This window comes from Ornithodoros turicata, chromosome 5 (assembly GCF_037126465.1).
Source record: "Ornithodoros turicata isolate Travis chromosome 5, ASM3712646v1, whole genome shotgun sequence".
Lineage (NCBI taxonomy): Eukaryota > Metazoa > Arthropoda > Arachnida > Ixodida > Argasidae > Ornithodoros > Ornithodoros turicata.
This window is the reverse complement of record NC_088205.1, coordinates 23,922,133-23,989,298: the sequence shown is the minus strand read 5'-3', so window position 1 is coordinate 23,989,298 and position 67,166 is coordinate 23,922,133. Positions and strand designations below refer to the sequence as shown.

The following is a 67,166-nucleotide window of genomic DNA, read 5'->3' as shown; positions in this document are numbered from 1 at the left end:
AGCTGGAAAATGCTGGTAAATTTGCTGGATTAATTTCGTGCTGGACACAAAATTTTGGTGACCTTACAGATAACGTGGGTAGGTGAGCACTGGTGGAGTTCGTAGTAAGACGTGGTCTCACACACTATATCACAATCGCGTAGACGATTACTGTCACTTGCTCCAACTTAATTTCGTACTTTCAGCAAGAGTTTTTAACAATTTGACAGAATTTTAACAATGACCAACTTACCACGTTTTCTCGAGAGATGTTGAATGAAATATGAGGCAGAAGAACTCGCCTACACAGCGTTTGGTTTTCATGAACGCTGCCTTGGGTATTTCTGTGTGCTGTATACTATAGTACATAATATAAATCGAATTCCACGTAAATCTTCAGTAGTATGGCATAGCAATAAAGTCTGCGAAAGCTTTGCTATTTGCAGCGTACAAGCGTATAAACATTTTACGGGGGCCCTCTCTATCAGAGAGGTCCGCGAGGTTTTAGGCGACTTTAAGTTAAGTTATCTAATTTTACTCATTAAATTATACACTTCATTAATTAACGATGAAAAATCGTACGTAATCGTACGTAAAAATCGTAAAAAATAATTTAATCGTAAAATGTTACATGAAATTTCTTAAGCGTCACTCACATAAACTATCAGAAAGGCTCAAATTCTACGTCGAAAAATATAGCAGTTGTTGAATATTTTTGCAGAAGCAAGGAACAATATGCAAGTTTCCAGTAACATCCTTTGCGTCTGCCTGTGCGCTGGGCTTGTCAGCTTTGCCACGGCTGGCTTCCTGAGAGGAGGCTCCGGAGGCTCTGGAGGTTATGGCGGATACGGAGCAACTGGAGGCGGAGGCTATGGTGGATACGGAAGAGGTTATGGTGGAGGCCTCGGAGGCTCTGGCGGTGGGCTAGGTGGCTACGGTGGAGGTCTCGGAGGCTCTGGCGGAGGGCTAGGTGGCTACGGTGGAGGTCTTGGAGGTTCTGGCGGAGGTCTAGGTGGCTACGGTGGAGGTCTTGGAGGCTCTGGCGGAGGCCTAGGTGGCTACGGTGGAGGTCTCGGAGGCTCTGGCGGAGGGCTGGGTGGCTACGGTGGAGGTCTCGGAGGCTCTGGCGGAGGGCTCGGCGGTGGTCTTGGTGGTTACGGCGGTGGTTATCGTGGAGGAATGGGTGGTTACGGTGGAGGGCGTGGCGGATATGGAGGAGGAGGATATGGCGGAGGCTTTGGAGGAGGCTACGGTGGAGGATTCGGCAAAAAGTGAGTTACATTTACTTCGCAGGTTCTGATGCTATTTTCGCCGCTATTTCTAGTGTTGACGTCACAATTCGACCGTTTCGAGACGACCGAGCAGACGACAGAATCAAAAAAGATTAGATACATTCCCCGTTGTGCAGAGTATGTGACACACGATGGCGGCTGCTCTTCTCAAAAGAAGCGACGGCAGCCGAGCTTGAGCGCTTGGCGTAATTTGGGCTCTCATGTCAATCCTGCATGCAATTACGTGCCTTATTTGGTGCGTGTTAGAACGGAGATGGTGATCGCCATGTTGAAGACAACTTATACACTGTTTTAACAGTGTATTACCGATGCACGGCACGAAACTCAGTTTCTCTTCGATATATGTGAACCTGAGACGCCTTCGCGAGGGCGACGCTGTCGTCCTGCACGAGATGTGCTAACCGTACCCTCCGAGAACGGAACTTCGCAGTATAACATGCTCAGAATCAACGGTCATTTAGGAGATGATATCGCCCTCTTCGCTGATTTGTAGCGCGCGGATCTTCGTACCAATTAACGTATACCCAACTTGATACAGCAAGGCATACATTTTCTATTTCAACGTGAAATGTTGAATGCGGTGAAATTTCTCATGTCCATGAGAGGGACCGTGCACTTTGTACATGTAATGCTCCCCATGTCACATTGTTGTCAAAATTCCAGTCCCTCTTGAAGGGGCGTTCTGCTCGGATATAGGACCAGAAATGAGGAGAAAAATGTTCCTAATGAATTATACTAATGCCTTACATTCCATTTTTTTCCTTTATCTCATCACGGTCACCATTACCAATGCATTACATTTTTGGAGGAGTAATGCGTCAAGGATATTGCTCATTATTAGGTCGAAAATTCAGGCGTTGTTTAAAGTCAGTATATAGTTACGAATCGTACCTTCTAGAGGCAACGAAAATCTCCAAGGAGGACAAAGTCAAAGTGGAGTCTTTGAACATTGAACTCATTCTACGCTGGCAGATAATCTTATGTGTGGTCGCTCATTTAGATTAGATTATGCATATACTGCTTTCGTTTCTCGACTGTAATTACTGCCACCGGTAATGTGTAAGGACGTAAAGTACGAATGCACTTCACGTTACATTATGACCAATGTGACGTATTACTTTATAAAACTGTAACGAGTAATCCTACAATTTTACCAACTACGGATAGGAACGAATAATTTCTATATCAAAACCAACGAAAACTTTCTAATATATTTGTACCTATTTTCCTGTCTCACGAATCTATTCCGTTTTTACAGAGCCTACAAGAAGTGGTAGACACAGAAACTCCGGCATACGATCCTCTCTCTCTCTCTTTTTTTTTTTTTTGCAAAGCCTTGGGAGCAGCTGTGATACGAAACTGTGCTGAGAACAAGAAACCAAACAGGACGAGACTTATGGGTCGACAATTATTCTCTCATGTGTGTTGAATAAAGTTCAGTCAGAATGACAGTATCCGTTGTTGCACGTTCCAGTTTTCGAGTCCTCTTCAAATTCTCTTCGTCAACGTACTCTAAACAACTATCGTTGAGAACCCCCCCATAAGCTTGGCATAATCTATACGCCTTTGTGTGAATGCGTTCACTGTGGGAGTTTAGTGCGCTGAAAGCGTGCACAATAACGGCGTATAAGTCACGAAAGTTGCGGGACGACAGACAGACGCTCTCATGGTGCAATTATTAACGGTATAGCACTGGAGAAGGCATGTAGTGCTATCACAGAATCGCAACCGTCTGAAACGAGAAGGGTGCACGCAGGTGCAGAACAAAGTAGCGTGAAGCGTTTTACACAATTTTTTTCACACCCAAATCAACTCAAATAGTGGCGACAAACTAGTGGCGCCGCGATGCGGCCTCCGGACAAAGTACCTGGCGTGACAGCCGTCGTGTAGACCAGTGTTTCTCAAAGTGTGGTCCGCGGACCCCTGGGGGTCCGCGACCGTCTCTCACATTTCAGTGAGGATTTTTGTCCCCACAAACACGCGCTCGTACATGCTGCCCGATTTCCAAACACCCAGAACTTCCAAAATTGCTACAAGCATGCTTCAACAGCTAGCTTCTAATTTCTGATCGAAAAGTCCTGCAATGCACGTTTGTCCGCGTCATACACATACAAACAAGAAGAAGAAACCGGTCCGGAATCGTTTCTGAAGCTGTATCGAAAGCACGCAGCAGCTGACGAGGTTGCTGGTTATGCACTGGCTGTGACAGTGTGTGTTTGCGGGTGGGGTGGGGTGGGGTTCGTGAATTGGTTCTCATCGCTTCCGGGGGTCCGGCCGTCACCGCCAAAAGTTTGGGAAACACTGGTGTAGACAGCTCTGTTTACATGTGGGGTGCGAGCGTCATTTTATTTTTATTTTGCCATACTGGAACTGTTGCATACTCATAAAACTCATGTCAATGGTGAGCTGTGTGGTGATGATGTGGTGGTGATGAGCTGTGTGGACTAGCACCCATCTGTACAATTTTCTCTTTGAGGATCTCTTTAGTGTTATTATTTCTGAAGACATTGGAAAAACTGCCAGCACAAGTTCAGATAATATTATTTATTTCCATACCCTCGGGGTCATGAGGCATTGTTTCCCAATGTTGTACTGCCCCTCCCGGCAGTACAACATTGGGAAACAATGCAGCAGAAAATAAAACAAAAGAAAAAAAGGCAAAATAGAACAATCCATAGGCTCCGTAGAGATAGCGACACATTATAAAGATAGTACAAAAGGGTAATTGCGGTGTTAAGAATGGTTAGGCATCAAATAAATCAGATAAGGTGTCCCGAAGGTGGGCGGGCCCTGGATGGAAGCAACAGCACGTGGCAACCTGTTCCATTCCCACGCGGTGCGAACAAAGAAGTAGTCAGAAAGGGCACTGGTATTTGCACGCGGAATGCTCACTTTTCGAAAATGGTCTATGCGGTGCAAAGTGTAAGTGGCAGGTGAAATGTATGAGGAGAGAATGGGATCGTTCTGATAGAATACCTTACGGAAAAGTGACAAGCGAGCATTCTTGCGACGAGTTGCTAAACAAGGGTAAATCCAGAAACTTTTTCATGGGACTGACACTTGATGTACGATGTTAGTTAGAGAGTATAAAACGGCTGGCTCAGTTTTTGTAACGGTTCTAACATTTTGATGAGGTTATCAGTTCCAGGATCCCATACCGGTGATATCTACTCTTATTTTGGTCGCACGAGAGATCTGTATAGCTGTAGCTTAACCTTGGAAGGAGCCATGTAGAGTGAGCGTCTGATGAAGGCAAGCGAAGAGTTAGCTGAATTACAAATGTGCGTGTATGGGGCTTCCAAGAGAGGTCCGACGACATATGAACCCCAAGGTACTTATACTGAGATACTTGATCGAGAGGGACGTCGTTAATTTTATATGGAAACGTGGGTGGGTGGCTGACTACGTGAACGCGAGAGCCTTAAACATTTATATTTCAATTCCATGGACCACGCTGAGCACTAGTCAAGAAGGGAGTCAAGATCCGACTGCGGAACATGAGAATCAAAGGGGTTAGTTATGACTCGATAGACTACACAGTCGTCGGCATAAAGCCGAATGGAACACCTAAATCACTCATGTAAATCGTTAATGAATATGAGGAAGAGTAGCGGGCCCAAGACGGAATCCTGGGGAACGCCGGAGGAGACAGGGGTTAGGGCAGAGGTGACGTTGTTTACTGTGACAAATTGTGACCACACAATAAGGAAAGACTGAATCCAGGACAACACATTAGGGTCAATGTTTAGTAAGGATAATTTGGAAAGCAACGGACTATGAGGGACCTTATCGAAGGCTTTACCAGAGTCAAAAAATATATAATCAACATCAGTTCCTCTGTCTGAAAGGAGATGGACATCATGAATGAAAGATACCAAGTGACTCTCATAAGAAAAATGCTTACGAAAACCATGTTCATAAGGGCAGAAGAAAGATGGGGGGGGGGATATGTTTATTGAGAAAAAAAGAAAAAAAAAGGACAGCCAGACAGAGGTCGGCTTACTATTCCAAAAAAAAGGGATAAATGGGGGAAGAAAGAAGAAAAGGAAAGGAAGGAACGGAAAAAGAGAAGAAAAGAAAAGGAAAAGACAAAGAAGAAAAGAAAGGAAACGAGGAAAAGAGAAGGAGAAGACCAAGAAGAGAAGAAAAGGAAGAGACAAAGAGGAAAAGAAAAGGAAAAGACAAAGAAAGTGAAAGGAAGAACACAAAACTAAAACTGAAAAGTCACACACACGGTCACACAATCACAAACAAGGTTCGAAGCGTGGAGAAAGCGGAGGAGCGCAGTGGTGACTGCCCACTGGGTCGACTGACGAACGGGACCCAGTAAGGTAGTCAGTGTAATAGTGCCGTAGCCAAGTTGGGATAGACGACGACACAGGGAAGAAAGGGTTTAATTCAAGGTGTTCGGTTAGATGACGGCAGGTGATATGTTCCAATATCTTGCACGGTATACTCGTTAGTGATATGGGACGGTAGTTAGCAGCAGTGCACTTGTTGCCTGACTTAAAAACAGAGATGACCTTTCCGACTTTCCACGCATCCGGGAGCTCGTCCACCTCCAATGACTGTCCAAAGAGTTTAGTAAGCATAATTGACGAGTACTATTTCGTGCTTTTTAAAAGTTTAGTGTTGATATTGTCAGCGCCCGAGCTTGACGACAGTTTAAGCCTGTCTATTACGTTGGCCCCACCGAAGGGTCGATTATCAGTGCATCCATAGGCAAGACATTTCGCGGTCTCGGCAGACGAGGGTTATCGGTATTTGCAGCAGAAAAGATATCGGCAAAGCGGTTGTTGAACGGGTCAGTTGTTGCAGAGTCAGGTATGATGGTACCATTACTGTCAGTGAGCGTTATTGGTAGGTGGGTTTGTTTGTTCAGTGCGCCAAAATTGTTTTGGGGTTCGTTTGCAACAAGCTTGGAAGCGTTGAGCAGAAACGTTTTTGTTTGGCTTCAATAATGGGACACACACACACACACGCACATACATTGGATGGTGATGGGGTGGGCGATTCACCGCCGCTGAGGCGGTACACTGCCCTATTTCGCGTTGGGAGAGGATGAAAGGATGATGATGGGGGCTTTCAAAGAGCCGTCGCCAGACCGGTGGAGCACAAGTACTCCGCCAGAAGACGAATGCCCTGCGTCTGGTGGGCAGCGTTCGACCACGGACCGAGGATCTTGGCTAGGTTGAACGGCCGCTTGTCAATGCGTTGCATAGAGACTTCCATTAGTGCACGCTTGCGGTGGTATTGCCCACAAGCCAGGATGACGTGGCTGAGGTCGCCGTGTACTCCACAAGTGGGGCAGAGGGAAGACGAGGTGGAGCCGAGACGGTGTTGAAAGGCAGGTTTAAAGGCAACGTTAAGCTCATGCGGTGGAAGAGAGCAGTTAAGCGGCGCGGTAGTCGCGGAGGAAGGACGAGAGAAAGCGTGGGGTCTACATCAGAGAGAAGGGAGTGAGCTATGTCGTGTTCCCACTGAGCCTGCATCTTGGGACCGGTGAGTGTCGAGAGGAGATGTCTTCGGTCGCCCGACGACATCATTATCGGGGAAAAAGCTGCGTGCTGATGGGCGCTCAATGCGGCTCTGTCTGCTTCTTCGTTGCCGCTGATACCGACATGTCCGGGGATCCACTGCAATACTACAGTGTGCCCTGCAATGGTCGCCTTCTTGTAAGCTTGCAGGATGTCAAAGACAACAGGACCGAGGAATCCACGTACCCCCAAGTTGGCCACACACTGGAGCGCGGGTCTTGAGTCTGTAAAGACGACCCAGGACTGAGCTGGGCTGGCTGATATGTTTTTGCATAGCAAAGAGAATGGCGTAGAGCTCAGCGCACGTAGATGATGTTCTGTGAAAAATATGGTGACCACAGGAGACTGACTGAGATGGAATGACAAATGTCGAGGACGATCCACCCCGAGTCGATGACCCGTCAGTGAAAACTGACGTTGGCACCGTGTAGTTGTTGTTCATCATGCCCAGGGTAAGCTGCTTGGCGACACACGGGGCTGTATCCCTTTTCCTTCCATGCAGGCCAGGAACAGTTAGGCGGGTGACTGGACTTGACAGAGACCATGGAGGGGCACTGGGACCCACTGTCTTCACTACGAAACGCGGGACGCTAGGCTTCAGCTGAGTCATCACCGGGCGGACCTTGTAGTGCCTGCGTCTCAACATCTTCGATACGAGCGGGTGCCGCCGATGATGGGATAAAAAGCGGATGAAAAGTTGGCAGGTTTCACCGTAGCGAAGAACGTCCAGCGGCGTCTCCTTCGCTACAGCAATAATTGCTTGGGTCTCTGCTGCTCGGGGGACACCAAGGCACACACAAGGGCTTCGCGCCAGGAGGCACTGCAACCTATGGTCTGAAGATGTCGGCAGGCCATTAAGCACCGGCAAACTATACGCGAGGGACCCTCGAGCCAAAGCCCTGTGGACGGCCAACAGAGAGCTCGTGTCACTGCCCCATCTCATGCCTGTCAAGCGACGGATCACTGCAATCCAACGGTGGATCTTGATCTCCAAGCTTGCAATATGCTTCCGCCAAGAGAGCCTAGCATCAACAGTGAGACCGAGGAACCTATGGTGAGACACGTGCTTCAACGGTATGCCAGCAACGGAAAGCTGGAAGGGCCTCATGTTCCGCCTTGTAAAATGAAGTATAACTGTCTTCTCCGTCGATATGTCTAAGCTCGCCAGTGACAGGTACTGCTGGATAGCATCGAGAGCGAGTCGGAGGCGTCGCTGGAGGGCAGGACGGGATTTACCGCTGGTCCAGATACAAATGTCATCAGCATAGATCGAGATAGCCACTTTCCTACCGACGCAACCTCGAAGGTCAGCCATAACAATGTTAAATAAGATGGGGCTCAGAACACTTCCCTGGGGCACCCCATGGGTCAACTCGACAGAGTCTGTATCCCCCTGGCTTGTGCGGACAAACAGTTCCCGTCCATGAAGAAAATCAGTAAGCCATGAGAGAGCTCTGGAAGGCAGGGCGGCATCAACAAGACCATGGAGGACAGAAGTGTGGCTGACAGTATCGTAAGCCCGCCTAACATCGAGAAAGGCAGCCAGCACAGTCTTCTCGCGCACCTTTGCCTCTTCCACAGAAGTGATTAAATCGAGTACCGAGTCTATTGCTGCTCTGTGCCGTCGAAAGCCTGACATTTCTTGCGGGAAGACGCGGCGATGTTCGAGCCACCACTCCAGTCTTGCGAGTACTATGCGCTCCATCAACTTCCCAAGGCAGCTAGTCAGGCTCACTGGTCGAAAGGAGGAGAGCTGCCATGGCGGTTTGCCTGGCTTCAATAGCGGAATAACACGTGCGCGCATCCAACTGTCGGGTACTTTCCCTGACCTCCATGATCTATTAAATACCTCCAGCAGATACTTCACACATTTCTGATCGAGGTTGCGGAGAGCCCTATAGGTGACGTTATCCGGCACAGGAGAGGACCGAACCCGAGACAGCAGCAGCGCGCTTCTGAACTCGGCCAGTGAGAAATCCATATCCATGTCCGGGTCAGTGACTATGGGCGCAGGTTGAATCCGTTCGACTAAGGTAGTCACATGGGAAGAAAACCACGTTGTACTTGCAGCCTTCGAAGCAGCGGCAATGGTGTTGCAGAAGGCCTGAGCCACCTCTGCTTCGGACTTTGAGGAGGACAGCGCAAGCGCACCTAAGGGATGCTGGTTCGTGGGAGGTTCGCTTAAACTTCTTGCCACTCGCCAGATCTTCGCAGGGCTGTCAAAAGATGACAACGATCCGCAGTACTGCCTCCAGCGCTTACGATCAATCGCAGCCAGCTCTTTAGTGACTGCCTTACACGCGCGGGGGGCTTCTTGGATGTCTTTGAGCAACCCAGTTCGACGAGTTGTGCGCTCGGCGCGTCGACGGTATGCACGCAGCTGCTCAACCCTAGGGTTTGAGCAAGAGATGTCCAGGAACGACTTTAACATACTCAATTGCTTGATGAACGAAGGGCCTCTTCGATGCATCCTGCCATGTCGTCTGCTGACAGGTCAGGTCAGGTGCTGGTGGAACACAAGGCGCAAAAGGCTGATCAATCCGTTATCGTTACAACTTTATGCCGTTCTTTCTGAAGAAATTTTTGAAAACCAATGAAAATGGGAAGATGGTCACTTCCCCGACCGTCCAGGCCAACCGCCCACGACAGGTACCTGGATACATCCTTTGAGCACAGAGAGAGGTCTAAAGAGTCTGACCGAAAACACCGGCCGAGGAACGTAGACGACCCATCATTGAGAAGATGCAGTCGCAGATCCTCTATAACTTCCACCCAGATTTTGCCGCGGGTGTCAACCTTTCTGCTACCCCACAAGGGATGGTGTGCGTTGACATCACCAACAACAACAAACGGGGCTGGGAGACAGGCAAATATATCCCTAATACTGCGAGCTGTGACAGTAGCCGGCGGGGGAATGTACAGGCTCACAACAGTCAGTACGGTACGGCCCATACATACTTTACGCTCAATGTAGTCAAATGGGTCACGTCGAGAGTGAATCAGTGCCGAGGTCAGGTCATTTCCTACGCAGATGATGGTTCAAGACGGAGATGTGTTGTCCAATGTGTGTGTCCACTAAGTCGAAAGTCTTGCGGGACATACGCTTCGCAAATAGCAAGTACTGGTGTCTGATGCCGAAAAACGAACGCTTTCAAGTCAGGTAGCTTATTCCGAAGGCCACGCGCGTTCCACTGCAATATGGCAGCAGATTTACACGCTTGCTGCATTGTGTGGCAAAAAGAGATTGTCCGCTGCCAGAAGAGCCCTGACTTCAGGCAACTGGGAAGCACCAGGGAAAGCGGCGACGGCACCCTTCAAAGCGACCAAAACCAGCGGCAACAGTGCGCTGAGCATGTCATCCCGGTTCTTAACCATAGAGCTTGAACGTCTCAGCTCGCTCGACACTGCCGGCCGCCGCGGAGACCTTTGCGATAGATGGCTGGCTGCTTCCGCGTAGGAAACTTTTGGAGAAGCCGTCCGCAAATTATCCGTGTCCGCCTTCAAAGGGTTTGTTGAGTCGGTGCCAGACGCCGCTGTACCGCGGCTGACCATTGGAGGGAATTGCCATGTAGGAAGTGTAACGCCCTGGGGGGCACGGGGGCACCTCGAAGACGGTTTAGCAGGCTTGGCGGGCTTAGCAGGCTTAGGCGCGGGACGAGCAGGCGGGACGCGAGCACTCGCTTGGTTTCTGTCGTAGCTGCCAGACTTGGGCAAAACAGCGTCCCGATAGCGCCGAGTGGCTATGTTCTTCTGGATACACCGCGAGTCCGAAGCCACATGAGGGCCCCCGCAGTTTGCACACTTGGGTTGTCGCTTCACAGTGCAGTCCGTCTGCATGTGCGGCCCCGCACATATCTTGCATGTGGTTGAACCCCGGCAGTTGCGAGCAATGTCGCCAAACCGCTAACGGGAGCTTTGTATTCACCGTCGGCTTCCTTGTACCTCTGCCAATATCATGGGCTATCTGTACTTCGAGCCGTTCGGAATAGCCTACGCTTCCGATATCTGACGCGCCGTGGCCTTGTCAGACTCCGGTGAGGAAACAATTTTAACAATCGGAATATACATATCGATAAGCTTAGCAAGTCATGCTTAGTCAAGCTAACAAACATGTTCCAGTTTTCTTCAAGTGTACGACTAGAAAAACCCTCTAGGACGACGTGAGAAAAGCTCTCTAAATCACGATTAATGGCGTGAAAATCAGCTCTATTGTAATTACGTATAGTTTTAACAAGTTTAGACCAAGAATTTGATGGAATGTTAATAGAAAAGTGCATGACAACATGATCACTTAGTGGGGGCAGGTATAGGGATGCTTTTGAGGGATCGGAAGTCAGGACAAGATCCAAAACGTTAACACTATCACCAACAACTCTCGTGGGTATTGTGACCAATTGCGTTAAAGTGAAGTCATTGCACATGTTGACAAAATCGGTAGCCTCACCACAGCTTTCAGGTACATGTAGGGGAGACCATACAATAGACAGATAATAAAAATCACCTAGTAAAAATATTGGAGTATTTGGGAAACGCGTGACAATGAGATTCAACGCAATGTGAAGTTCAGTAACAAAAGTTCTACTTGCTGCAGGGGGCGGAATATGCACCGATAATTATTCGTTCATGGAGCACTCTGCAGACAGCCGTATAGCTTGTAGGTTGAGTCAATATTCACCAAAGAAGTATTCAAGACATTGCATAGGCAATCAGTACTCCACCGCCTGTTATGGTTGGCCTGTCAGCACGATACACAGTATACTCCTTGTAACATGTGAATAGCTCGGAGTTAGATATTCTGGCGTAATGTGTTGTGACCACAGGTGTTTACTTGTATGGATAAAGCGGACCCACAATGTATATTTCAGTAACGAAGCCATATGTGCGCAGTGATGTGTCAAAGGGCGAAAGGAATACGATACTCAGTCAAAAACATAATGTCACAAGCGGCTAGGATTTTGTGGTGGTGGTGGTGGTGATGGTGAAAGGGCTTGCTAGGATTTTGTGAGACATCAAATAACCATCCTGTCGACGTATCACAGGTGTTTTGACACGAACAGACGCGAGTGGCTGTATCTCCTTGCGTACTGCTAGATAAATATGGTGGTTGCTTCTGTGCAGTTTCTCTCCCTTCGTGTATACCCGTTGCTTCTTCCAATACACTGTCTATACAGTGGAGGCCAGAGAACCACCGGTGGATGTATTGAGGACGCAAGAGACTCTGCGGCACTAAATCCGACTGCGCACGCAACACGACAGACATCCTCTGGTACGGAAAGTGCACCGTAGAAACTCTTCTTTCTCCGAGGCCGTTTCCCCCTACCGCAAGACTCTGCCTAAGAGGCCTTCTCCGTGTACGATCTTACATCCTCCATGGTCGCTTGGCTGTCCTCGCATCTACACCACGGTGCCAGGTGTCCATCATCAAAAATCAAATCTGCCGCCTTCGGCCCTGAAACAATACTGCCTGTCCATGTTGGAGAACAACCAACCAAGAACTGCTATGTTCACCAATGGCTCCACGACGAAATCCGGATCTGCAGTGGCATACGTGGTACCGCAGCACTCCAAGGAGGGCATAGTGCGGTCACCCCATAGGACCTCTTCCACGACAGCGGAACTGGTATACACCTTGCCGTGAGATACATAGCCATGCACGCGTGACCTGCGTACTGGATTGTCTACAGCGACTCAAAAGCTGGTCTGGAGGCCATGTTGGCTTTCTTGGGGAACAGTTGGACAGCTTCAACGGTGAAGCCAAAAGCTGGTCTGGAGGCCATGTTGGCTTTCTTGGGGAACAGTTGGACAGCTTCAACGGTGAACGATCCTAACGGAATACAAGAGATGTACGGACCTGGGACATGACGTTATCTTCCAATGGATCCCGGGGCACATTGGCATCCGCGGTAACGAAACTGCAGACGAGCTATCTGGAATTGTACACCTGACTTCCACCAAATACGTCGTGATGTATACAGGGTCGGACATCAAACTTCTACTAAGGTCCATGACAGACGACATGTGCAAACGCAAATGGCTACAAGGTGATGGTTGCTCATCTCTTCTCAGAAGAATAGACCCGGAATTAAAATTCAGCATCCCTCCCTCAAATGCCAGAAGTATAGAAACTTTTCTACATCGTGCACGCCTGAACGTCCCGTATGGCCGGCATTTCCTGCATATGGTGGGCAAGGCGGATTCCCCGAATTGCCCAGTGTGTGGGATGGAAGAAAATGCTGAACATATTTTTATGGAGTGCAGAAGACATCAGTCCCAACGCAAGACATTGCGGGCCGCTCTAACTCGTCTGGACAACAGAGCTTTCTCCATAGAGAAGGTCTTGGGGACGTGGGACGCCAACCAGAGAGACACCGCATTCAAGGCTCTCGTAGGTTTCATTTCAAGTTGTTCTCTTGATGATCAGTACTAATTCATCTGTACGTGACCCCCTGGTTCCTCTGTGACGCGATCCTCTGACGGTCATGTGCCCGTGCCTCTGACGGTCATTTGCCCGTGAACAGTGCGCCTTACAGCCTAGCCTAGTCATCTCTCTTTCCTTGTTATTGTTTTTCGTAGCTTTTTCTCGGAGTAGCAGAACTTGTCAGGTGACAAGTTCAACCTCTCCGTATTATTTTTAGTCCGTCCAACTCCAACTCCACGTGTTCCGCGTTCTCCGCAGTTCCGCAAGTTGAACAGTTCGGCGATCCAACGACACATCATCTCATGCAGAGATCGGAATCAGTGTTTTTTCGGTCCGGTTTGGGTTCGGGTTCAGGCATATTGGTTCGGTTCGGGTGTAGCTCCGCTGAAGCGAAATTATCAGCTTGAACCGGTTCAGGTATATCGGTTTGGTTCGGGTTCAGCGCAGGGAGAACCCCCCTCCCCCCGCACATACACAGACAAAAAAAGAAAACGTCGGTCAGTGGTCGGGACTTTTACAGGGATTGGAACGGTTACTTTTTTCGGTCCCGGTTTAACCGGTTCTTGGGCTTTGAGGCCTTGACCTCTGGTGACACAGTAGGTAGTTTCAGCGTCCAGTAGGGAATGGGAGCTGTAGGCAGATGCTTGAACCGAGGTATTTCGTGGAAGTAGGGCGCCAGATCTTGGTGAATGCTCGACCTTGTCCGCGTACGAATCCTGCGGACCAACTTCTGCTTGACATGTCGAGACACAAAACGTGTATAACGGCTGAGGGATTCGGTCACTCGCCAAACAGATATAGGTGGCTCTCTAGCTTCAGCAATAGCTGCGCAGTTGGAGGTTGCCCGCGCGACTCCTATAGGCAGAGCTTAACACTTTTTGCTATAGTGCACGTTGTAAGGAAGTCTCTGATGTGGGACATACGCCATGAAGGACGGGTACGTGCTATAGCCTGTTGTGTGTTAGGACGATGCTACGGTAGCTTGTAAGTGAAAAAAAGAAGAAAAGTTGATAACGTTTAGTTTAAGAAAAAAGTTAACGTTTATGATAATCTTCACTATCGGTCTTCAATAGGGATATACGAATGACCTTCGTACTGCGGTGGTGGTGGAATTTCGTAGGTGGATCTGACATCCACATCTATTCGCTAGCTACAACCTGCAGTCGAAAAGAGAGAGAGAGAGAGAGAAAATGTATTTTACGTACGTCATTTGTAATGTACGTAGTGTATTTACGTTACGTAATTAAAAGAGGCCATTTTCCGGGTACATGGTCGCCTTCTTTCTTACTGACGTTCGTATGGCGTACGGTCACTTAATCTAATTTTCGTATCCATGATTCGCAGGCTAGTCTCTTGTACGATTAGGCACTCGGAAACAAGTTGCAAAATGGAAAAGTGGCAGACATATACGGCTTTTTCCGCTGCTTGACTACACTGCACAACACCTGTCGAGAATGTTCGGCATAGCAAGCATCAGTAAGTTAACGTAATGTGTTGTTACGGGGTACGCAAGACTTGACGCTTCCAGGCTCACTCACACGAATAAGTACGATTCCCGTGAGCTCCACACTATTTTACGAACGTTGTCGAATTTCTAGCTTCAAAGTATTTGCCCCAAAACTACGATGATCTGGTTGAAACAGATTCAGGCGCCCATAGGAGTTACGTGACATTCCTCTGGGCCAATTACATCCACTAGCTTGAGTGACGACTGAAGAATACGCAAGATTCTGGAGGTAGCCTTTGTGAACAGAGGGAGGCGGATGCCTGTGTGAATAAAAGGCAGGTTTATTTTATTTACAAACTTAATAGCGACGTCACTTCTGTCTTAGCTCCATGAAATTCGAGCTGGTAGCCCTATCGTGGTTGTGACGAGACCGGCTTGTCGTTGTTGGCCACATAGAATTGGGCGTCGTCACGACCATAAAGAAAGAAAAGAAAACAAGAAAGAAAGAAAGACGGATGGAGGATAGGGGATGAACGGTGGAGATGCGTAGAGGGTGCATGAGTTCGTCGGGGAGAGCAAAGCGTTCAGCAAAGAGGGGTCGTTGAGCAAGACCTGCCTTCTGCAGAAAGAGAATAAGGTTTCTTGCTTTCGCAGAACGTTCGACAGAAGAACCACCGGGGTAGAGGATGTCCGCTAGCGTGTCCGAGCTGGAGTGAGGGAGATGGGCATCGCGCGCAGAATGGTATGCTCGGCGGTCTCGCAGGATGTGTTCGATTGTTTCATGTTGTTGACAGTGGCCACAGCAGTCGTCGCCCCTAGAGCCGATCTTGAATACGAGAGCCCAAAAGACAAAAAGAAAATCAGACGAGAACTTCACTACGCAACATGCTCGAAGCCGCCGACAAGTGCACAGAATGATACTGTTCTCACTCCCAATTTGTGGAAAGTGCAAGGCCCACGCCTTTCTGTGACAGCTAACATAACCGCATAACTGTCACAAAAAGGCGTACATCTCCTTTTTTTTTTACAAATCACCAGGGAGGACGGTGTCACTCGGGATGCTCGTTTCCTATAGAGCCTGTCATGCGGTGAAGCTCTATTTAAAGCGTGTACGTCTTTTTGTGACAATTGGCATGTATATGAAGTGACACAAAAAGGCGTCAAGTCAGTAACGGGAACGATGTGATTCAGAACAAAAATGTCGGCTATATACTAGAAGCGGGTAATGTGATCCGTCACAAACTAGATTGTATAAAAATTGTACGACTGCACAATGTCACAGACTCGATTACTTTAGGGGGCGCTAATTTTGGGAAATGAACTTTTCGCGCATCTCTAAGGATGAACAGTTTGCATTGCACACCTGACCCTGGTAGAGAGATAAAAAATTGATCAAAAAGAAAGGCCGACGTGGGTCTTGAGTGATATGAGTATCAATTACCAGTTGTAACGAATGGTACTTACCTGAAGTTGAAGCTGGAATTATATGAAGGATACGGAAGCACTTACTATCATGTGTCACATAGCATTTCCTTAAGGAATTCCGCTAGACATAGCCGCTTTCAAAGATTTAGGGAAAACAACACTGGGCGCCCCCTTCCCGACGGTCTTCCCCACCAGACCCTCCGCCACCATCTATCCTCTTGGTGGAGAGCCGCAGTTTTGGAGATTCTTGGGCCTAAGAAGAATGAGGGCACAAAGCGGAAAAGGGGGCTGAAAAGGTTTTATTGCTGCAGAGCAAATGAGATCTAAACATTACTGGGAGGGCCCAGCTCTTGCATCTGTGCCTTGGTGGGGCCTCGTCGGACCTCGAAGATTCGGGGTGTATGCTGGAAAAGAGGGACGCTGTTAAAACAGTATATGGGTGGGTCCAAGGGGGTGGGACTGCTCCCCATGATAGTAAGTGCTTCCGTATCCTTCATATAATTCCAGCTTCAACTTCAGGTAAGTACCATTCGTTACAACTGGTAATTATATTTCAGTCTACTCCAGCACTTACTATCATGTGTCACATAGCATGTTCAACGCTTTACCCCAGAACTTGGTTGCCAAAGTGTGCCCTGGTGTCCGGTCTGCAATAGAAGCGACGAAAAGTCGCTTCTTGCGACCAATCAGCCGCCTCCAAAATATCCGAAACAGACACTCCTTTTGCAGACGCCGAAGAAGTGGAGGCGGCTCGTGTGGAGTGTGCAGAGAAGCAATGCGTATCGATGCCCGCGGCCTGCAATACGCGTTTCAGCCATTGAGCAATCGTGTCCCTGGAGGCTGCGCGATGGGGCCTCCGAGTAGAGAGTAGGAGTTGGGGGGTTGTTTCCCTCAGGGGGTCCGTCCTATTGATGTAAATGCTTAAGCAAGAGACCGGGCAGAGTGGGTCACCCGGAGGCAAGCATGGAAGGAATAAGGTACCACTGTGGTGGCCTGGGCGAGACGTCTTTCTTACTCCAGTCAATGCGAGGGCCCAGCCATCTCGTGACTTCGCCACCACTCGAGTAGACAGCAACGACAGATCTGCAGTTCTCGCAGCTGTAGACAGAGCTAAGAGCATGGCCAGCTTATAGGATAACTGGGCTAGTGATAAGCTTGCACTATCCCCCAAGGAGCGCAAATAAGATGTGACCGTTGAAACTGACCAAAGATTTGTATACTTTGGTTGGGGAGGGGATGTGTTGAAGATGCCCTTTAACAGTTTGGAGATCAGGGGGTGCTTGCCTAAGTCCAGGCCCTGGTACCCTGGGACGGATTGAGAAATAGCGGATCTATAGACATTGATGGTCCGATAAGAAAGTCCCTGGTCATGGAGGTAGGCCAGGAAGTTAGCCAAGTGGGCTATAGAGGGAGAAAACGGATCAATTTGTTGTCCACTACACCAGCCATTCCATCTCTTCCAACATGAAGAGTAGGCTGCCCTAGTGTTTGGCCTCCAGGCGGATGCCAGAAGTTCGGAAGCAGACTGCGAAAGATTGCCCGTTGTGATGTGTCGTTGGACACCTTCCATGCTGCGAGGTGAAGACCACCTTTCGAAATTAAGGGGTGACCAAGACCAGCGCTGTTGGTTAGTAGGTTCTGTGACTGAGGCAGGAGACGAGGAAGGTCCACCGCAAGGTGGATGAGTGAGGGGTACCAAGGCTGTGTGGGCCAAATTGGAGCTACTACACACAGGCAAAGGTTCGAGGCTTGGAGCTTCTGGAGGCACCTGCCTATCAGCGCAAAGGGTGGGAAGGCGTATTTCGGAGCCCCGCTCCACTCCTTTGTGAATGCATCTGTCCCACTCGCCTGGGGGTCTGGCTTCCAGCTGTAGAAGGTAGGGAGCTGGTGATTTGTGTAGTCTGCAAACAGATCGACTGCGAAGGGGCCCCACAGCTGCTGAAGTTGTGAGAAGACCTGAGGGAGTAGTCTCCAACTGCTGCTGTCGAGGGAATGACGGGATGCCCAATCTGCTTGAGTGTTCAATCTCCCCGGAAGGTGTTCTGCTCTCACCGAGATCCCTTGCTGGAAGCACCACGACCAGAGTTCGCGGGCTATAGTTGAAAGTGTGAGAGATCGAGCAGAGCCCAGTTTGTTTATTGCTGCTACAGTAGCCGTGTTGTCTGTCTGTATCAGCAGACAACCCTCGTGGAGATCCTTCCCAAAAGCTTGCAGGCCAAGAAAGGCCGCTTTGAGTTCGAGTTCGTTTATGTGCATCAACCTCTCCAATGGACCCCACAGATTGCCGATAGATTCTCCGGCGCAAACTGCACCCCACCGGGTGGAGGAGCTGTCTGTTTGGATCACCCGTACTATGGGAGCCTCGATCAAATGGCGACCCCGACAACGAGGGATGTTTTCCACCCACCACCTCAGCTCCTCTGAGGCGTCCGCGGACAAGGGGACTGGAAAGTCCCAAGATCCCTGAGCTAGTATTAAGCTGTGAAGATGCTGGAGGGCTCTGAAATGCAGGGGTGCGGGGAAGACTGCCAACACGGTGGCATTCAGCTTGCCAATCAAACGAGAGAGGTCTCTTGCTGAGGCGACCTGTTTGGACAATGTCGTTCTCAGAAGATTGGAGAGGGATTCTATTTTCTCGGGTGGAAGGCTGACTCGCATTGTCTGGGTATTGATGAGGAAACCGAGGAAACGAAGGCACTGACATGGGGTTGTGTGGGACTTTGCTAGGTTGACCTGAAACCCCAGTGCCGTTAGGACAGTCCCCAGTTCCTGTGTAATCGTAACCAGATCCTCTGGTTTCTGGTGAAGGAGGAGAATGTCGTCGAGGTATATTACCAACCGGACGCCTCTCGAGCGAAAGAGGGCCACTACTGGTTTTAGGAGTTTCGTGAACACCCTTGGGGCGGAAGAAAGGCCGAATGGTAAGACATTCCATTGGTAACATTGCGGACCCCATTCGAAGCAGAGCAGGGGTCTGTGTTCCGCATGGATCGGGACGGACAAGTATGCATCCTGAAGGTCTATGCGAGTTAGAAAATCGTTTTGGTGGATCAGGGATTTCACTGTATGCCAACCCTCCATCTTGAAGTGCTCGTACCTTATGAACCGATTGAGGTTTCGCAGGTTTAGGACAGGGCGAGAGCCTCCATCCTTCTTGGGGACAAGGAAGATGGGGGATAGGAATTTCACGTTTTCTCTGGCAGTTGGGGAAATGGCGCCCTTGGACAGGAGAAGGTCGATCTCCTGTTTGACCAAGAGGGATTGAGCTTTTGATAAGGAGGGCCTTGGTGGTGATTGGCGTAGAACAGGGGAACCCACCAGATCTAAGCGATAACCCTGTACCACCTGAAGAACCCAAGGGTCCTGGGATAGTGCTAGCCATTTTGAAAAGCATCGTGCTATGCGACCGGCTGAGTTGGGAGCGGGATGTGGGAGACAAAAAGATGCTCTTACCTCCACTTTGGCAGTTGAATCCCCTCCCTCGACCGGCCTGGGAAGTGGGAGGGCCGCCTGGAAAGGGCTGCCTTGGTTGCTGCCTGTACTGGTACGGGCGGGGCCGCTTTGCAGGGAAGGATCCTTCCTGGGCAGGGCGTTTTTGGCCGGCCTCAACCGCAGAGTCCAAGGAACGGAGGAGGGCAGCGTTGTCCTGCAGGACTGCAAGGAACTGTCGCCCGAACAGCCGAGAGGAGTCATCCCCCGAAGGTTCAGGCAGCCCTGGGACCAAGGAACGCATTGTGTCCGGGAACGCCGCCAATGCCCCCTCCCGACGCTCCTTGATGAGAAGTCCGTTCGTTCGCGCCACAATAGCGGTGGCTCTTGTGACGGCAGCTGCCACTGAAGCCTTTGGTGGGGGGCGCTCTACTGCTGCAGAGAGAAGGGTCGCCAGAGGCTCCAGCAGTTCCAGGATGGACTCCTGGACCTGTTGGAGCCTCTTGTCTCTGGCCTGATTTACGGGAAACGAACGCCCGGCACCGAACGTAAGGATTTCTCTGTCCAGTGTTGGGGCCTGGAGGAAGGGGAGCTTTAGGGTTGACGTTCCCTTCGGTCGGCGACATCTCACCCCCCGGCCCTCCAGGCTCCAGGCTCGCTCCAGGAAGTCTATCACCTCCTGGGGACATGAAGTGGATGTGTCCTCTGGAGGGGGCAGGAGAAAAGCAACTCCCGGTTGCTCTCTCGGGTCCTGGGCCTCTCCTGTGGCCTCTGCCGGTGGAAGACTGGCAGCTGGGAGTGTGGGACCTTCCGGGTTGCCAGTCACCTGTAGTGGGGGTACTCCGACTGGGGGGTCGGTTCCTTGGCCTGTGCACTCCCCGTTGGGAGCCACGATTCTCGCTTCAGGGGCCGCAGGGATCCTGGGGTTCTCCCTGTCGGCCGCGTCATTCACTGTCTCTGGGACCGGGTTTATCTCGTCGAGAGGGACTTCCTCAATGATGACGTCTTGGCGGTGAGCCAGGAAATCCTGCAGGAAGCCGGCGATGCCTGCTAGCTCGTGCCGGACAGCCGCCATTCCCTCCTCCATGGCATCAAGCCTGGCGTGTGTTGACTGGGCGGGGGGTGGCGAAGCCATGGCTGTTGGAGGGGAATGGTAAACCCCAAAGGGTTAGGTTTGGTAAACGCCCTACCGTGTAAGAAGTGAGGAATAGTGAAGAGGAGAAGCAGAGATAAGCAATAGTAAAGAGGGGAAAGATCGTCAAGCCATCGGGTCAGATTGTGGACGAAAGCCTCCTGCACGGCACGGGGTGATTAGGAACAACGTGCCCCACCCGAAGATAATGAGGTATAATGAGCCCTAAACGGGTCAGTATTGCGCCCTAAACGGGACAGTGTTGCGCCCTAAACGGGCCAGCATTGAGCCCTAAACGGGCCAGCATTGAGCCCTAAGCGGGCCAGCATTGAGCCCTAGACGGGCTAGTTTCGGGTTGCAGAACGGTACCGTCCGCTGTGGGAGTCCGTTCGCCCAAGGAGAGATATTAAGTCGTACAAAACATTCGCCAGGTAATGCTTATTGCCCCAAGCGAATGGCTCCACGTTAGTTCCGCAAGTGCACAATCCCGAAACGGGAGTAAGAAGTTGTGTGCGGGAGGTTTCAGACGCACGTGCAACAAACGAGAAGTTGCCCAACTAAGTTCAAATTGTGATTTCTAGACCCGAATGGCAGGAAGAGACGAATGATTCGGAAGGGAGGGAAAAAATAGAAAATAACTTACCGAGCTGATGAAGGAACGTATTAGGTAATACTCCAAAAACGGGCACAAAGAAAGCAAGCGACTACTCGGCGCGGAGCCAAGAGGAAAGATGGTGGCGGAGGGTCTGGTGGGGAAGACCGTCGGGAAGGGGGCGCCCAGTGTTGTTTTCCCTAAATCTTTGAAAGCGGCTATGTCTAGCGGAATTCCTTAAGGAAATGCTATGTGACACATGATAGTAAGTGCTGGAGTAGACTGAAATATAATGCCAGTTTTCTTCGCACCCTGCTGACTCCGAGGCGGGGAGCAAGTGTCAGACAGATATTCAGGCTTAAATGTGTAAGCCCTAAGCAAGAAGGTAGCCTTCTGTAATACTCGTAAAATTCAGTCGCTTCTGAATAAATCTGTCTCACGCACCGTGTGCCTGCCACCGCCGCCACCACCACCACCAGCATCATTACCATCCTCATCATCATTATCATCCTCATCATCATTGTCATCGTCATCTGAGCGATTATCTCTTTGCGTTCACACTGGAGTATCCATAGCTTTAGCGGGAACCTGTCGAATAATTATATGCTTTCTAAGAGTCTTTTCCAAGACCAATACCATCAATAGCACATTTTTTCCCCTCTAATAAAAGAAATTTAGCAACAGACCCCTTTACTCTAAAAAGGGAGTAATTTTAGACCTTTTCGGGGGGAGTAATTTTAGACCGACTGAATGAGCTGCCACAAAAATTAGTCCCTTTAGGGGAGTAAATGCATGGGACGAAATGACTCACACAGAGTGGAGACTGTATTCCACGCTCTGTCCTAACAGTCCCAGGTATGTAATTCATGTGCATGAATGAAAATACTTTGAATTAAACCGTCAACCGTGTTATGTCGAGTGATATAAAATCTTGCCACATGCATAGGGTACAATTTTGCAAAAAATAACCGCTAACAATTTCTTCCTCTGTGTGAATGAAAAATTGCTGAGTTAGCTAAGTTTTATATAGTCTTATTCAATCAAATTCACAAAGCGCGCATATTTAGGTAGACTGTTGCATTTAAGAGACCATTGGCGAAGTTCAGTGGTTATTCGCAGTCCCTTGCGTATAAAATGAGGAGTAATTACAATCTAGGGGACTAGAAGCTACAATTACTCCCCGTTTTACTCATTTTTTTCTTAAAGTGTTCAGGTTGCCACCCAGCTCTATGGGCCCAGTTACCCTCTACTCCCTACCTCGTCCGCCCCGACTAAAACGGTTATCCGATTAACAACGCGGAGAAGAACTACAAGGAAGACGTCTCTGCGCGTGTCACTGATTCCGGCTCCTCGTTATGTTTTCCGGCATGTCAACCCTGTTCGAGGTTACGCGTCGAGCTCAATTTACAACGTGGCACTGAACACGTCTACGTCGAACCGTGCTTCCCGCACACCGCATCAACGAGATCCTTGTACTAAGCCTGAATGGGACTCTAATGTGCTTCATAAATATAAAAATAAACATGCAGACAAAGGAAGAGGACGAGTAGGAAAGCAGTAACGAGCTCGCAGATTACGCAAACAAAGGTTAATCGTCCGTCTTCACCTTGATCTTGAGGCTGCCGTCAAGGAGATACCTATACGGACCATAGCTACTCCGGGGATTTCCCCGTGGCGGTATTAAAGTGGCACTTCAGGCACTGGTGCTGCGGCCAAAAATCCTCAGAAAGTTGCGACGGACTGGCATTCCTGCATCTGCCGAGTGCGAGTGTCTTCAGCAAGGTGAGAAATCGCCAGCTTTTTTTCCTGTCGTTGCAAAGCGTTGTGTCTTCAGTGCTGCTGTGCACCGCTTCTCTTTACTGTTAATGTATTTGGATACCGCTTCGAGGTTATCTGTGGCTAGGCTGACGTCCCCTTCCTCGGACTAGCGCGAGTTAGCTCCGGTTAGCATATTTGCTTCGCGGGCATAGTGAGGCCCAAATACGGAATGCGACTTTTCTTCCCTTGCCGCTATCGTTCATTTCATCATGAACTCGCAAAGCTGCACAGCTGAATTCGTCAAAGCTGAACTCGCCAAGCTGCATTCGTAGTTTTGAACGCGGCTGATACTTTCCGTAGTGAAAAGAAACTTCAGTGCTTCTAGCAACGCGTCTGACAGCGATGGAGTTCAACTAAAAAACGATGCCCTAACAGGCAGACCACTATCCCTCATTGTGAAACTAAGAATGTTTTAAAGATATACTACGTGTGCTTCAGAACGGCCGATTGAGACGACTTCAAGAAACCTCAGCGGCGCACGCGTTGTACCAATTGCCTATCGGGTTTCGTTTTCGTTGCAATCTTGACTAGTTAATGTTGACGTACTGACTTTATACTCGCGGTGTATGCTGCCAAATATGGCAACACGAACAGCCGGTAAAGGTGCATCCTCACTGTGCCGAACGGCCTCTTCAAAATCGGCACACGTCCTTACTGTATTTTATTATTTATTTATTTATTTATTTATTGTTAATACGTTAAAAGCCCGAGGGCATTACATAACGGAGGTGGGCACACGGTAAGGATACAGAAAAAAAATTAAGAGGAAACAGAGTGAAAGATGGAGAAGACAAGACGTACAATATGCCATAAGGTATGTACATATAAACAGAATACACAAGAGTTATACAATACATACAATGCAATATATAAGACACAATAAAATATACACAAGGATACACAATACAGGTTAGCGCAATGAAATACCTAGTAAGACAGCTACAGATTGCTTAAAATGAACTGGGTCAGTCAGGGTAACACAGTCGCCGGGGAGGTCATTCCAGAGTCGAGATATGCGAGGGATGAAGGATTCGTAATAGTAATTAGTCCTCGAGGAATGAACTACGACTTTGAATGGATGATCGAGACGTTCAGAGACGTACGATGGAGAGTTTAACATTAAAGAGTGTAAAGATGTGTTATGAAATGTTTTGTGGAAAAGGGAGAGTCCGGATAAAGAACGACGTAGGCTTAGAGGGGGTAGGGAAAGGGATTGCTTCATTGCCGTGACGCTGGAGTTAGTGCTGTAGTCGTTGAGAATGAAGCGTGCGGCGCGATTCTGGACGCTCTCGATGGAATTTATCAGAGTTGCGTGGTAAGGATCCCAGATGGAGGCAGCATATTCCAGTTTAGGTCTTACCAGGGTAGTGTAGGCTAGTTTCTTAACTGATGGGGGTGCTAGCTTTAGACTGCGTTGTAAGAATCCTAACGAACGATTAGCTTTAGATATGATGTAAGCGATATGGTTTGACCAAGTGAGGTTAGTTGTTAAGATAATACCGAGATACTTAAATGAGGAGACGCGCTCAAGGTCACAGGAACCAAGATGATAAGGTACAACGGCTGGTATTCGACGTGTGAACGACATAATTTTGCATTTGTTTGAGTTAACAGGTAAAAGCCAGTTCGAGCACCAGGCTTGCACTTTATCAAGGTCGCTTTGGATGTGGTTATGGTCTGAGACTGATGTTATTTTCCGGTAGATAACGCAGTCGTCTGCGAAGAGGCGAACAGTCGAAGATAAGCCAATCGGAAGGTCGTTAATATATATTAAGAAAAGTAGAGGGCCGATAACAGAACCTTGAGGAATGCCGGATGTTACTTCGGTGATGTTAGATGACGTGTTATTGACAACAACAAACTGCGATCTATTTGACAGGAAATTTCGTATCCATTGCAGAACCAATGGATCCAGGTTTAGTCTTGCTAGTTTCATTAATAGGTGGTCATGGGGAACACGGTCGAAAGCTTTCGCGAAGTCAATGAATATGGCATCCACCTGGAATCCCATGTCTAAGGTAGAGAGGATGTCGTTAGTTAGATGATTCAGTATACACAACAAGCAACATGAATGATGAGGACGATCAAATTTTGGTAGCTGCGGCTGCTCTAATTGTGAATTTGTATGTTTTATGTGTATAGGAAGGAGGGATCTTGGGTCTGACTAAGTCTGAAGAGCCGCAAGAAATACACTGCTAGTGACTTGATGAAGGACTTGATTTTAGACGATGTGGGCGAGTTAAGTTTAGAATACCGGTGCGATGCGGGTTTCAGAAATTTGTTTCGCATGACGAATACGTACCGATCTTGAAACGTGTTATGAACATTGATCGGTCCCACTATTTCTAGAAGGTACACTTCATTCAGACCCGCTATTCCAGCCTCTGAACGTCTGACAGTAACGTTGCGTTTTTTTGCTACTGGAGATTCATATCACTCTGTTTCATTCTGTCCCGAACAACAACAACAAATAAACTATGACATGACATGTGTGTTCCAGAACACTAGACGCTCGCAGTGCAAATCAATCAACTTGAATATGAAGAAGTTAATCTAAGAAGTTAAGGCCAACATCTTCATATTTTTTTTTACCTACCAACCAACTTGGCAGCTTTTCTTCAGTCAACTCCATATTTCAAATCAGGTCCTCCCTATATAGGCGGTTCGGATGGTCTTCCTTTGATCGAGACCGCCACGGTTCGGGTTGGATCGGCATGACGTTCGGCCTGGTGCCGAAACTGATTGTTGCGTCCTCACAAACGCGGCCTTGCCTATCGGCATAGCGCGAGGAACTTGCTCGAGCCGATAAGAAGCAACACAGGCGGAACTAAGACCAATATTTTGTCGACGAAGGCAGAAGTTGAAACTAAAGCTAGCCTATCCAAGGGCAGCCTTTTCGTGCTGGCGAAATGAAGGCCGAATGGGAAGGATTGGTTGAAGTTGAGCGGATGATCATTTTTCGAAGGGATTTTTATACAGGTAAAGGAAAGAAGCATTTAAAAATTCAGGCTTTGGGCTGATGAAGAATGCTATAAAAGCTCCACTGAATGGCGAAAGTTCCACGTGACGGTAATAGTGCTGCTGACAGTCTAGAATAAGCATAGATTGAGAAGTTACCTGTCAAAAAGAACTCGTTAGAAGTTAAGTTACCGCGTGCTAAATGTAACTAAGTTAATAACGAAGTTCTTCAGCATGAAATCTAACTCGCAGTTACTGAGTTACTTAACAAAAAGAACGAGTTACTTCCAAGTTACTCCGGACACAAAATAGCATTACGCAGGTGCAGCGCGCGAGCAGTTGAGTTAGACCTTGAGTTGCCTGCGGAGGAGTGCAACACGCTTAGATCGTTTTCCTTTATGCCCAACAATAGACCTAAATAAAATACTGTCACCCATTGAATATCACGTTCTATGGCAAAATATGCTATGAAGGAACCGGAGAGAAAGCAAGAAAATGTGTGGACGTGAGTGAAAAGCGAGTGAAAAGCGACTTAAAAGTAACTTGGAACTTAAGTTACTTTGGCAAAGTTACCAAAAAAAGGAACTAGTTCCTCTGAAAGTTACCACGGCGCAAAAGTACCGAGTTACGTTACAAGTTACCAAAAAAAGGAACTTAGTTACAGTAACGAGTTACTTGTAACGAGTTACCTCGAACTCTGAGAATAAGTGCTTATTGAATGACTCAGGAAGTGTATTAGAGTATGACATGGAAACGATTCCCACCGATTTGGTTCCTCGGTTTGTTCCGGCGGAAATAAGGTAGATTGGCTTGTCAACCGATACGCTAGAATATTACCGATATTGTGGCGTACATACGCCAATCATCCGGTACAGGCATCGTACCAATTCTGCGTTATGGGGTTTAAAGCGGATGGCAAATCGTCGTAGCATTGGGACAGCACTTATTCGGGCTCGTTGCCTTTCCTTTTTCATCGCGGAAGAACTAGCCGGATCTTATATTTGCTATTTCACGTACTATATATCTGAAACTGTATAGCCTAAAATATCTCAGACCTCCCGCATAGGGGAGTATATTTGGCTGGACACACCCTAACGGACATTGATAACCAGTGGCAGACGGTAAATTACTTCCGTTAACAGGAAGGAGCATCAGAAAGCGGGTCAGTCTGCCGGGGCGCAAAGTTAACTCTTTAAATCTGACAAAGCTGCAAAATATCGACAACAAATGTGACATAGAGTGACACAATTCATTGCGCGTTCTCTAAATTTTTGGTTGTTTTCTTGTCTTTACCAAACGCGTTCGTCAAATGCACTCCAAAAATAACGCGTTATACAGATACGTGATATGACTGCAGAGGTGCTAGATGACCGCGTTACATGAATGAAGATCCTGTTTTGCATCCGCCGGAAGTTGTGCGAAAGGAAAGAACGGCGCTCAGAGTGATGCAGCGAAGGGTGGAATCAACATTGATAACAGTGTTGTCTCAGGCGCTGAGAGGCCACATGCACCACGTAAAGTGGTCTTTAGCCGCAGGGGTGACATAAATCCGCCATCTTTGTAACTGCCCTCAAGCGGGTGCTCTTTGCAACATCGACACCTTGTCCTGGTCGCAATAGAAAACGTCATTTTGAGGTCATGTGACTTTGTTTACATGTCGTTTTGCCACTTACCGACATATTTTCGTCGTCATAAAGCCAACAAATGAACGTATTTTGCCAGCGTAAACCTTGCCGTGCTTGTTCCGAAACAAGGTATAGACCATTTTCCTTAGTTTAAGTACATCGCATCGGCTCAGTGAGTCTTAACGCGTTGTCTTTATCACACCTTTGGAAGTCGTCAACAGTACGAGGCTTTATGTGCAAAACTGCGCGTTTTACTACGATATTATCGGATAAAAATTATTACTGTGGTCGGAAGACATCCAAAACGTCGCGCAGAAACAACAACTGCAGTGTTTACAAACGGTTTTGCCGCCGATCGCGGGCGCCGCTATCTTTAATGTCACGTGTGCCTTGACGTTCGTTGTGATGTGCGACCGGGACCTGTCCAGAATGCACTGCTTCGCCGAGCACGCTTTCGTCTACGGAGCAATGCACTGAATACCACCCACGACTGTCTTCAGCTCTGCCTTCGCGCATGACTAGACGTTGCCCACCAGCGTGAAGCCAACGTCAGCAAGCGAACAGATAACCACCATTACCAATTCAGCACTATAGGAGGCAGGGTTGCCAGGTCAAAATACTGAAAAGTTGCCAACGGGCCCTGAGAAAGTAGCTAGAAGTAGCCAATTTCCCGTGTGTGTAGGCAATTGTGTAGCCAGTGATATGTAGGCTACATATCACAGTGAGCTGAGCCCCTAAGGTAATCGTGTCATGAATACTGCAGTGCAGGGTAGGTGGATTAATTTCACCCAACTGAGAGGGATCTTTAGAGAGTGCTAAACCCCCAGCAAAGAACCAAAACATCAACAAAGGACATCGTACCACCTGAGGGAAGGCCAATCATGAAAGGATTGAGGAATGGACGTAGTGTATATACTTCGGCATTAGTTGTGTCACCATGATGAAAACTATCCCGATTAAGGTATACGCGGAAGTCTCAAATGTAGCACCAACGAGTACCCGCAAAGTAGCTAAAAAATAGCCGAGTCACTACCGCCCAAAATTCGGCGCATGACAGCCAAAAAGTAGCCAATTTGGCGCAAAGTAGCCAAATCTGGCAACCCTGCTAGAGAGTGTCCGTGTAGCAGAGATCTTCCCAGCCTACGCCTACTAAACTCTCTCAGAGATTTTGCAGCGGCATCGAAACTTCTTATATGAATACGTATACATTTATATACGGTATGCTACACATTACATGAGTCTGCATGGGTATCTTACATGAGTATGTACACATGAGTATACATGACAGTATCGAGGTGAAATGGGTGTCATTCACCTCAAGGGAATTCCATCCCTCAAATAAAAAATTTGCTCTACGGGCGTCAATGTCACCCGCGTAGCTCTACTTACTTTTGTACGTGGCCTAAACCGTATGATCCGAGGGAAGGGGGGAACTTTCTATAGCCTTAACCATGCGTTGATCAAAAACATGTTAACTTCCTTTGCTGGAGCGAGATCTGCGTTTTCATCTATTTTCGAAGCAAGTTTACTGAACGGCGTGTCGCTACTCTTCGCGCAGCAGGTTCGCACATACAGTAGCACATGGGTACCTATAGGTGGATAGTACCTATTTGGGTGTTCGTTTTCACTCTGCGCGGTAACAGAGCTGGAAGCGAATCTGTCTCGGAAGACACGTACAGATGAAAAGCGGGGTGGCGGGACCCTCACAGCGAAAACTCAGGTGGGGGGTGGGGTGGGGCGAGGGGTGACCGTTCCCCTGCCCTCACCTTCCGACGCCACTACGTGCAACAGTTCCTTTGGGAACAATGGGAATCTCTAGTACATAGACGTTTGCGTCACTTTACCACCGGCTCCGCCTCAACGTGCCCTACAGCCGACGTCTTCTTCTCAAGCTTGGAAAAGCGGATTCACCCAACTGTGGCACCTGTGGGACTGTTGAGGACACTGAACATATCTTATTATCCTGTCAGCGGTATCAGCAGCACAGACAATCTCTACAAGCTTCCTTAGCTCGGCTGGATGGCAGACCATTTGATGTTAAGGTTCTGGGTCCTTGGACACCCGACCATCAGTTTCATGCCATGCAGGCGTTTGTGCGATTTTGCTCAGACTCCAAGTTGGTGGACACAGCGTGACTGACAGTGCGTGTGGACAGTGTCTGTGGACAGCGTGTGTGGAGAGCGTGCGTGAGTGACTGACTGAGAGTCTTTGTCACTCATTGGTTTTATTGTAGATAGCCATTTGTGTTTTTCTATGCGATCTGGAGTAGCTGGCTTTCGTAATGAGTGCATATTTCTCCATTTTTTTTTCATTTCCTATGAACTCAACTCTAGTACATAGAAACAAAATGAAGCAAGCTGGTGGAGACTAGTTGATTGTAGGTGCAAGTCAGTGAAATGCTACCAACAAGTGAAAACCTCTTGAACGCTACCATGCCTGTGGCTAGCTGTGGACCTGTGATCCTTAAAACTTGCCAGGTCTAGTCAGACACACGTATCTTTTCTTGCAGGAAGCATAGTGTTCAGAATGAAGCGGACGTTACTTCTTGTCACAGTCATCTGTCTGGTTGTGCTGGAGAAAGCAACAGCTGGTTCCTACGGCGGAGGCGGATATGGTGGATGCGGAGGGTGTGGTTACGGGGGCTATGGAGGGGGCTATGGAGGAGGCTATGGAGGAGGCTATGGAGGAGGCTACGGCGGTAAATATTGGAAGCAAGGGGGATATTACGAACAAGGTGGCTACGGGGGCTACGGCGGAATTGGGCATGGCGGAATAGGACACGGAGGCATTGGTCACGGCGGTTTCGGCCATGGAGGGTTCGGTCATGGAGGCTTCGGTCATGGCGGCTTCGGACATGGTGGTGGCTTTGGTCACGGTCTCTTAGGGAAATTGAAAGGATTCGGGTAAGATTGTGCATATTTTTGAAAAAAGAGCCTTTGAAGTTCGTTGTGTTAGCGGAGGCATAACGGTCTGTCCCACGACTGTTGTGCGTCGCGTAAGTGGGGTCCAGAGAACCGCAGGAGGTTGCAAGATGGAGGAAAACCCGAAAACCCAATGCTTTCAGATGAGGGTTTCAGACAGGGAGATGGGTACATACTTTCTTCTCGGCTCCTCCCGTGTTCACAGAAGCCGATGACCGATTTCGCACGATACATAAAATAAGACAGTTTGTGAATATTCGTTAAAATTTGAGTGATGATGAGGATGGTGGTGAGTGGTTTGGTACATTTTCATTAAAATCGATGGAAACCCCAAGTACTGGACCGACAAGTTGGGACAGTGCAGTCGGCTTCTGCCTGGCTGACCTTTCCTTTTTGCTTGCCTCTCTTTTTTATTTTTTCTTAATAAACATATCCCCCCCTTCCCTTGGGACATTGCAAGTTCATGATCGCCCTCTTCGGGATTCCATTATTTGCTTTGATTGACCTTTTCGCTCTAAATCATATACACAACATTGAATGCTTTTAAAGGAGCATGGAGGGGTTCGAGAAAATAAGTTAAGTGGAGTAGAGATTAGGTTTACAAGCCCTGAGGATACGTATTCGCACCAGAAGTTACGAGTGGAGCGAGCAACCCACGCAAGAGACCCTTCCCTCGGCTGCCAGTATTCTACGTCATATCAGTCAGCCAATAATAGCTCACCATACCGCTCGTTCCTTCTTTTCTTTTTCTTTCTTTCTTTTTTGCGGTTGAATTTGGCGCCACACGTCTCGCGCTCGAAGCAGAGAAGTCTACCCACCGCCTTGATTCGTTCGGCGCCAATAAAAGTATTCCGCTGATCTGACGTCACACACTCCAGGAGGAGACGGGAGGGATCGCCACCGCTGGGCGCACCTTGTAAACTAATTTCCTCAGGAAATACGCGCTTCCCAAAATAAACGTTTTGCGCGGCAGTTCCTTTTTTAATCGCCTGAAACTCCGCGAAGCAACTGTGGACATGGCGCCGTACAGACGTGGATAGATGGAGAGAGGACAGGAGGAAGGAGCGGGGGACAGAGGCTTCAGTATGCGTTCTGGGCCCCGACCTTGAACTCTGACATAGCAAACGTTATCATCGTACTAAAGTTCACGCGATCCAAAGCCGCTGTGGTAGGCTCGCGAAAGAGCTCGTGGCGAATCACGGCCGGGGCGAAGTGATGCATTATGTGATTAAGTTAGCACAGAAGCCATTTTTAACACCCTGTTTTCTTCCTATAAATCTGTTAAGTAGGCCAGTAAGATGCACCGTGCGAAGTAATTCACACCACAGAGTCATAATTATCCCAGAAATTGAATTTAATGTACGCCGCAAAAAGCGACCGTGCGCAACGGTGGTGAAGAGCAGTACCAGCCTGTGATCTGCCTGGAACCTCGCGCTGACCCGATAAGGAGAACGCTCGCTGATTGGTCTAGAGAAATGTTGTGTGCTACTCCGCTGGCGTCTGCTACTCGGCTGCTCGGGGTTCTGAAAAAGCCTTTCTCCTTGCTCGGTAATGATTCGGCCGCTCCTTCTATCCCCCAATTCTCCGGGAGAACTGGCAAAACTGGTTTACGGCGGCAAAGGGACAAGGCGCTGACCCCCCCGCCCCCCATGATCGGCGAACCAGAACGCGTTCTGCTTATAACGTCATGGGTGACGTACGTCCTCATCGTCGTTATACCTGGCGAGTTAAGGGTGAACGCGCGGAGCCATGTTTATGTGAGTTTTTTTTCTGGGAAACAAATTGCACACATCAAAACCTTTCGCGCTATTCGGTAAAATGACACACTTTTTCATCAGACGTCTTAATGTGAATTTTTTTTTGGATGGCCCTCTGGGCCTCTGTACTCCTTTAAGTGATGCGTTATGGGATAACGACAAGTTAAAGATCGGGCTCCTGGACCGACTTCAGGGGAACTGTACCGACATTCGTCTGGAAAGTCCGCCGGAAAACCCAGGGAAAACCTCAGACAGCACAGCCAGTGAGGGCATTCGAACCCGCGTCACCTCCCAGTCCCGGCGTGAAGAGCGATAATCCTAACCACTATGCCACGGAAGCTGGTCCTGAACGCAGTACGTTTATATCGAGCGGTAAAAGAAATACCGCCTTCCTACGTGAGCAGTTTAGTGCGGTTTAGAGCGGTTTAGTGCAAGACATTTTCTATAGCGCTTACTTGCGAATTGAAGTACGCAGGTTCACGGAAATCGAGATTCAATTCAAGTAGTCAACTTTCTTGGCTCTCGCTCCCAGCACGCGCATATCAGTGAGAATCTAGCACAGGTATAGCATGTAGTGCGTGTGTCTCGATTCGGTATTGTTGTCAGATCAACACACGACTGCACTACTTTCCTGGTCACAGCGGAGATATTTCTACCCTGAGTGAAAGATAGAACAAGGTCAAAGACTCAGTTCCGGTCACGTAGGAAATGTTTCAAATGTGCGAACAGAAGTCTTCGTCTTCAACATATTGGAATATGCATTCCGCGTGACTGGGATTATATTCTGAAGAAACACGGTAGTAAATTATCAGCGCAATTAAAAGCAGATGCATAACATAATTGCGACATGGAAGGACGCGTTTTATATTCTCCCAGTAATAATAAACTGCCTTTCGGGGAACTTCGGTTATCACGAGTCTTCAGTACTGTGTTGTCGGTACTTTTTTAAGGCCCTTTCAAGTGGTTGCATACATCATTCCATACTTCGTTGACCATTGTATATTTCACTGAACACTGTAATTATCATCAATCACTGGTCCACATTGCGAATCGCATGTACATATAAATATCGCATATAAATTTTCGTATATATCTATTGGAAGTCCTTTGGCAGAGCACGAAATACCAAGATGCATCACGTCGAGGTACTGCCTCCAAAGCGGAGATTAATGCATTAATGAGAGTAATGCGTTACATCTCGGTAATGAGTAAATGCCTAAAGAAAATGTGACGAGTAAATGAGTAATAAATGCACTGTATTTCGTGGAGGATTAATCAACAATGTAATCATTATACATTTTGACCGGGTAACGCGTAAGTTATGTATTACTTGAGGTGAAAATTCACGCACTGTCTAAACCTAGTAAAGCAGTAGCATCGCGTGGTACAGGCAAAGAAAATCCCAAAGCTGGTTCTCCCCAGCCACTTTAATCATCGACCATCACGTAACCAAGAAGGAGGAAAGACAAGTCCATGTGGAGCCTCTGAACGAAAACCCCTTCCACGCTGCAATTAATCTTATTTAAAGTTGCTGATTTAAATTATCCACACTCCTCTCGTCTCTCGACGAAATCGTTCATACGTAGCGATTTTGCGGAAACTCTAATTACTGCCATCGCTTATGTGTAACGAAGTAAAATACTCATCGCGCGTCTTTACGATACTCGTTTCAAACACCGCATATACAGGGTGTTTGCTCTAACGTGTCCAGAAGTTATATTCAAAGCGAGCGATAAAAGAAAAGCAAGTGGTACTTTGCTGCTACTTGGGTAAGAAACAGGTACTGCTTCACTAGTAGCACCGGTTTCTTAGTCATGTAGCTGAAAAGTAGCGCTCGTTTCTTTTTTATCGCTCGCTTTTAAATAAACTTTCTGGACACGTTAGAGCAAACACCCCGTGCATAGGACTGTGTTCTAGAAAATGTAAAGCCAAAGCAATGACACTAATAATGCATGACTAAGCATAAAAGTAATGAGTAATGTAATGCATTGAAAGTGAACATATTCGACACAAGTGTGTCTGGTTGGGTGAGAACTATGATAGTAACGAAAATCTCCGAACGAGTATCCCCGTCCTGTACCTTGGTTGGAGATTTTCGTTACTATCGTAATGTAATGCATTACTGTACAAAACTAGAGTGGTAATGACAATGCATTACCACCACATCATCATCCCATTTATATATATATATGTGTGTGTGACAATGCATATTACAAAATAAAATCAACTTCCCCAACTCTGCTTCAAGGGTTGGTTAACATGAGAATGCTGATGATGATGTTAACGAAATAAAGAACAGGGACGTAAGTGACGGCAGTCGGGCTGGCTGTACACATACACGCACACACAGTAGGTAAAAAAAGACAGAAAACAAGCACACATACAAGCATGAGAGTCGTTTGAGGTTGCAGAAGGGCCCATAATGCACGTGTTCGTCACTACAGCTCAGGCAGACGAGCGTCTGCTCGACCGAGGTCGTGCGAAGTATTTGCATAAATTGCAGGAAAAATCCTTCACTTTCCCTTGGGGTCCTATATGATTATAGATAATAGCGCCTTACACAGTCGCTATTACCGTAACATCCATTTAGGATGACAGGATCCGCAAATTCGCAAACATAAATACAAAAAAGAGCAGAATCGTGCTCCTCTGGTTCCTTCTGTTTTCCCGCCTCGATGGTAGATTGTTTATCTCTATAGTGTCAAGTGTCTATTGTTTATCTACTTTGAGACATTCTAATTTGTTCGCGTGATTTTCTTTATTTTGCAGAGGCGGTTTTGGATTTGGCTTCCACAAGTTCAAGCACTGGGGCTAAATACAATATCACGATGCATGCTGCTGCAAATCATCATGACTGAGCCGAAATTCATAGGAGTCGAAGACGCATTCATACATTTATGCATATAAAAAGTGAAAGAAAATATATAATAAAAGGAATTCAAATAAATATGACTTCAATAGATGTCGTATGCCAAGGGGGGGGGGGGGAGGGGTTTAGAGGGTTCGGGCCCCCGATATCGTACCTTTTGTAGTGTATGTGGGAGAGGGAAACAAGGGGGAATCCTCCTCCCCCATGTAAATTCCCCATAGAACTGTCCCCCGGAGTATTTTTCTGGCTACCATCCAGTCGTAGGCAAACGATGGGGAAGAAGACTCGAAGAACAATGTTCTTCAAGAGGAAAGATCATTCAAACGCGAGGTCAACTTCAAATTCCATCGAAAACAGAAATTGAAAGAAGAGAGAAAGAAGAAAATGAACGGAACGTATGTCCAATGTCAAACTTCTCCTGGAACAATCGAGCACACCGTGAAGTTTTGCCCATCACGTGACAAGGCAAGGCAGAGACATCTTCCACAAGATGATATTCTTTTCCAAGCTGGGACTGGGGAGTGAAGCACGACGGGCAAACAAAAGGCCTTATCCACATCATTGGGGATAGCAGACATACCAGACTGGTAAAAGATGCGCTTCTAGTGGCAACTCAAGAAGGAGAAGAAGAAGAAGCATGGAGAGACTCGAAAGGGAATACGTCAAGAGAAGTAGAGATTAGGATTACCAGGGCCCTGGGAGCAGAGGTGGGGGAAATTACTTTTATTTTGTAATGCACTACCCTTACTCATTACTTTTTCAAGAGGTAACGCATTACTCTACTCATTCATTTTGCGTGGTAGGTAATGTGTTACTAATGCCGTTACTTTTGCATTACTTCGCCAGAAAACTTCATAATAAGCACCACTCGTTCAGCTGAAGCAGATGACGAAATGGCGATGTTATGTTGCACAAGGAGCTTCCTGATGGTGGGTTAGCTACCTAGAGATTCCATGCTCCTGATCTCCAATGTTCGAACCCGTTAGAAGGGATGAGACGCCGCCTCTTCACTTTGAAGAAGGCATCCTCGAGGACTCCTCATCGGACAGGTGATCTATGTGGGGCCGCGGCGGCGAAAGTCGCTCGTATTCTTGCGGGTGACCCTTTATCTTTTACACAGTGCACGTTCAAAGCAGCCAATCCATACTTCCATACTTTGCCCGATGCTTTTGTTGGAAATACTACGATGATGCAACATAGAAATCTCGTTTACGTCAACATCCCATTTGTATAATAGCAAATTGGGAGAAGACTGTTTTGCAGTAAAAATACAGCATATTTATTACGTAGCTCGGATACTTTGACTTTCAACAATAGCTGGTTCGCAAAGTCTTCTTCTGCCAACCTAGCAGGCAGTGGGCTGACATGCAGGCCAATGGATGTAGCGGTGGGCAGGCTGTGGGCAGGCCGCAAGCCGTGGGCTGACAGAGGCCAATATGACAATTACGTTAGTGTCAGGCCCACACATACCGTAGAGTCCAGTGACCAAGGGAACCTATCCGAAGTTGTCAATACCTTATGTGAGCGTGTTACAGCTTAGTGGAATCGAGAGTGCACATTACGGGCTGTTATCTAAACCTGCACCATTTTGATGTGACAAGGCCCCGCGTTTTCGCGGTTCAGCTGTATCTTTTCTCAGCCTGGTAAAGAACATGGAACATGCGTAAGCTTGTTACCCTTGTAAGTTTGTTAACTAGGAAGGTATAGAGGGCACTGCTGCAGCTTAGCAAGGTACAGCAGGGAAAACACTGATGTTTTAGAGGTATTTTCTCACTTTATTTTTTTTTTCTCGCACAAGGAACACGAGACGTTCTGGAAGACTGCGAGCGATTTGCCTTAGCGTGCTCAGAAGATTTTTCACTGCTATCTTAACCAAGCCTAACGTAAACGAATAATGACGTCTCAAAGTTGGCATCAGTCCTTTTTCGGAAAATCTTGCGTGTACCAGACGAAAACTGCCCTACCCTAAAGTTGTAAAAAAGCCATATAGTAGGTAAGGTAGTGTCGTAGTATAGTAAGGAAAGTAGGCAGATAGGAAACCTTGGAAGTAGCAATAGCAGCAAACATATAATTATAGAAAGGAAAGCATTCATTGATAGTTGTCGAAGGGTCATCCAAATATAAGAACGTATAAATAACAATTCAGATGAATCATCAGAAAGTCACAACGCATGAATCGTAGATTTGTTAATGAAGGACAGTAAAAGTCTTAGTAAACCATTTATCATCATATTAACAAGAAGCATATCTTGATGCTTGCATACGCGCTGCTTTCTGACTCCTAATGTACTCACATCCCCATGTTCTCCCCAGCATCACCATCACCATACATACAGGGTGTTCAAAATTAAGCTTTCACTAGCACTTTATAAATAGGCGAACAAAAGAAAACTGGTGCTACTTTTTCTGTTCCTTGAGTAAGAAACATGAGCTACATAATTAGCATCACCTGTTTCTTACACAAGTAGCGTAAAGTTATCATCCGGTTTCCTGTCATCGCTGTGTTTGCGTAGCGCTCGTGAAAGCTTAATTTTGAACACCCTGTATAATGCAATTAATTATGAATATCATGCAACGCAGTGGCGTAGGGCTACCTGTCTAGCATCTGATATCTCCCGCTGATGTCTGAAAATAAAGTAATTAAAATAAAGCGTTGTGTCTCTGAAAAATGCGTAGCGCAATCTCTTGTGCGAAGCGAAAAGCGTGGAGATAGGAACTCTGCGTGCTATCAAAGGTTGCGTTTATAAGAGATTCCTATCATGCTTTCACTCGTGGGTGGATAGCCCAGTGGGTTCAGTGCTTGTCTGCTGTTCAGAAAGACCCTGGTTTGAAACGGGATCGCTCTGTAGTAACGTCGGGGTAGCTTCCGCCGAAGGGGTGCAGGCGTGGGATAGCTCTAAGGGACGTCTGGGGCGTTATGGGGTGACAGCAAGCAGCCTAGGAGATGGTGAGTAAGATAAGATCGTCAAGAGGCAAGGGCATGGAGTAGGCCGTAGGTGTATTCAGTAAGACTCACGGGTCACCTGCCGACCCCCAGTGCTTGGCACGCGTCTATTGGCATCGGAGCGGAAGATGCCACGATTATGCCACCCGTATGCCAGGATATTGTCAAGAAAAACTCTCCAACTTCTTCTTCTGTACCTAAACATCCAGTTTTGACGGTTTTTCATGATAACATTGTTGACGGGTTGCTGTATATTATGTGAAAGAAAATATTTTCAAAACCCAAAGGGGTTAGTTAGTCTTACATGTTTTCCGTTTTCAGCAAAAGGGTAAAAGTGCTCAGAAGGAGCCGAAATTATGCACATATACTCGGTAGAAGGTGCTATTTATTTTGCAGGTGAAATTACATGGGTAGATGAATATTGGAAATTTGGAACATTGGAAGAATAACAATCCGTTGATGTTTTCTAAGGCCAGATTTACAATGTTCTTCTACCCATCCAATTCCACCTGCAACATAAAGGGCACTTTCTATATACAGGGTGTTTGCTCTAATGGGTCAAGAAATTATATTTAAAACGAGCGATAAAAGAGAAACGAGTGCTACTTTTCAGCTACTTGACGAAGAAACAGGTGTTACTAGTGAAGCAGTACCTGTTTCTTACTCAAGTAGCAGAAAAGTACCACTTGCTATTCTTTTAGCGCTCGCTTCAAATATAATTTCTGGACACGTTAGAGCAAACAACCTGTATGTGCATAATTCCGGCTCACTCTGAGCACATTTATCATGTCGCTGAAAATGAAAAAAGAAAAAGACACACAAAACCGTCAGACCATAACCCCTTGGCGTTTTCTGAGGCCAAATTTCCAAGATTCTTCTACCTCTGCAACTCCACCTCAAAATGAAGGGCACCTTCTACTGAGTACCTGTGCATAATTCCGGCTCATTCTGAGCACTTTTATCTTTTTAAATGCAACATATAAAACGGCCCATAGAATCTGTTTAATAACACATCGTCTAACGAACAATACATCATATTTGGGTAATGTTTGCGAAGACAAGCCAACAAACGATCAAGTCAGACAAGACACGAGTCGCACGAGAACGCACGAAAAAGGTCAATCAACACGCGCCACTAACTTGCGGATGTGACGCGTGATAAAGTAGTAATCGAAGTAAAACGAGATGGCTTTTCCGAACCACAGAAACAGCACGATTGAACGGATAACACCAGAACACAGCAACTCCTTTTCTCTCGCGAACATTCCCAACGGCAAGAAATGCGTCCCGGTGACCATGATACCACCCCAGAAGTTCTTGAAGCCGTTCTTCAGAAGCATCCTGATAAATAATGGATGGTCCCGCGGATTTTTCCAATCCTTTCCGGCCTCGCTGTAGTTGCAGAGGAAGCCTGCCCATTCCATAGAGACCACGAAACCGCTGAACTCTGGCCACACGACTCCCCACAACATAGCTCTCGCCCAGAGGTCTATGATGACGTCCAGCCACGCACCAAACGCGGAGACCTGCTTGAAGCGTCGTGCTGCCCATCCGTCAACTCCGTCGAGGACGATGGAAATGAAGAACAAAGACGCGAAGCACACATCGTCCTTGGCCAGGAACCATGCGTAGGCCACAATTGCTATTCGAATGTAGCACACAACATTGGCAACGTAGAGATATACACTTAACTGTGCCATGGTGCACGGGTACTGCGGACAAAAGACGAGAATGGACCCGGATGCAGGGCATGTTGACACCAGGATGATATAGCTTTCATGGAACTTGATATATCGTTTCGGCAAACGGGTGCATCTGTATGTTCAGGTGTGTAAATTGACATTAAAAGTTTGGTGTGGACAGGTGAACGCACAAGGAAGTTCAGGGAGATAAGACGTTAACGATTCGAACGGTTGGGTGCCGTCCCCGATTTTACTGGTTTCTTTCTTACCATGCCCTAGATTATTGGAGTTTACAAAGACATGGCCTGAAAGACCACCGACCGTATTCATCATGCTGGCCAGGTATAAATGGCTTATATTTATCATGAAATATTCTTGAAATCTTGCATGGTTCTGCTGGATTGCTTTGGACGACAAAGCACAACTCCCAGGAGCCGTAACCGCAACTAACCAGCCGTAAGTAAGGTCGTGCTCTCTCGTGTTTCAGAAGTCGTTGACTAAGCGTAGGACCACGTGAGTGCAGATGCAATATGTTGTCCATGTTGGTAGCGATGTCCGAGGATTTCCACAGGCGCGAGACTAATGGTGCACTGCAGCCACCGCGCTTATACTTGTTGTACCCTGTTTAATTTAATATACAGTTTTGGGAAATCCAGCATCCACAGACTTTGGACCACGCGTATGTTGTAAGTTGTAAAGCCCTTGTATCCTTTCTAAATTCACGTGCATATGCTCGTGATGCATGTCTAGCAGTATATTATGTAATGTTGCCTCAGGACTCGGGCCGCCGATGTTTCGAATCAGAAGAAGGTACCATTTGCCCAGAAGAAGAAGAAGAGCCTCTGTTCGAAATATCGGCGGCTCCCGTCCTGAAGCCTCGCCTGTCCTTTATACAGCGCTATAGAACGTTGTGCAGGTACAGCGACACAATTAGGGTATCCTAGTTATGTGTTATTTACTACACTTATAGTTTTCTCAGGACGTAAAATCTTGAATGGATTGAGAAAGACGTAGCTTATTATGGAATGCCCCAGACACAGGAAGAGAGAAAGAGAGAGAGAAAAAAAGGACAATTGCGTATTGGTGCGTGTACCTGAATCAGAACTCCTGGTGTATAGTTGGAAATGTGTACTAGTTGCTGCTGTAAATGCAAATTTCACACTGACGTCTGACTCTTCTTGGGCTTGCTCTTCCCTTTTAAAAGTACAGCATACAGGTATGCTCAGCGTAGCCCAGGAGGCTACATACCACTTGACAGCTGTCAGTTTTAGTGTATTGGAGAAGGTATCTCAACGCCTCGCATGCGACATGCGGACGGTGTGACATGCGTAATGTCCATTGACGGTATTTGTATGTTTCTTGTTGAGTCTTTGAGCGAGGCAGATGAATAATACAAAACAAAATAGATATTTTTCAGTCCGTTGTGGAACTTCTCGTAGTGGAACTTCAAAATAAATGATTGCTCACATTGTGCGTGTCGGTTCTGTTCTCCCATCGAAGCCAAAATATTGAAAATACTTGTCATGGATTAACCATTTCGACGTTTCTTTTGACCTCCAGAAAGACCATGTGGACCGTGACGCGTACGCCGACACTCTTCATGCTTCTAGTGGCGGTGATGGCCGCCAGCGTCCACACCATTTTCGTTAACAACGTGAATGTTGGACAGAGGCGTGGAGGTGGTGCAGGTTATGGCTACAATGGCTACAGGACAGAATACGGCAGAAGAAATGGCTTTGCTCCCCCGTTTCAGCAAGGACCGGGACACATCGCGGGTGGGTTTGGTCCTGGCGCTGGATTTGGTTACGGAAACGGCTACAGAGGTCCGGGCTTCGGCGGGATCCGATACGGTGGAGCTCCTCGACGACCTTACGGTTACGCTCGTCGTTACGGATATGGAGGCTTTGGAGGGTAAGCACTAAGGTGGGCAAATAATACTTTTATTAGCTGTAAGGAGAGCTTGCCATAATATGAATGCAAATGGTTAGTATCTTTTGCTTTTTTTATAGGGACAAGGAAGTCATCATCAGCGCTTCCACGTTCACAATACTTGGATAACGTCGCAATACGTATAGGTGGTGTAAAAATATACATGTGGGTGAAAGAGAAGATGAGTATCGTTGTTGTGCTTTGCAATCTTAAAAAAATAACTTCACTATATAATGAGTTCCTGTGTTGTCAAAACAGAACTTCTACCGAACAACATGCTCAGGACCAACTCTCATTCATAATGATATCGTTCTCACTCTGCATTTCTCTTTTTTTTTAGATGGGGGGGGGGGCGTACGCCTTTTCGGGTCAATTTAGGCATATAGTGATTGTCACAAAAAGGTATGTACTCTACTCTCTCCTCAAATGCGAAGACATAACTCTATCGTTCGGCGCAATGACTGGCGCACAGCATGTTATGCAAGTTCAGTTTTTAGATACGGCAAGCCGGAATCGTCACTACCACCATCATCAATTTTTAAGGTGTATGCCAGGCCTGATCCCGTCACACACTTACGGGGAAGAAGAAATGCAACTTGAGTTATTGAAAGAATTGTATGTGCGGATGGTGATGGTGGAACTGGTTGCCGTAACTGCATGGCGCTGAAATAGGCGCGCCCGGCAACTTGCGAGTCCCAAAATGGCGGTTTTTGCATTTTTTTCTTTCTTGTGTTTCCGCTGTGGTGCTGGATACCTTCAATGATGTTTCGGCGTAAATCAATCATGCGCCTTCCATTTCTGTTGAAAAAAAAAACAAAAAAAAAACGTAGGGTTGACTTGGCAAATTAGCGAGATCCATTTTAAAAATGCAATTTATTGCAGTTGAAAATTGACAAAATCGGAACTTCCTGGTGGCAAAAGTGCCGCAAAGACCATTGCAGCAAGCGGCTTCCTTGTACAACGTCTAGATTTTTAAATAATTCAGGGACACGTTACAGCGAACACCCTGTATTTCTCAGAGTACGAGCTTTCGGATTGTACTCGGTGGTTTAGCGCCCCCTGTACGAAACAACTCAACAACACTGCCTACCCAATGTCAGCTACACTTGCACTATTGAGTCGCGTTTGGAGATATATCACAGCTTTCGAACTTATTTGAACGCAAGACACCGTAATATTCGATCCATATTCGTCATATCCAGAAGAAGAAAAATAAAACAAAGAAAATAGTGTCAACAACAACAACTAAATCGTGATTATGACATGAGGTGATTCACCGTTGGAGAGCGGTACCCTCTACCCCATTACATAGTAACAGAAAATAGTAACCCACCGTACTGGTTATCGGTTTCGGATTTCACCGTCGATCGAGAACGTTCACTCATGAAGACATTTTGCTGTCGTGAGTGTCCTTTCTCCGCGTATCTCAACGAAGAACTGCGATGAAGAACTGCGAAAGCCATTTTCATTATGAGACCATTAAGCTAACATTGGCCAACTTGCAATACATATGCGATAGAGTCATTATTCGGAGCGTCTTTCTCGCGCTTACTTACGTATTTCATTTGCGCACCCACTGGAAGGGTGGGCGTTTAAATGATAAGTAGAACAGCGTTATCGATGATGAAAGCAACCAACAGGGAAATTCTGACGCCTTGTGGCGAAACCGTGCGTGTACTAGAAACCCGAATGGTTGGGGGGAAAATAAAATACATGCAGGGTGCCTGCAACACGGAGGAACGCGAGTTAAACGGTCATTTGATCCGCATTGTTGCGTGTTGTGAAACCGAGATGAATTGAACGGCGAATGAAGCGCATGAAGTTACGTGGTCACGTTGGAGGCAAGTGACGCAAACGGGTTGTCGCAAGTGTTTTTCGGAGCAATGCATCATTAGTTTGACCTTCCACGAACTCCGAGCTCAGCCTAAGTCGTTGCTCTACATAAAACATGTTAAAACAACCGAATGAAAAAGAGGAAATCTCACTCCGATGTGAGAAGCATTTTCCTGCATGCACTGAAAAAAGTAAAAAGCAGCCCCTGGCGGGCGGCGTTATCTCTCATATCTGGTATATCGATGTTGAATTCGTTACACGTAGAATTGTTTTTTAAAGTAGTTTTGTAATTCGATTCCGTAATGCGTGTTGAGGCTCGGAATAACTGGCATAGTCGGCATCATCGGCAGTGCGCGCCGGCCACGCTGAACTTAGACCATATATTAAAGCTGCGCACAGAAAAGCAAACCACAAGGTACCCATACAACACACTATAGGAGCGTTGTTCTTACTGTGGAGCTGGACAGCGTGTGCATGGCTAATGAATGAAATACTTCACTTGACGTATCAAGAAAAAATGAGGAGTGAGACATCTTAAATCAGGTACGAAAAAAAAAAGGTACAGGAAGAAAATACAAAGTCATTCGGATACTACTATATGTCTGTGTGCGACAGTAGTGAAATAGCCTCTTATTTACGTGCTATATTGTCGCCATTGCCTTAGGTTCTAACGTGCAAACAGAAATAAAAGATAAATCTGTGAGAAAGAACGGTTTGAGGCTTGCTACAGTAACATAGAGGTGTAAAAGTTAAAATACAATGGTCCCTTTCTAATTTCGTGCGATTTGTTTCTTTTTCTTTACTAGACCTAGCTTGTCCCGCAATGAGCGGCCTCACATCTCCATTTTTTTCTCCCATCATTATCGTCATCATCGTGCGGAAACACATAAAAGGATTTCTCCAACTTAATGAGGTCCAGTTTTGCTTAACCGACGTCCCATTAGTGTGTCTGTGGGGAATGCCCACCACATCGTCATCCCATTTATGCGTGTGTGTGTGTGTGTGTGTGTGTGTGCAGTTGCGCTTAAAGGTGGACATTACATGGCTGTGACCGCAACTTAGCTGAGGTTCATGAGCGAAAAGAATTGCTTCCATGGGTATATGCGGCCAAATTAGAGACAAAAGCAGCATATGCCGTGCAGCCGGCATAAAAACAATGTCTGAAAAATATGGTTTCATTGCTAATTCTCATAAGTACTTTTTGAGAGGGCAGCATCCAGATAACGTGTTTGAGGTCCGTGTGCTACACCAACGCCGATTAACAACATTTGAATCGAGATCAACTGTCCCATAACTTGAATTTACCGCTTAACTCTGCTTCACTAAGGGGAGTTACTGTGACTCAACATTCATCACGTCACCAACTAACGTTTGCAAAAAAGAACTGACCGTTAACTTCAAGTTTTAGCAACCCTTAATCTCGGTTCAAAGTTAAGCAGCGTTGGTGAAATCGGGCATATATCAGGTTAATAATTTCAGATTCGTTAGTAAAATTCGTTTTCTATTCTGCAAAGCAATCAAGCCTCAGATTCGAGACAAACCTTGCAAATTACATTTTACCAATTTTCGAAATAGTCATCAATCCCCCTTATCTCCGTCAAACAGCCTTGCAACGTCCGCCTAGATGCTTACGTCATCGTAAACCTAAAGCGGGATGTAAATATGTGTGTGTGAGTGTTTTTCATGTCATCTCAGAAGATAGGCGTCTAGACGTACATTTCTGTTCCTCTAAATCAGTGTTTCTCATCCGGGGTTGAGAACCCAGAGGTTCCGCGAATGTTGTAGTGAGGTTCCGCGCACTGTTCGGCACCTGCGAGTGTAACTTGACCGCTTACCAAGGGTCGCTCCGGATAGCGTTGTTACGGGACCGCGTATTTGATATTTAGCATTGGGGTTGACACAGAGATCACAGGACTGGGTTGCAGCGGCTCACAGTCATTACAAAAACTTTTGCAAAGACAGACATTGGCTCAACAAGCAGCTCAACCGGACAATTTCCTCGCTTTTGCTTTTCTCTTGCGTTTCGAAAGGATTACAAGCACTTGGGAAGTCGCAGCGATTTCAAAGAAAACTTCAGAGCTACTCGCCTGCCTACGTGTATTTGAGATGTACAAGCATCAGTGGCAAACCACAATGCGTTATCTGCGGGGTGTTGTGAAACAGTCGAATGAATCCGGCAAACCTCAAGTGCTATCTTGCGACGCAACAATGAACAACTCAATAATTTTTCAATGAGAAGTTTAAATCTAGGAAGTATAAGTACCAAATAATAAGCTTTAAATACTTATTTAATTAAATAATTAAACATTCAATTCAATTTGAACAAAAGTTGCTACTTGTATGACATGGGGATCGCTCACCCACTTCGATACAGTTGCCCCAGTATAATATAGGTTCCTTGAGGTTGTGCCGGCACGACCACGGCGAGCCCTTTCACGACCACCACCACGGGTTCCCACAAATAACAAAAGTTGAGAACAACTGCTCTAAACCAGTCAAGCGCTCCAGTTAGTAGCGTACCACATACCGGTGCTTCACAACCTCTCTTTCACGACAGAGCAAGCCCTATACAAACCATTCTTGCAAAGAGTATAGTAAGCTATATCTTGGCGTTCCTCGAGTAACTTCTAACACGATAGCCACGGCAGAGGCACGCGAACCATCTGTACCTGTCCTCAAATGCAAGAGACGTTTCGCCACTTCTCTCGACTGGCAACACGTCATCATCTCCATCCTCTGCTTCGAGCCTTGTTGCGGCGCTCCAGCTCTGCGTTCTGTCAGGCTATTCAGGCACAACGGTTGATTCTCCCTAAGCACAAGCAGCACGTGTACCCAGCTGCTCCAACGTCGGCATTGCAACCACTTGATGTGAGGGTCAATATTCCGGGTCTACCACGCCGGAAAGATGTACAACTCGAGTCCTCCGGCAGCTTAGTTCTAGACCTAATGGAGAGGTCGGCGGGTAGAGTCCAACGTTTCACCGATGCATCTACAACGACATCCGGCTCGTCATGTGCGTTTGCCATTCCTGAAATAGGTGTCGAAAGATCAGCACGGCTGCCACACACCACCTCGGCTTCAGCAGCTGAGCTCCACGGGATCCATCTGGCACTAAGCTTCATCATTTCTCAACCCACGTGCTCTCAGTGGTTCGTGTACGGTGACTCAAGATGTGGCGTAGAATCATTGGCCTCTACGCTTATCACAGGGTCTCTGGCCCTAATTGTTCATGATGTGCTGCACCTATGTGATGCCGCAGTATCACAGGAACGTGATATCATATTACAGTGGATTCCTGGTCACTGCGGCATAGTCGGTAACGAGACTGCGGATGCTGCTGGGCGCGCCGATCACTTCAACACGGTCACTTATAAACAAAGGCTATTTATTTCACCATAGGGGACCCAAGGAGGATGATACGTAAAATGAGGCAACAAATGTGCAACTCTTCTTGGCTGACAGGATCTGCTCGATCTTCGCTATTGTACAGGGTCGACCCCGAGATACGCTTCCAGGTACCTCCGTCGTTTCCTCGGCAAACAGCGTGTCTCCTGCACAGGCTCCGGCTGAATGTCCCGTACAGCGGTCGGTTGCTCTACAAACTGGCGAAGTCCTCACCTCCGAACTGCAGTGAGTGCGACGTTGTCGTGACACTAGGGACACTAGAAACTAGAAATAAGTCTGGCTCGCCTGGACACCTGGCCATTTGAGCTTGTAAAGCTCCTGGGCCCTCAGGAAGGGAGTTGCCTCACGACAGAAGCCGCCGATATTTCGAACAGAGACTGTTCTTCTTCTGGGCTCCGTCCTCATCATTGGCATGGTATGGCGGTCGTCTCTGTTCGAAATATCGGCGGCTTCTGTCCTGAGGCAACTCCCTTCCTACATCTCTACCGGTTCGCTGGATTTCTACCCATCCTGGGCCCTCAGCCATTCAATAATCAAGCGGCTGCATGAAAGCGTTCCAACGTTTCTTCGAAGAAACTAATCTGATTGATATTTTGTGAGGCTTTCTGGTTCCTCGTTTGTGGCTGTGGGTTTCCCACTTTCGTGATGTTTGTCTGCCGGCCCCCAACTACTGGGTTTCCTCCTTCCTTTTATTTATTTCAGCTAACTGTGGCTAAGTGGTCTGGGGTAGTCAGTCTTACTTTGTCGTGACTTCAATCCCCCCCCCACTTTTCACATCATGTCACGCTCCAGACTGTCCTCCGCAGTGTCGTAGCAGGAACGTATTCTGTGTAAATGTAGTGCCCACATTTTATAACATAACATACATGTGCAGGTCCTGGAAGCAAATGATCCTGTCGCTTTACATCATTCCATAATTTAAGTGGAAAGCCTGCTCACGGTCCTTGCAGTCCCTGATATCCTGCGTCCTCTGTATCAGCACCTACCCAACCCCAAATGCCCTGTATTTATGGAATTCTGTTGCTTCTGGGCAGAGTGTCCTGTCAGTATACATGACAAAGGCAAAGTAGCTTCACAAAACACCAATAAAATGCAGCAGCCAAGGTAAGGGGTAGTCACGAGCAGTGCGCCTTCCTGACATGGTGGTGTGATGTCAAAGGGCGAATCGTAAGTCCTGGGCCGACTCTAGAGAACTGTACGAACAATAAAAATGAACCGTAAGCAGAAGGACTGCCGCTTGGCGCATTCATATATGGGATTATGTTCAAGTGTAGTTTAGCTGCACCGAAGCCAGTGCCATCTGGGTATACGTATAAAGCGAGGTAAATGGATTGAAGTAATATCATGCTACCCCGACCAAGAAAATCGTGGTTTGATATAGTATACACTGTGCTGAATAGAATATTTATTTCACTTGTCTACGAGCGCTGGAAGAGCGGGCACCAAGGCATGCCATAATGGAGTGCGCACTTGCCTGATCACAGTGTGCGACCCGCTATGTTCCACTACGCCTTATACCGTAGTGGCAGGGCAGGGCTCCTGCGTGAACTCTGAACATTTATCATCATTCACCATCTTCTCCCCCTCGAGCAATGGGATAGGATGCCACCTCAGCGGCATCCCCATTTTTTTCTTTATCACATCACATCACATCAGATCAGCGGCGAAACATCCCACAACATCATCATTACCTTGTTGTTGTTGTTGTTCCGTAGTTGTTCCGTAGTGGACATAGAACATGTTCTTGAAGAGTGCGTGGTGGCAAAACGTTTCTGGTCCCCCGTATGCTGGAAGTTCTTCTTTAAATACAGTGGAGGAAGGTGCCCCAGAGATAGATGGGGGGTCTCTCTGTAGTCGTTGCTGTTGCCCACTATGTGTTGTGGCACAACGGGTGGAGAGAAGTCGGTGTCAAGCATTGCGCTTGTCCCACCCTACAGTTGACAATACGAGTCGCCAATGGCCGAAGTATCCGTATTATGTACCCCCGTGTCTTGGCTCTCCACAAGCAGACGTTCGTGCTCCTAGAAACGCAGTTAATGGTCCCATAGGTGAAACTGAGTTTCATCTCCGCCGCTGGCCCACCCGATCCCTTTCCTGTCACTGGCTTCCGTAGGAGGCAGCGACAGGTAAAGATCTGAAATGATTTTCTTGCGTTCACTGTTGTTGCTTTGGACGACCAAATGGACGAATCTGGCTTCAAGACTAGATCCTAAACATTTATCAAGGCACGAGCGAATCGGCTGTTGGAGGATCGTTCTCAAGATTACTGACAAGGCGTTCTGCGGATGTTATGACGGGGGCATATCAGCAGTCAGTGCTGCGATCGTCCAGGCACCTGTGACAGTCCGTGGACAACGACGAAGTCACCCCACCACGGACACGCGCTCCCATCAGCAGTCCTGGAGTGAAGCCACGGGTCGTCTACACACGACTGCATGTTCCACCTTCGTCTGATTAGCGCATGCATGCAAACTTCAACCTGAGAGTCGAGGCATTCCACAGGCTCCGTCGAATGTGACACCCTTGGCTACACAGGGTGCATCACGTAAGACCAATATTGTACCCGCTACCAAAACTAAGTCATAAAATACCCTTCCCCACTCCTGCACAGAAACGTAACGCAATACAAGCGCCACTACAAATTTTAAGAAGTAATAAGATACTGCTACCGCTAACAAATAAAAGCAACGTAAACACTTTCATTTCTGCTCCCGTACCCTTCTCTATGCAATACCTTACCGTATAGGCATCTCCTTGTCGAATGTGTCTAAAGACGGTGCAATATTTAAGTCTCCTCACACAGCTGGCACGCAGTATAAAGTATATCACTACCTACAGCCAATATACAGGGTGCTTTTAAAGGGGCACTAAAATGCAAAAATAACTCGCTCTCAAGCGAAAGACCGTGTTTCACTTATAGCGAATTCGGGTGGTCATTTCGTAGCAAAACGGCCGAGCGCTCGGAAATTGCTAGGTCGGCGACCGAGCTGGATCACGTGACCGTTGCCACCCGAACATGATTGCTAGGAATCTAGCGGTTTTAGGTACTTGGATCTCGCTAGGGGCGTCGCGGTCGCAATCTTCGAGTTCTATCGTCTGCTAAACCACGTGATTTCAACATGCGGGCCAATGAGGGCACTCGCCACCATTGCAGTGCGGATGTGACGACACCGGATACAGTTGAGCAATCTGCTGCTCGATCGTTTTGAGTCCGGGCAAAAAAAGTGCTAGCTAGCAAATTCCGAGCGCTCGGAAAGCGCCACGCGAACATTCGAGATTAGCTTCAGTTTGACCAAGCGAACATGACTGCTCGAGATCTGGCAAAAAAAGTTGCTCCGAAGTGACCACCCGAATTCGCCATCAGTACATCAAACAAAATTAGTTCACAAAACGCTACCGTTTAGAAGAGAAACACAATGAAAAAAGAGCCGTCTTTGGCGGCAACGAATGTGATGCCCAGTAGGCAAAGGTTGGCGCCATCCAATGAGACAGCAGGAGAAGCGCGCGCGTGCCTACCCTGGGCGTGTGGATTTGGAACGGGTCCGATCGTAGTGTTCCGTATATGCGCGGCATGTTGCGCACTACTGCATTTTTCAATACCGATTCACTGAATTGTAGCCCAAAACAGTTCTCGCGAGTGTTTCACTGCCAACATTTATCTTCAAGTTCTTCGGACAGCGACGCCAGTCCGCTTTGCAACGCGCACTATGTTTTTCACCGGGGCTGCTCCATGGCGTGGCCCGCGCGTGCACGCGCAGCATGGACAAAAAACACCGATGCACGAGCTGAAGCATCGTTCACTGCTTAGCGCCGAAACAAGAAAGAGTCTGGAATAATTTCGATTGAGCTTCGTAACGGAATCAAAGTTTTAAATTATGATAACAAGTACGAAATTGACATAGAGTGTAACGTAATTTGAAGTGAACTTGTTTTTGCGTTTTAGTGCCCCTTAATTCGTTACAGAATCTTTATTAAAAGAACTAGCAGAGCAAAATAGGTGCCGTTTTTGCAGTTGAGTTATACGGCCAGGCGAACATTATCTCGAAGAAAGTATGTAACTAGAAGATCACGAATTACCTAAAATTCATCGGGTGTTTCACGAAAAATGAGCCAAAGTAAAAAAAAAAAAAAAAGGTTCTTTGCGCACCAAAACGACGGGCTGCATCGTGTTACCAGTGGTGTGAGGTGGATTGTAAGAACCTTGTATCTTCTTGTGTTTCGACAACACAGTCTTGCTCTTGCCGTGAGTTACAGCGGAGAGCAGTTATACGCGTTCGGGTCTCCCAAACGCAGAGGATTACTTGCAGGGATATCCCCAGGATTTTTGTCTCAGGGTGGGGGGTTTGGTGTTTCCTGTAGGGGGGTGACACTCATACTTGCTGCTTTTCTAGTTTTTCTGGCTTTTATGGCAGTGATTTTGCGGGGCGTGTTGCAAGATTGTGTTGCAAACGGTTGCAAAGGTGATGTGATGCTCTGAGCATCACATCACCGTCTCCACTTCATACATGCATATAGGTTACAATCTATTCAATACACGCATTATTGGCTCTTAGAAGAGTATGATTGGCGAACTGCTATAGGACTGACGTCGACATTCAAATAGAGAGGAAGCGAGAGAAATGAGACCGAGCAAAACCCGCAAACTTCACATCGCCGCAGAAACTTGAAGGTTCAGGTATAACTTTGTACATGTTTTCCTGTTTACTTCCTTCCTGGACAAGGAATTGTTCTTTAGCGGAAGTTCCACAAAACGATGATAGCGTTACGTGACCACCCGATTGAAATAGTCCTCCACATTCAAAATGATACATTTTAACCACCACCCACACATGCAACATTTCACATCTTCAAACGGGTTTACACAATTTTCCACTCTCTTTGATGGACCGTAAGTGCTTTTTCATGAAGGGCTCATTTCGTCACTTCGAACTGATTTCCTCTTTAGCCCGTTTGCACACACACACACACATAGAGAGAGAGAGAGAGAGATAGAATGGGAGAGGGGGAAATGAATAAGATACCAAACGCAATACCCGCGATTCAACGATAAGAGGGCTCTTGCTGTTGGACAAACCGGAAATCCACTTTGCGATCTTGAATTTAGGTTCTGCTAATATTCCCTCTCCCATGCACGCGCGTACGCGTCGTTTATATATGGTGCTCGCGTTGGAGGAGCTTCTCACTTCCGCTCCATCAGTTGTTTTGTGACCAGTTTCGTGGAAAGTCTGGGATCAACTTACGAGATACGCTGAGGGTAGCGAGGGAGTCGATTGCATGCGTTGACCGGCTATTCGGCGAAGGAGAAGAGAATGAATCGGTTTCTGCTTCTGCTCGTGGTCGTCGTCATCATCTGTGTTTGTTTATTACCCGAAGTGTCGCCGCATCACCTGCATCACAAGATCAAAAAACTGATCCTGCTCCATCAGTAAGTGATCTTCTAGGCTGTCGCTTTTCAGACTTGTCGAAAGCATTCGGCAGTTTGCGTGTTGTAGTATCTGTCTCAGAGATGATAGCGTCTTTTCTACATCAGAATTTTGTATCGTAGAATCAAGTACGGTGCAAATTAACTCGAGAAGGTGCTGATATACGTCGACATTTGTAAACAAAACAAGGCGTACGGCAGCTGCCCCAGTGACGCGTTCTTGAACAGAAAGTCGGGCTGTAGCGATCACGTCGCCGCTTGTCTCTGCTAGAGTGCTTTTTTACCCCCTTAGGTAGGTTCCACAGCAGGGCCCCTTTAATTTCTACCAAGGTTACGTGATCGTGGGAGAAATGTGTAGATGGAGGAAAGGGAAGAGTGATAGTTATTTTAGGGAATAGGTGACATGTGATTTAAGCGCAACGGTGCTCTAACTAAAGGGGTGCTTGTCCGCACTACATTTCGAGATTCATCAAATATCTTCATAAAAATAACATTGTTGTTGCTCGTAAGTCAATACCAGTGCGGCGAAGGGCGAATTTCCCTAAAAAAATTATGTAGAGTCTAAACTAGAGTCGTTTTAGTAAGGTGGCAATTTGAGCATGGATACTTCCATATACACTCGTGCCTCGTTTGCACGACTGGAAATTTTGACGATTTATATGGGGACCTAACTTTTTCAGCGTATTTATGTCTCCTTAATATGGAAAGTCGCTTTTCGGACAACGGACAGGGCAATGAGGTGGCAAACCTCTACGCTACGACAGTTTGTCTCTGCGCAAGGGAAAGGGCAAACCCTGGAGAAATCACGTGAGCAAGTGTCCGTCCACTCACAAGGCAGCAATAGTATTCGTAGACCGGTATGTGTACACAGAAGAAACCACGTGTGCCTTACCTTAAAATGTTGTCCCCTTATTTGGGGGAGGGACCACGGTCAATAGGGTAAAGAGGGGAACTTGGAAGCTGCGCAGACGGCTTGCATAGCACATGGAGCCCCATGTATTTCTGTCTCGTTATTGTGGACGGCATCGGTATCGATTGAACTTCGCCCCTCATTCAGCAGACGTTTCGCTGCATGCAACACAGGGATACCTTCTTTGGAGAACAAAACAAGGAGTACATAGGGTTCAAAACGGGATCTTCTAGCCACAGAGATAGTCACTTAACTTGTCCGAAGAATTGACAATTAAATTACATCGAGAGTACAGGCGTCTCATGATCACCACCACAGCCGTGATGGCTCATGAGGCACTGCAAACAGCGGTTGACTTTTTTAGGACAACGGCGACCATCACCACGCACTCCACGTTGCCGAATATTTTGTCTGCGTTGAGTAGCACATCGTTATGCATGTGAACAAACCCTTGACTGCTGCCTTCCTTGCTCAATAAATTCCTTTCGTTTTTCCCTAACATGGACGACTTGCCTTATGGACAGTTTTTGTCGAGGTTTTTGTCCACAATAACCACGCACAACGACGTCCGTTACACTGTCAAAACAGTACTTCACCGCATAACACCCTCTGAAGTCGGCCCAGACGAACGATCCCCCCCGAGCAACATGCCGCTACGCCGGCAGGTAGGTCGCTAGCGCATCATCGCCACCTGGAGTCAACAATCATTCCGAATAATGTCGTTCTCTATCATGACTTGTTGAAAACTGCATGGCTCTGGCTTTTTACTTGGACGCTTTACATTTTGCGTAATGTGTCCAAAAGAGACAAGCACATCCTGTTTTGACCAAGTATAGGTCTTAACACTGTATGGTCACGTTGACTTTCACAGTACAAGGGGCGTTTGCTAGCCCTACAGGGGATGATGCATTAGAATGAGGTTTTTGTGATGTTGCATAGCTATCGCTTCCTCCTCTCGTGCTGTAAGAACGAGCCACAGTCTAAAAACAAAACTTACAAAAAAGAAAAAAGAAGTAGGAAAAGAGAACTACATGACAGGCTCTGTACACTATTTCGCCAAATGATAGAGCTGTCGCATCTGATTTCAGGAGAAAGCAGTGCTTACGCCTTTTTGTGGCAGTTAACATGTACCAAAGTGACACAAAAAGGCGCACGCTCCCCATTATCAACGAATTATGAAAGAAAACGATATCATTCTGAATGACGGTCGTCTCTGACCATGCTATACATGCGATGACATTCTGTATTCTTTTTATAAAAACGGTGTTTGAAATATGCCATGAAACGGTATTGTACAGGGTGTGTGCAGAAAAACATGAAAAATTTTTACATTAACTCGTTGTCTACTTAGCCGAGGAACTTCCGGTGGCGCACGACGGAGTATTTATGCGTGCGAAAGCTACAACAAAATCCTGGAAGCCATACTCAGTGTAAAAATATAAACAGAGCGCGAAAACATGGGCTTCCACGCATTAGAAAAGGGCGGTCATGACAGTGCATGGTAGTGCATTTCGTCCCACGAGAGTTATGTGCAGGCACCGCTAGGGGTACAGCCGATGAGCATCCATGTGGGACATCATTTCGATTTATGCACCGATAGCACCGATAGCGGTACTTGAACACAACTCTCCTACGTCCACCATGTTGCCCTTTCACATACACCCTGTTGTCCACCATGTTGCCCTATCCTGATGCACGGAAGCAGATGTTTTCGTTGTTCCGTTTATTTTTTATGCTCAGTATGGCTTCCACAATTTTTCTGCAGATTTCGCACGCATAAATGCGCCATCGTGCGCCACCGGAAGTTTCTTAGTTAGGTAGGCAAAAAGCTATGTGCCTAAATGCGGGTCACGTTTTTCTGCACACACCCTGTACTTGAAGGGTACGTGGAAGACGTGCCTGTGCAAATCATCCCGCACAAATGTTTGGGAAAGGTTTTTCCACGCTACCGCAATAACGTATCGATGTCAGAGGATGCGGCTGAGCAAACGTGAAATATTTCAACCATATTTCGTCCATATACCATAGCTGGCTTCGAACGTATTGAATACCTTCCATGTCACTAGCTCAACGCAAGAGCGAAGGCGTAGCCAAACGATACTATCATTACTCAGTCTCTGTCTGCGCAGACAATCCGACAAAGTCTATTCTGTGTTCGCAGCTGCTGGTTGTTTACGCGGCGCAGAAGCCATGGCTGCGCAAGAGAGAAATTTATTAGCTTTTTTGATGGGTTAGACGCGATATACTCTAATAATATATCGAGGAAGCTCGACGGTAAATACATGCACAAGCAGAGATAGAATCAACCCGTTGAGTATATTTATAACTCGCCGCTGTTGTGCGATAGACATCGAAAATAAAACTACCCGTTCCGGAAGCGTTTATTTAGCACGGACGTTAGGACACCCAATTGTGCTGATTCAGGAAACCTCCACAAAGCTATCCAGGTGGACGTGTCTGGAATAAACTGCGAAATCTTGACGTGTGGCGCAAAATAAATATGTTGGTATATTGTGGTAGAAGGCCACTGTTTCAAATTCATGTGCCATTTGTCAATTATTTATCAAGGAGCAGGATTATTTATAAATTACAATTCAATTCAAGCCTTCAAGCTTACCTCAGTCTACCGTGTACGCGCTACGCAAAGCCAACCATACACCATTTCCCACGATATGGCTCTTTCTGCTAATTTGCTGCAAATAATAGACGTACGCCTTTTTGAGAGACTTTGTGTTTACGTTAATGGCCACAGTCAGGCGCACGCGCTCCATATAACGAGTGATAACCGTATTGTCCTGTGCAATGGTATTCGTTGAGAGCGTTATGTGTATCCAACGACGACTGCGTCAGGATATAGAGTTCGGCCTATATCTCCGTATTTTTCTTTTCTGTACCAACCAACCAATGAAAGAAATGACGACAACGACGATGATGGAACACGTTACACAATACCTTACACCATTTGGCAGCTTGTTGAGGTTGAGGTTTAGGGGTTGGGGACTGACGGTATTTGCTCTCTGGCTCAGGTGCCAGTGCGGACGGATTGTCTGGCGAAAGTTCATGCCGGACAGATCGCGTGGCGGGTCGCCTCCGAGCAGCCGGTTGAACGGGTTATCATTTCGCATTATTCATTCCTTCATTCACAACTTCTTGATATTGTGTATACCGTGCCGTTGACCTAAGTTAACCGCTACCGCTAACCTTCACTCAACGTCCTTATGCCGTACAGGAAATGTCACTCGCAGTTTGTCTTTGACGTTTTCAACAACCCCATATCCTTACTTTTCTTCTCTTTTTTTTTTTCTTACAGCCTAAAAAAGCTCAAGTTCCTGCACCACCACGGATGATGCTCGACACTCGCCTCCACAGTGGTCGTCAGCATTCCTAAGTCAGTCAGAAGTGCCAGAAGTCAAACTTCCAGAGGATCAGTGTCATCATATGATCATTTCTCCATGTTGCAGTGCGTGAAATCTTTAGTGATTTACCTGATAAGAACATTTGACGTAGCCAACTTTCATTCTTCATTATAGCAGCCATTGCTTCGATTTAACTTGTTAACACTGTTGAGCGTAACGGCGGACATTCGCGGTGGGGGACGTTAGCGTACGGGCGCCTTGTGCTTCAAGTTGTGTTGGGTTGAATAAATGAAGATCCAGTTTCGTATATAACCAAAAGTCTTAAATATTTACTGAGGTAACCCTTATTTATTTATTTATTTTATTTATGTAGTTAATGCTTCTGACCACACGTTGGCGGTGAATGGGTGAGACGGTACATAACGATACGGCGCATGAACAGCTACTATCCATAAAAACGTAAGCAGAATAGTATGCACCAAACGAAACATCAAATTGAACGAGCTCGTGATGATAACATAGCATGTGAAACTGGTGTAAGAGCTGTAAGTGTAAGCTTTTAGCTCTGCGTTTGAATATCGGACAGGAAATAACTCAATGAAGAGGCTGTGGTGGATTCAAGAGAATGTGCGTACCACTAATGAAATGTCCAAAGAAAGAAGCAAAATCTAAAAGCATCCGATTGACTATATGTGGGATGTGCATTAGGCAAGACAATCAGAATTATAATTCGGTTCCGTCTGTTGGAAGCATGCCACTTCGTCGGCTAGTCATGTTGCCAACATGTTTCCCTTGATAAGCTCCGTGGCTATTAGCCACTAGGTGGTGTTGGTGAATGGGCTCGCCGTTGTCGGCCTCACAGAGGTGGGCAACGTCAAGACTGACGCCCTGAGGGAATGTGCGTCCTGGGCAGACTTCTAAGGGAACTGTGCCGACATATGTCTGAAAGCATCTTAGGAAGACACAGGAAAAACCCCAGACAGCGCTGCCGGCACCAAGATTCGAACCCGGGTACCTCCCAGTCACGACGTGACGTGGCCAGCACGCTAACCGCTGAGCCACGCGATCTGGTTGTTAGCCACTAAGTTCTGCAGTGTCTGTCGTTACGTGTTCCAACGACAGCTGTTACGTGTTGTTGCTGCTGCATATGGACCATTGGAGCTTGTATAGTTTGTAACTGTCGAGGAGATTACTGCAGGAGATGTAACTCATGTTCCTCTACATCAGTTGGTCGACGATGATGGAGTGTTCCGGAGGGCCGGATGTGCTGGGAAGCTTCTCAACCCGTGGCCTAATACGTGGCGTCGATAGAACTGAAGCTGGCTCGTGTGCGTAGTGGTGTGACTGCGTCGTTGTCCACGGACTGCCACATAACCTTGTTTAATCGCACATGTGCGGTGAACAAACAACTGACGTCCGTGGAAGACAAAGTGTCAACGTCTGCGCCCAAACGACTATGGCAACCACAGCAGAATAGCAGCCACTACCATGCACGACGTATATAGAGTTACTGTTCATCTCGCATAGAAAAATTAAACAACAAATCAGGACGCAACACAACACACGATACAAGGAGGAAATATGATAACAGTATCTTTCATGGCTCATCTGCTTGCCGCGCTCAGCCGTTTATGAAGACGCACGCAAGGAGAAAAAGAAAGTAACGAGATCTCCTCGGTCTGTGTTTTTGGGCACCTGGCATGTATATAACGCATTCCTACCAAAAAACCCACATCCCTGTGCCGGTACCCCGAGGACTATAATCGAAGTGTACAAAACGGTACACTTGTTCTGGGGACTGGGGGTTGGCTATCGATTCTCCCAACAGCTTCTCCGTGCACGACTACCAGCAGCAAGGTCAACTACGCGTTGGACTGGATTACGTGTTTTCAAAAGCAAGGGCGAGAAGCTCGCGTCGCACGACAACCAACACAGACAAGTGGAGATGTCAGATGAGGAGCAGATGTACCAAGTTGTTTCAAGGAAGAATCCTTCGAGTAATGTTCGGTATGCTTCGGCTGGACCACAGATGTTGGAATCTGAGTTTATTCATTTCATTTTCATTTGAATGACGTGACATATATTCATACACATATAAACACAGAGACAAAAGGTACAAAAACAAAGGAGAGGGGAAGGAGGGGGAAAGCTCTTATAACAGCTTGACCGGTCCGGGTCCCTTGCCTCCGTGACATGACAGCAAAGACTGCAGAAGACGGCTGTTGAGGTCGCCATTCCCAGCTTTCGTGTACAGCACTGGTGGACAGCAGAGCCGCATATTAAAAGGGAGTCTGGCCATTAATGGGTCATGCCTATACCTGAAGCTCCACCCACTTTTTCAGCTTTCCGACCAATGAAGTCTTCAAATATGGGGCGCTATCAATCAGCCTATCCTGACTATTTGCCCCCCTATCCAACATGGGCAGCGCCATTTTGGGTGGCAAGTGGATTGGATGGGATTGAAATGGATACCTCTCGCAATCTGCAAAAGTAGTGGATTGTTGGTGCAGATTTGATAAGCGCCACCTAGGGAGCGTAAGGCACGTCGGGAATTGTCGTCTGCTTCCGTCGTTGTACCGCTGCCGGCAGAACCACCCGCTGGGACACATTCTGTTGTCGGTATGATTTTTAAACAAATCTACATGAATAGTTGGAATATAAGAGGCAAGAATGTTTATATCCATGAAATCCAGCTGTTAAATATAAGATTGTACAGCACAGCGCCGTTTTTATGATTTCGTTGTGATCGCCGTGTTCACTAGGCCTAACACCGGCGACAAAACGTATTATTTTCAGTTAGATATCGATGGATGAGCATAAGTTGAAAGTGATTTCCGAGAAATTTATATTAGGATGTACATTTGAAGCGTAAAATCAGGTTAGTCTGAAAATTTTTTGTCACGAAGTCCCCGCTTCATTGTGTTTGTTTTCGTCGCCATTTTGGGTGGCAGTATGGTGTCATTGCGACCCCCTTGGTAAAAAGCAAACCAATCAGAGGAGCGAAACTGTGATTGACAGGTCGAGCCTCTTTTTGTGACTCCTCCCAATGGCCAGACTCCCTTTTAATATACGGCTCTGGTGGACAGCGACGCATTGCGCCCTCTCGCGGCTGTTGAGTGAAACTTGCCACCAAGACAATAGAAAAGTGCTGTATAGCAGCTGTTCTATCCAAGGTAACGAAATATTCCCTACGATACACGTTCTGACATCTAATCTACGCTTATACAAATGAAAAGTATAATTATATGTGAAATACCTTTGGTTCCCCAGACATCCCGCTTTTCGGACCATGAATACATGGGAGGTGTGGGTATTTTCACGCAGGAGACGATTTCATCGCTTAATATCTCTGGTAATGTATGATGCACTGTAATATTCCCGTGGATATGCGTTGTAGGGTACCTCTAGATTCAACATTTAGAGGAAGTGCTAGAGTCACTCAATCGTCTGCGGTTCCCTTGTGCGGCAAACTTGGCCCGGATGCCAGTTTCGGAAACAGTCAAAGTGGTTCTCCGCGTTGCAGCGGTGTGTAGCAGGGAAGTTAGCTTTACGCGTCTGTTGAACTTTTCTTTGCTTATTTAGATTTATAGACCGTTTTCAGCAGAGTTATCTGGGCGTCGCCATCTTAGCGCACGTGACCTTGCGCGCCACTGCTTGCCTTCTCTTTCGGCTGCCTGTTGACATGGTGCACGTAGTACGGCGGTGCAACCCAGAGACGCTTTCCACGATTTTAAACTTTTTGCAATGAATTCCGGATGGAAGGATGTCATGAGGCTTTGGCCGAAGCTTCAACGCTCAGGTGAGTGCATTTGCTTGATTTAGAGTGACATTTCTGTCCTCGTACGTCCCACATGATCGGCCCCACTATGCTCGAGTTACTACATATTTCGGCGTTTTTTTTTCTCTTCTTTTGTTGGGCATACGTTACATTGTGGGTACGTTCATAGTGTAATATCGTAAGCTCGTGATTCCTTGCTTTTTATCGCAAGAGTTGCGGTACATGAAAGCTTGTAGCCATTAAAGGAAAGCTTCAGTGTTTTATAATTTTGTTGTTACAACTACCTGAGAAAGATATGCATGTAAGGGGTGTTATGTTGTCGTTATGTAGTGGCATACTTTTATTGTTGATTTCAGATGTATACAACCACATGATCAACGAGCTAGAGGGAGACGGAAAGCCTGCGCTGAAATACAGAGAATTTGCAAACGCAAGGAAGCTGTTTGACAGCGGCCATGTCGGCGTAGTACTGTGCCAGTGCAACGATGGTGTATGAATTTTAAAGACCGACATCAGGTCGACACAAACAGTGAGCAGAACGTGTAGTACAGAGACTGGCTTCGGGCCCACTTTGGCGGCAACATGTCATATTTGTACACTGGTCATCAAGGTTGTAGAGGCGACAAACAATGGGCTCGTGAGTGCTTCGTGCACTGACAAGGCGTGTACGTGGAGCGGTTCAACTGCGAGGAACGTGACCCCTTCTACTATTGGGGAAGTTTATTCTCACAAGCAGCAGCCAACGCCAACAGCAGAGTTTGGGGCTCACACAGAAATGCTGCGCCAATTTGAGGGCTGCATTACTTACCCTCGCTGACTTGAAATCCTTCCTCTGAAGATTCGATACCTACCGTTGTCAAATCAGCTTGTTTTTCTCTCTTTGTGGAAACCCGTGCATTGCAAAATGCCTCGAACGCGGGCAGTCTTTGTATAACGACGGCTCGTGAATTTAACAAACAGCTTCGTCCCACGCGATCAGATCTCAGTCACAGTTTCTACACTCAATCACGGAACAGGTCTTCCCTCTGCTTTTCCAGATTTTGCACAGAACTGTAGCACAGCGGCAAAAAAGGTCGGAAGCACTCACATAGACAAAGGCACAAAGGCACTCGCAGAAGGCAAGCAATGGCGTGGCTACTGTGGCGCCATCTATTAGCGCCCGAAGCAACTTGCTGCTGTAAACGGTCTATACTAACGGCATTCTTTTGGTAGGCCTAAGACTCCGTGAACCCTTGGAAAGAAAGCGCGAAAAAAAGAAGAAAAGAATGGAAGTGTTGCTGCGGAAAGTGCCATGCTCAAGCTCAATTCACGAAACGTTCAACGGTTCAACCCACACCATTGTACGAGTCGGCTTCACCTCATTATCGAAACTGCTTGGGTAGGGCAAGGCAAGCTGCCTTGGCCCCATTTGTCTAACCTCACTTATCACTAAACTGACCTAAGACATCATAGACTTTGTTTACTGATAAGTTACGTTAGATTAGTGCGGCTGTGGCAGCTTGCCTCGCCCTCACCAACTTCATTATATATACCAACCTATATATGATGCCTTAGGTTAGTTTAGTGATAAGTTAGGTTAGGTTAGTGTGGCTGTTACAGTTGGCCTCTCCCCCTATCGAAACGGATTCGACGAGGCAAGGCAAGCTGCCACAGCCGCACTTATCTGACCTAACCTATCACTAAACTAACCTAAGACATCATAAACTTGGTTTGTTTAGTGAAGTTAGGTTAGTTTAATGCGGCTGTGGTAGCTTGCCTTGCCTCCCAACGGCAACGCCAACAAAAAGGATACCATGGTTTCGTACCAAAAACGGCAAAGAAATCAGCAAAAATCATGCTAAACAACGAAGAAATGAACGGGAGCCGGAAAAAAACGTCCCCGGAAATAATGTCCCCGGAAAAAATGTCCCCTGTGGAAAGGCTACCGGGAGTTCCCGAAAGAAACAAAATAAGGGTGTTGAAGTCAGTATCGCATGGTATTTAGAGCGACAGTTTGCTGCAGCCCGATTACTGGGCATCCTGTCATTGTTAATGTCTCATTAATGTCTGTGCTGTGAAATGAGGGTCAACGTATTTCCAAGCAATAAGCTGAAGGTCCCCGGAAGAAGTGTCCCCTGTGGAGAGGTTACCCCGAGTTACTTTCTTTACGAAATACTTCCTTTGGTGTGATCAAATCAAAGTCTGTGCATTGTTTTGTGCTATAATCCTTCCTGAGGGGTTGGGAAAGTTGAATTTTTTTTTCGGGGACGTTTTTTCCGGGGTCGTATTTTCCGGGGACATTTTTTTCTACACCCGAAATAAACAGTTCAGCATCGCTCGGAGTTCCTTGAAGTGGGCTTGACCGCAATACAGAGATGTATTAGGTGAGGCCAACTTTCAAATGGTGACTCCTACCAAAGTAATGCCACTAACTGCTTTTGACCTCAGTTCTTGAGTTAGATATAATTTTGGGACCATGATTGGTACATTATGCGCCCGCAGGTAGAACACAAATTTTGAAGTGTTATCTCTTGTCATATTACTTATTAAGATGTCGTTGTTCGATGAATTCTTTTGTGTCAACGCATATGAGAAAAATTTAGCAGTAGACTTTTTGTTTATCACCAATGAATTGTTTTGAGAACATCTGACAACCCAACAGTGCGTGTTCACGTAATTATACTGCACATACTGATGATAACTTCCAGTCTCGTATCGAGCTCACATGTCTTTACAGCGGTATTAGACGCAGTATTGGAGGTGCTGCTTATGAAGATTACCCAATGCAAACAGTTACATTATGCATGCAGTTACAGTGTACATAGTTTAAAGTGTACTCCATGAAAGGAATGTCCCTCTTTTTTTTTTTTTTTTTGACAGAGACGGCTTTTAATGCCTCGTTTCTCGAGATCGCGGCGTCGAAGTCTTCTGCAGAAGGAAAAGCGGACAGACGACGAGGACGATGTTTGCATGGCGCTTGAGTAAAAAACACCCTTTGGCCCGGTTTCACCAACGCTGATTAACTTTGAACCGAGATCAAGGGTAGCTAAATCTTGAAGTTAACACTTGGTTCTTTTTTAGTAATGTTAGTTAGTGAAGTGATATACGTTTCAGTGACACTAACTACCCTTGGTGAAGCAGAGTTCAGTGTTAAATTCAAGTTGAGGAGTCTCTCATCTCGGTTCAAATGTTAATCGGGGTCGGTGAAACCGGGCCTAGGTGTTACTGCTTCAGGCGCCATGGAGATACCGAGCCCTGCTGTCGCGCAAGCTTTACGGCGGGCACGAGAACGCGAACGGAAGCATAGAACTCGCGAAGACCCAGCTCGTCGTGAAGCCGAGGCCGCAAACAAGAGAGTGCGACGTCGGGATCCCAACGTGCGTGCCGCCGAAGCTAAGGCAAAACAATATAGACGCGAAGACCCTACAGTATGTGCCACCGAAGCAGATGCAAGGCGGACTCAGCGGCGAGAGCCTCCAGCACGCGCCGCCTAAACGGTGGCAAAGAGGCGTCAGAGGCAAGTGAAAGCCGAAGGACTTCACTAGGCAATTCAGGGAGAACCAATTTCGGTACAGTTGTTCGGTGTGCGATCCCTTGTGGTTCAAGAGTGATCTCACAGCACTGCCATTGTTGTCATGCAATTGCACCAATGCCGATGGCGCTGTCGCTGAGATTCGCGTTACACAACCGTAATCGTCTTGTGGGGTTTTTATCTTTTTTTTAGCGTGTTAGAGTCAATAACGTTTCCTTGGGGAACAGACGTAGCTGCTCCTCAGATAGCTTATGTTTATTTAGTGTGTGCGGGGGGGGGGGGGGGCGGGGGGTATAGCAAGTTTTCACCTATATTACATAGTGACGTGCAGTGACGTGGCATGCTCGTAAGCTCCTCCCACTGGCGCCCACTTTTCGTGCTGGTGGCTTTGAAAGATGACAAACTGCGCTATTTTTTCAATGCGACAACCATAGTTTTCATAAGAGAAAATGTGAGGACGGCATTGACGAAGTTTCTTCGGGATAAAAGAAAGGTTCTGACGCGACTGGGTTTCAAAACACCATTCAAGGCTTCGTTTTCGAGCCAATGCTAGATAATCTCGGCAGCTGCGCCGAAAAGGTGACCACCACCATGGTCGCCAAACGCGTTCGTTCGACGTCATGTGAAAACACCCTATATTGCAGCATTTGGATATCGTAATGTGTTCGGGGCCGTAGATAAAATGTTCACGCATGGACTGGGAGGATGTGTTTTCACACAAGCTTGCAATGCTCCCTATTTGTGTTGCATTTCTATGTGCATATTTGAGCTTTCACAGAGAGCAAGAGTTTATATTCATGTGATGATAATGTTTAATTACGCGAAGTTTTTTTAAAGAAACGGGAGGTGAGTGCTCCGTAAGACAACTTGGCTACAGCACGTAAAGCATTTTTTGTAATACAGCAGAGCACTAGTCGATTGTTTGTGCCGTTTCCCCAGACAAGGTGAGTGAGTGAGTGAAAAAGAAAAAAATGGCACCACCAACGTGGAAGCCGGCTACTCCATACCACGTAGACAACTCAGAAAACATACCAATAGTCACACAAGGTCAGAACAGCAATAAATAAATAAATAAATAATAATAATAATAATAAATATATAAAAAATAAAAAAAAGAATAAAAAAGAACAGTAATCGAAACAAAGGCACAAAAGTCAAAACTTATCGTATCCCAGACAAGGTGGCAGTATGGATGCGACTCAAATAATGTGTTATATAGGATAACTTTCTGTTTCGAGCGGCAGAAATTGACATGTTTTTATTATTCCCAAGACTTTACACAATTTTGCGCCTCATAGGACGCTGACGTGGCTCTCCGACTTCTTCCGTCAACGGAAGATTTTCGTCACTACAGGCGAGGGGGACACGGAAAAGATCACTGTGCCACAGGGAGTTCCTCAGGGAAGTATCCTTAGCCCCCTGTTATTTAACATTGTCCTGATGGGCCTCAAGGGGTGCCTTCCTCGGAGAGTGCATCTGTCCATCTATGCTGATGATATCTGTGTCTGGACGGTTGGCAAGTCCCGCCCTGCAATTCAGCGTCGGCTCCAGAGCTCACTTGATGCCATACATGCCTACTTCCTGAAAGCAGAGATCTCTACTGAGAAAAGCGCTACCCTTCCGTTTACCCGGAAAGAGATGCGCCGGTTCCAATTACTCATCGGAGGATCCCCCTTAAAGTAGCAAAGAAGTCATTTTTAACACCCAGTTTTCTTCTTATAAAACTGTTAAATAGGCCAGTAAGATGCACCATGCGAAGTAATTTACACCACAGAGTCATAATTATCGCAGAAATTGAATTTAAAATACGCCGCAAAAAGCGACCGTGCGCAACGGTGGCGAAGAGCAGTACCAGCCTGTGATCTGCCTGGACCTCGCGCTGACGCTATAAGGAGAACGCTCGCTGATTGGCCTAGAGAAATGTTGTCTGCTACTCCGCTGTCGTCTGGTACTCGGCCTGTTCGGGGTTCTGATAAAGCCTTCTCCCTGCTCGGTAATGCTTCGGCCGCTCCTTCTATCCCCGATTCTCCGGGAGTACTGGCAAAACAGATTTACGGCGGCAAAGGGAGAAGGCGCTGACCCCCACTGACCGGCGAACGAGAACGAGTTCTCCTTATACCGTCATCGGTGACGTGGCGTCATACCTCCTCATCCTCGTTATAGCTGGAGTGGCGAGTTAAGGGTGAACGCGCGGAGCCATGTTTATGTGAGTTTTTTCTGGCAAACAAATTGCATACATCAAAACCTTTCGCACTATTCGGCATAATGACACACACACTTTCATCAGATGTCTTAATCTGAATTTTTTTTTGATGGCCCTCTGTACTCCTTTAAGGCAGGTCAGGCACTACAGGTTCCTCGGTGTTGTGTTGGACCGCAACCTGTCGTGGGCAAGACACATTGACTATCTCATTTCAAGGGCGCAACGTTGGGGAAATGTGATACGTCACTTTGCTGGCTTGCGCTGGGGATGTACTGAGCGGGACCTTCTTGGCACTCCACAAGCGTTCGTGGCTCAGTAGTCTACAGCCTTCCTGCGTTGCACGGACTATCACGGACGTCCGAACACAAGCTCCGTTGTGTCTTGGCGCGCAGCTTGCGGACTTGTCTTGGCGTTCCGCGTTGCGCTGAGACGAGGATGGTGGTAGCCGAAGCCAGGGAACTCCCAATGGACGTCCTCCGTCAGAGAGAAACTTTCCGCCACGATTTGCGATTGCGCGCTCACCATCGTCGTCACCCAATGGTACAGAAGCTTCGTAAGCGGAACTACAGCAAAATCGCGCTGTATGCGCAAGAACTAACGTGCCATATACCTGATTGATTTATTTATTGATTGATTATTTAAAAGGCCATATACCTGCCTTCACTGTTGCCCCAACCGCTTCTTCAGTAGCACCATGAACACTGCCGAAACCATCCACCTCGTTTCACATCCCAGGGTTCAAGGGGCCGAAGAGCCAAACCACTGCTCCAGTATACTCAAGCAGGCTACTTTGGAGTTGATGGACGCTGCATACGGAAACCAAAGCGCCGTATATACGGACGGTTCCTCCACTACTGGCGGCTAATCTGCTGCATTTGTAATTCCTGAGGAGTTAATTTCACGTGGGTTCCTCCTATCCCACCGCACCTCGGCCACCTCTGCGGAGTTGTATGCCATCCTGTTATTCCTCAAGTCTATTTTGCATCACCGTTAT

General features: G+C 47.1%; 5 protein-coding genes across 5 annotated transcripts in view; 3 read left to right on the top strand and 2 right to left on the bottom strand.

The window, feature by feature from the left end:
• LOC135395391 (acanthoscurrin-2-like) overlaps nucleotides 1-2,725 on the top strand; it is a 3,027-nt gene extending 302 nt beyond the window's left edge. The window contains exons 2-3 of the mRNA XM_064626617.1: nucleotides 701-1,250; nucleotides 2,530-2,725. Coding sequence (XP_064482687.1) covers nucleotides 715-1,250; nucleotides 2,530-2,548 — 555 coding nt within the window. The 5' untranslated portion in view covers nucleotides 701-714 and the 3' untranslated portion in view covers nucleotides 2,549-2,725. The remainder of the gene's footprint in view (nucleotides 1-700; nucleotides 1,251-2,529) is intronic.
• A 9,761-nt stretch (nucleotides 2,726-12,486) lies between these two features.
• On the bottom strand, nucleotides 12,487-20,662 carry LOC135395635 (uncharacterized). Its single transcript, XM_064626733.1, has 6 exons — nucleotides 19,552-20,662; nucleotides 17,867-19,508; nucleotides 16,433-16,502; nucleotides 16,291-16,351; nucleotides 16,138-16,149; nucleotides 12,487-12,632 (listed from the first exon to the last, which is right to left on the bottom strand). The coding sequence occupies exons 1-6, from the start codon at nucleotides 20,660-20,662 to the stop codon at nucleotides 12,487-12,489; spliced, it is 3,042 nt and encodes a 1,013-aa protein (XP_064482803.1).
• Nucleotides 20,663-22,931: 2,269 nt separating this feature from the next.
• LOC135395390 (uncharacterized) lies at nucleotides 22,932-35,282 on the top strand. The gene is made up of 3 exons (XM_064626616.1): nucleotides 22,932-23,033; nucleotides 30,162-30,555; nucleotides 35,100-35,282. The coding sequence occupies exons 2-3, from the start codon at nucleotides 30,179-30,181 to the stop codon at nucleotides 35,143-35,145; spliced, it is 423 nt and encodes a 140-aa protein (XP_064482686.1). The 5' UTR covers nucleotides 22,932-23,033; nucleotides 30,162-30,178; the 3' UTR covers nucleotides 35,146-35,282.
• Nucleotides 35,283-39,261: 3,979 nt separating this feature from the next.
• Nucleotides 39,262-39,843, bottom strand: LOC135395634 (uncharacterized). Its single transcript, XM_064626732.1, has one exon. The coding sequence runs from the start codon at nucleotides 39,841-39,843 to the stop codon at nucleotides 39,262-39,264; it is 582 nt and encodes a 193-aa protein (XP_064482802.1).
• A 429-nt stretch (nucleotides 39,844-40,272) lies between these two features.
• On the top strand, nucleotides 40,273-41,928 carry LOC135395389 (keratin-associated protein 19-2-like). The gene is made up of 3 exons (XM_064626615.1): nucleotides 40,273-40,281; nucleotides 41,386-41,736; nucleotides 41,835-41,928. The coding sequence occupies exons 2-3, from the start codon at nucleotides 41,393-41,395 to the stop codon at nucleotides 41,881-41,883; spliced, it is 393 nt and encodes a 130-aa protein (XP_064482685.1). The 5' UTR covers nucleotides 40,273-40,281; nucleotides 41,386-41,392; the 3' UTR covers nucleotides 41,884-41,928.
• Nucleotides 41,929-67,166: the final 25,238 nt, after the last annotated feature.

Excerpts from the sequence above, each read along its gene's own strand:
- LOC135395634 (XM_064626732.1), bottom strand. The coding sequence starts at position 39,843 with ATGGCACAGTTAAGTGTATATCTCTACGTTGCCAATGTTGTGTGCTAC.
- LOC135395390 (XM_064626616.1), top strand. The coding sequence starts at position 30,179 with ATGAAGCGGACGTTACTTCTTGTCACAGTCATCTGTCTGGTTGTGCTG. Across the intron at positions 30,556-35,099 it reads GGGAAATTGAAAGGATTCGG|AGGCGGTTTTGGATTTGGCT; the intron begins GTAAGATTGTGC and ends TTTATTTTGCAG.
- LOC135395635 (XM_064626733.1), bottom strand. The coding sequence starts at position 20,662 with ATGGCTTCGCCACCCCCCGCCCAGTCAACACACGCCAGGCTTGATGCC. Across the intron at positions 19,509-19,551 it reads ATTCAACTGCCAAAGTGGAG|CCGGTCGCATAGCACGATGC; the intron begins GTAAGAGCATCT and ends CTCCCAACTCAG. Across the intron at positions 16,503-17,866 it reads CCCTTTGCGCTGATAGGCAG|CATACACCCCGAATCTTCGA; the intron begins GTGCCTCCAGAA and ends CCTCTTTTCCAG.
- LOC135395389 (XM_064626615.1), top strand. The coding sequence starts at position 41,393 with ATGTGGACCGTGACGCGTACGCCGACACTCTTCATGCTTCTAGTGGCG. Across the intron at positions 41,737-41,834 it reads GGATATGGAGGCTTTGGAGG|GGACAAGGAAGTCATCATCA; the intron begins GTAAGCACTAAG and ends CTTTTTTTATAG.